At 38.6% G+C, this 72,089-nt stretch overlaps 1 protein-coding gene and 1 non-coding gene across 2 annotated transcripts; one reads left to right on the plus strand and one right to left on the minus strand.

The window, feature by feature from the left end:
* Positions 1-24,706: 24,706 nt before the first annotated feature.
* Positions 24,707-53,485, minus strand: LOC133639257 (neurexophilin-4-like). Its single transcript, XM_062032482.1, has 2 exons — positions 53,359-53,485; positions 24,707-26,764 (listed from the first exon to the last, which is right to left on the minus strand). Exons 1-2 carry the CDS (start codon positions 53,419-53,421, stop codon positions 25,862-25,864), a joined length of 966 nt encoding a protein of 321 aa, XP_061888466.1. The 5' UTR covers positions 53,422-53,485; the 3' UTR covers positions 24,707-25,861.
* Positions 53,486-55,309: 1,824 nt separating this feature from the next.
* LOC133661219 (U5 spliceosomal RNA) lies at positions 55,310-55,422 on the plus strand. Its single transcript, XR_009827913.1, has one exon. It is a non-coding gene; the product is annotated as a U5 spliceosomal RNA (small nuclear RNA).
* Positions 55,423-72,089: the final 16,667 nt, after the last annotated feature.

Genomic DNA, 72,089 nt, shown 5'->3' on the forward strand with positions numbered 1-72,089 from the left:
AAGTTGCGCTCGTTCCTTGGCATGGTAATATATTACCAACATTTCATTGAGAACTGCTCTATGATAGCTAAGCCGCTTTTTCAACTTCTTTCAGGGGGTAAACAGCCACGTGGGGCTCATGGTAAACTGCGTCGGAAAGCGGTACGCAGACTTACTCCTGCCGATTGGAATGAAGAGTGTAAGCAGGCTTTCGAAGCTCTGAAGCAGGCTCTTGTTGACCAGGTTTTGCTAGCCCATCCTGATTTTTCTAAGCCTTTTATTCTGTCTGTCGATGCATCCACCAGCTGACTAGGGGCTGTACTTTCACAAGTTCAGGACGGATATGACATAGCTAGGCCTGTTGCCTTTGCTAGCAAGTCATTGAATCATGCTCAGTCTAAGTACCCAGCTCATAGACTTGAGTTCCTTGCAATGAAGTGGGCCATTCATGATAAGTTCAGTCATTGGCTGCAGGGACAGAAATTTACTGTGTGGACGGATAACAATCCGCTCAAGTACATACTGTCGAAACCAAAATTGGATGCATGCGAGCACAGGTGGGTGTCTAAACTGGCTCCATTTGATTTCGACATCCAGTATCTTCCTGGACCCAAGAATACCGTTGCCGATGCTCTGAGCAGAGAGCCTTTTGTGAGGTGTAAGGTAATGCATAGATTGACGAGAACTCCTTATGCTGTTTTGTTAAGAGAGGCGAGTGGCGTTTTAGGGCCCCAAGTGCAGGATATGTTTCATCTGTCCTGTGAGCGCCCAGGAAGGAGTGAGCAGCCTCCAGCTAACTCCAGTTCCTCTATAGTCTGTGGGGGCGAGGCTAGTGTTGCAGGTAAGATTACAAGACAGGAAGTGTCCGCAGTATTTGATGCGCATTGTCACTGGGAGGATGGTGTTTTGGTGAGGGCCGTCTCTCAGGTGCAGCAATTAGAACAGGTGGCAGCGATGGGTCAGACCCCGTTTCCCGTTTTCACTCATGAAGAACTGCACAAAATGCAGTTTCAGGACCCTGTGTTGAGTAGAGTACGGTTCTTTGTGGACCGAGGTCACCGTCCCTCTCGCAGGGAGAGAGTTCTGGAGTCTGAGGAGACTAACAGGACACTGAGGCAGTGGGGAAAACTCACAACCCGGCTGGGTGTGATTTATCGTGTTTCCAAGCATTTGGTGAGCAAAAAGAAAATTTTTCAGTATGTCGTTCCAGCTGCTCTGAGGAGTCGAGTGTTGAAGGGATTGCATGATGACGCTGGCCATCAGGGTCAGCAGCGCACTTTGTGGCTCGCTAGACAACGCTTCTATTGGGACACAATGGCTGCTGATGTCAAGTTGTATGTCACTCAGTGTAAGAGATGTGTGTTGAGCAAAGCTCCAGAGCCGGAAGCCAGAGCTCCACTATTGTCTATTGTGACTACTGCTCCGATGGAGTTGGTATGTGTTGATTTTTGGTCAGCAGAGGATGTTAATAACAGGTCTGTTGATGTGCTGGTAGTCACCGATCATTTCACTAGGGTAGCTTGTGCCTATCCCTGTTCTAACCAGACTGCTAAAACTGTTGCTCGGGTGCTGTGTATGGTTTTCCAGCACGTCTCCATTCGGACCAAGGGGCTAATTTTGAAAGTTCGTTAATAGCTGAGCTTTTATTGTTGGCCGGTGTTGAAAAGTCGCATACCACGCCGTACCACCCTATGGGGAACGGCCAGGCTGAGCGATTTAACCGCACCCTGGGTTCAATGATTCGAGCTCTACCGCCACGCTTAAAAGCAAAATGGCCTCAGGTGCTGACTTCACTGACTTTTGCATATAATTGCACAGTTCATGAAACCACAGGGTTTCCGCCATTTTTCTTGATGTTTGGTTGCACTCCTCGATTGCCTGTCGATGTGATGTTTGAGAGTGTTCTCTTAGATGGAGAGAACGTGGATGTGGACAAGTATGTTCAGTCTCTGGGAAAAGATCTGAGGGAAGCAATGACACTAGCTCAGAAACATATCAGCAAACGACAGGCCAAGCAAGCGGAAGTGTATAACAGAAAGAAAAAATGATTCTCCGTAGAAGAAGGTGACAGAGTTTTGCTAGCACACAAAGGAGAGAGAGGGAAAAAGAAATTATCAGATCGTTGGGAAAGTGCAATATATGTGGTTGTAAGCAAGAACGATGAACTTCACACATATAGCATTCGACACCCGGTCACTGGCCGGATCAAGACAGTTCACAGAAATTTGATCATGCCGGTTAAGTTCTTGTCGCTTCCTTCGTGGGAGGAATCTGATGAGGAAGTTGAGTTTTCTGTCCTCAGTGATAGTCAGAGTCAACGGTCTGGGGGTTCGTTGGGCCAGGAAGAGCAGAGTGATGCCAGGACTGCACGTTGGGTATCTGGTCTTTCTGAGTCGCTAGTAGAGGGGGAGGCTGACCTTTCTGTTTTGTCAGATTTACCTGAGGGTCACGGTGATTTAAGAGAAGGACAGCGGGTCGATAGGGGGGATGACAGTGGTTCTCCTGAAACAATTGAGGCTAGTTCAGGTAATGTTCAGCCGCTTGACCATTCATTTGACACTTGTGCTGTGTCTGGGGTAAGAGATTTCTCATACTCAGTTGCGACTTCGTGTGTGGATTCTGTCGCTGCGAGCGAGTCTCAGACAGTAGTTACTGTGCAGGAGGGGGGTTCTGTGAGTTCTCTGAGAAGTGGACTCCGCACAAGATTAGGTAGATTAGTTAGGCCGGTAAATAGGCTTATCCAAGTTATGTCCACACAGAAAGTTGAGGTTAGGGGTTAGAGACTTCCATCTTTAAGGATGAGGGTTTTTTTCCCCTTCTGTCTTCTTCGCTTCTCTTGTTTTTATAATGAGAGGAGTTTTTGTAATGCTGACAGAATTTTCATTTTTCATAAAAACATGAAAAAAGGAAAGTTCCAGATGTTTATAGTAGTGGGTACATATTGCTGGCACTATGTATTTCTAAAGCCTTAAAATGTGTATATGGCACTTTTTCCTATGGTTGAGTAAGCGACTGATCACCTAGTGCTCATCCTAATCCTGAGTTGGATAGTTGTATTAACTGGATAGGCTGGTTTATGAGTTGGTAATGAGGGAATTACATAGTGGTTCCTGAAGATACTATGTGTACGATATTATTTTTGCTGTATTGTGTTATTAAAACTGTGAGTCTTGTTCATCTTATAGCGCAAAACAGTGGGGGTGAATGTAATAGTGTGATTTTGTTGCGCTATATTATGAACTAGACAGGGTGTTATATTTTATTTTGAAGTATCGCTTTTATTTTGAAGAACCGGATGTCCGGTGCGGGAAGTGTCTTTGCTGTTTTTTCGATTGCTTTACTTCCTCTTCCTTCGGACGTTTGAATGAGAAGGTAATAGTTCTTCAATGCTCCGTGTTTCTTCATATTGTAAATATTCTTCCTAAACGTTTGAGATACTTTAAAAGTTAACCCAATACTGTTGTGTGTACAAGTGATGTGTTTAAAGTAATTTTTATGCACAATTTCGTTTATTTAGAAGTAGAGCGTCGACTGTGTGAATCGTTTGGTAGTATTTACACGTCGTATTTACCTCACACAGGAGCAGATATCACTCCGCCCGAAAGTTGAGACCTGTGTGTGTGTGTTTCATGTTTCCAACGCAGGTATGTGGATTTGTGCATTATTATTATTTTGTGATAAAACGTTTTTGTTAATGTAATTTAATTTATTATTATTTTTATATGAATGAATGTTTGTTACTTACTCTTCCTTCGGACGTTTGAATGAGAAGGAGCAGATATCACTCTGCCCGAAAGTTGAGACCTGTGTGTGTGTGTTTCATGTTTCCAACGCAGGTTATCAATAAATACTGGAATGACGGCATGGCGAAGTGTCCTTTATTTTAAAAAACTACACAACGCAGAATGAGACTCACTACATTAGCTTGACTGTACCAACTTTTTCAGGCATTTCGGGGCCTGACCAGCGTGTAATGCAGCTGAGTAGTCCAAGAAACTGTTCACAATTGGGGTCAGAAGTATTGGAGCAGACCAGCTGCCAGTACTTATTATCAGACTTCATTGCCTGTATAATGGGTCTTATGACATTGGTCCCAATGATCATCTCATCTTTCTGCCCTGGAACAAGTAAAGTTGGCACAATGAACTTAGACCCATGAACTTCAATTTCAAGGTCATAAATGCACCTGGGTTGTGTCATAAGGCCACTACAGCCAACAAGGACCACCTTCTCCGGCACAGGCCGAGGACTAGGGAGTAGCCCAACAGCTCTAAGCTTTGACTCCACCTCCACATTTAGCGTGCATGACATGCTACCTGAATCAAGCATCCCTCTTAAAACAGACTGGTCCCCCACAGACACTGGAGCATAAAACAACTCACTAGCTCCTTCCACGCTATGGGAACCCACAACAATCACTGTTTTGTCATCAGAAAGGCTACTACAACAGTTCACATAGGTCAATTGCACATCTTCATTTTCACTGAGGGTGCTACTAGCTTCGCCCATGCTACCCCTCTCACTACACAGCGGGTTAGTTTAAATCAGCATTGGGTGGAAAAGATGGCGGTATAGCCGGGGAATGTGAGGCCTGTGGGCACTCACGCTTCATGTGACCAGGTCTCAAACAGTTGAGGCACAATCTGTAGAGCTTACAGTGTGCATGAGTTGAATGTTCACTGGAAGTACATACTCGACACGTGACTGCCACAGAACTTTGATGGTTTCTGGGTTGACCAGTCTGACGGGTGCCTGACCTTTGGCCCCCTGGTCTTTGATTGTTAGCCAAAGATGCATTGCACAAGGACAGAACTTTATCAAACATGGCCACAACTTGAGCACCAGGGTCGTTAGCTGGTGGGTCAAAAGCGGCCGGCGCCACATTGACAGCAGAAAATGGGTGGAATGGGGAGGTGGACTGATCTGCGACAGCCACAAGTGCATCAGAAGGAGGCTGACTGCAGGAAAGGCCAGGGGAAGGTTGAGGAAAAGAAAGCAACGACTGTTGGCGTGCTACCGAGACGGCCTGCGGTGAAGAATAATCAGTCACTGGGCTTTGACTGTAAGCCGACAAGCCCATCACACATTGAGACTGGGCTGCTGTCGTTTTAACCTTTCTTATGTGAGCATCCAGATGCTCCTGAACCTCAGCTGCAGTCCACTGCTCAGGCGTCTTTAGTTGAAACAACAAGGCAAGATGAGGGTCAGGACAGTGGTTAATAAACATCATGACGACTTCAGCACTGGGGTCCTCAACAGATTTGCCCCGCCTATGGAGACACTCATCAGCAGCATCAATGGACTTGTTAAGACGGATCCAGTAGTCCATAGCACTCTCACCAGAATGGGGAATAGTGCAGTCTTTCATAGGCAAGTTAGAATATGATAGCTCACTGAAGTTACCTTTCAAAATGTCAAACACTGCAGTGGGCAGGTCAGCTGTATTCAGTTCAGGGCGGTTGCGCAGCAACACCTTTACAACATCCCTCGCTTTGCCTGTTAGTCTGGACATAATTAGCTCAAACATTTCAGGAGGACTGTCACATTTTACTCTATTTAGGTAACATTTCATCATGTCTACCCATTCATGAATTGAGAACACATCAGCATTATCGCCCCTAAAGTAAGGTGGTGCTTTGACGTCAGGCTGCACAACAACTTTCACTTGTGGCGAACCATCATGCCCGGAGGAAGGGCTCACAGCGGTGGACTGAGGCTGAAAGGCACTTGGCTGGTGCATCATGCTGATGTTGGCGGAGATGTTGTCTCCTATCTGTTTAGCTAAAGTTGTGATCATGTCTCCAAAAGCATCAACAGATATGACTTGCGTCGGCTCACACACTGCTTGAGTAACTGACGTAGAGCTAGAGATGGGGGTCAGCAGCGAGTTAAAAACTGGTTGGTCTATCATGAAGCTAGGACTGCTTGACACCAACCCACCCCTCCCCATTCCAAATGTGACACTATGCCCACGACCAGCCATTGTAGGAATCTCGAATACTATGCAAATATTTCACTATAACAACAAAGAGAAATCCCCACAAAGGCAGTATAGCAAAACAAGGGCAATAGTGACACAAGTTGACACATTAAAAAAAACTTCACTGTAAAGCCCCTGACCAATGGCCCCTGACCAATCAATACATAGCACAGCACTGTAGCATGAAAAAAAAAAAAAAAAAAAAATTCCCCCCAAGTGCTATTACACAGTGGTTCTCAAACTTTTTTTGTCATCCCCCACTTTGGACAAGGGGGAGTTTTCAAGCCCCACCTGCCCCCATCGCCCCAACAGAACGCTAATGCCAAGCTTAACATTTTCTAATTTATTGAACATCAAGTAACATCAAGTTGTATACATTCAAACTCAATAACATAAAATAACATCAAGTTCAATAATAAATAAAATAACTGTGCAGCTGTGGTATAACTTGCATCAAGTTCAATAATAAATAAAACAACTTGCATCAAGTTCAATAATAAATAAAACAAAAGTGTTATAACTTGCATCAAGTTCAATAATAAATTTTAAAAAATGTGTTATAACTTGCATCAAGTTCAATAATAAATCAAAAAAAGTGTTATAACTGGCATCAAGTTCAATAATAAATCAAAAAAAGTGTTATAACTTGCATCAAGTTAAATAATAAATCAAATAAAAGTGCCACTTTGCAATCTTTGCAAAAAAAAAAAAAAGAGGAGCTATGCATTTGGCAAGACAGGGCGTGAGTTTTATAGTACTCCAGCATTAGTGGCTGCAATGAGCCTGTTTTGCACTGCACAGCTTTTCAAATGGGGGTTGCAGGCTTGACACTGCCATTCTTAAGTCATGCTCAATGTTCAGCTGAGACCTGTACTTCGTTTTGAGTGAAGCAACCGCTGAAAAGCCTATCTCACACAGATAAGATGTGGCAAAGGGGAGAAGAATGGACACAGCTCTCTGCCCGATGAGTGGATACTCCTTCTCCACTCCAAACCAGAATTAAGAAAGAGTCTGAGTGGTGAACCTCAGCCTCAGGGTGGAGTCAGATGTCAGTTCAATAAACTGGTCCTCCTCAGCAGACATGAAATCAGCAGGTGCTGCAGATAGATTATAAATTAATAGGCTTACTTTATTTTTCATTACATAATAATTGCAAATAAATCTGTTTGACAACAATCATCTGGACACAACAATCTGGACTAACATTCCAGTTAGTAAGTAGCATACAACACAGATAAAATGCATGTATAATACATGAATATAATATTAAATAAATACCAACCTGCTGCATTGAATGGATCCATAACCCAGTTGTACTCAGCACTGTTGATGGGTAAGTATTTGTGAAATGCCTGCCCCATCCCTCGAGCTTTCAAGAGAACGCAGTGATTTTGTCTGGCAGTTGGGGTATGTGCTTATCCTTGCCTTGGAGCTGAAGATTTACCTCATTCAGCTTGTCAAACATATCGCTGAGGTAGGCCAGCTTCAACAGAAATCGTTCATCACTGCACTTGCTTGCAGCCTCACGCATGCGCTCTTCCTCCAAAAAGATCCGCATCTCTGCCCTGAGCTGAAAGACGCGCGACAGCACTTTGCCCCGGGAGAGCCACCTAGCTTGCTTCACTGTGAAACAGCACGGCTGTATGATCAGATCCCATTTCCTCACACAGTGCAGAGAACAGTCGCGCTTTTAGTGGTCGTGTTTTGATCAAATTTACCGTGCTCACAACATCTGTTAAAACCTCATTGAGGGCGGGGCTGAGCTGCCTTGACGCGAGTGAATGACACAGTGTGTCCAATGCGCATTTGGCGCAACCCTCTTTATTAGAGCCTGCAACCCGTTTCTTGACCCTGCCATGGTCTGTGCGCCATCAGAGCAAAAGCCCACACAGTTTTCCCATTTAAGGTCGTGTTCTTTGAGGAAACTGTCCATTATCTTGAACAGCTCATCAGAAAGTTTGTTCCGCTTATCCCCGCCCCCATTAGTTACTGTTGCTATGTCCGTCAAACTTTCGCTCCTACCTAGAAATTTAAAGCCTACAGGAAAAATAAGTAATTTACATTTATTTATATAGCGGATTTCACATGGACAGAATCACAAAGTGATTTACATTGTGTATAGAAAATGAAAGCATAGTAAAAAAAATAATCTAAGAATATAATAAAAAATAAAAACATTTAAAGTGAAATGTCCTCCCGTTCCTCACGCCCCACCTGTCATGTCTCTATTCCCCACCAGTGGGGCGCGCCCCACACTTTGAGAAACGCTGTATTAGGGCATATCAAGCCTCTCATAAGCCCACACCGATTAATAGATGAACAGAAAATAAAACACCATCAAAAGGCTTCACTAAACACTCATACAAACAGGCTTGCCCATTCACCACTTTTCTTTCTGCTATGATAGGACTAACTGTCACAAAAATGTTCAAAAAATGTGCCAACTGGATATTATAACGTCACCAGCACAAACCTAAACGAGCTTAAAGGCCTACTGAAAGCCACTACTACCGACCACGCAGTCTGATAGTTTATATATCAATGATGAAATCTTAACATTGCAACACATGCCAATACGGCCGGGTTAACTTATAAAGTGCAATTTTAAATTTCCCGCTAAACTTCCGGTTCGAAACGCCTCTGAGGGTTGACGTATGCGCGTGACGTCAATCATTGAAACAGAAGTATTCGGACACCATTGAAGTCAATACGAAATAGCTCTGTTTTCATCTCATTATTCCACAGTATTCTGGACATCTGTGTTGGTGAATCTGTTGCAATTTGTTCATTGCATTATGGAGAAAGAAGCTGAGCAAGCAAAGAAGAAAGTTGTCGGTGCGAAGTGTCTATTTTGCGAGGGAAGTCAGCAACAACACGTACACAGCCGGCGCTTCTTTGTTTACATTTCCGAAAGATGCAGTCAAGATGGAAGAACTCGGACAACAGAGACTCTTACCAGGAGGACTTTGATTTGGATACACAGTTGCGATAACGTGAGTACACAGCTGCGCTTCCAAACATTTGATCGCTTGCTATAACTAGCTCGAGCTAGTAGCTAGGAGCTAGGAGCTAGCATTAGGATTAATTTGTGGCATATTAAATATAAGCCTGGTTGTGTTGTGGCTAATAGAGTATATATATGTCTTGTGTTTATTTATTGTTGTAGTCATTCCCAGCTGAATATCAGGTCCCACCCGCGCGCTTCCAAACATTTGATTGCTTGCCCGTACGTGCGTGTCATGTACGTAACTTTGATAAAATATATAAGCTTTATGAACCTTGGGTTAGGTGAACGGTTGTTTGGGCTGAGTGAGTGTGTGTGTTATGCAGGTGTTTGAATTGTATTGGCGGGTTATATATACGGGATCCCGTCCATATTACCCGCTCGAGCTATAACTAGCTCGAGCTAGTAGCTAGTAGCTAGGAGCTAGGAGCTAGCATAACAAACACCTAGGTGTTTTTATGCGGGATTAATTTGTGGCATATTAAATATAAGCCTGGTTGTGTTGTGGGTAATAGAGTATATATATGTCTTGTGTTTATTTACTGTTGTAGTCATTCCCAGCTGAATATCAGGTCTCACCCGTGCGCTTCCAAACATTTGATTGCTTGCCAGTACGTGAGTGTCATGTACGTAACTTTGATTAAATATATAAGCTTTATGAACCTTGGGTTAGGTGAACGGTTGTTTGGGCTGAGTGAGTGTGTGTGTTGTGCAGGTGTTTGAATTGTATTGGCGGGTTATATATACAGGATCCTGTCCATATTACCCGCTCGAGCTATAACTAGCTCGAGCTAGTAGCTAGGAGCTAGCTAGGAGGTGTTTTTATGCGGGATTAATTTGTGGCATATTAAATATAAGCCTGGTTGTGTTGTGGCTAATAGAGTATATATATGTCTTGTGTTTATTTACTGTTGTAGTCATTTCCAGCTGAATATCAGGTCACCCCTGGCTCTCACAGCATCTTCCACTCCCCACTAGTCCTTCACTTGCACTTTCCTCATTTAAAAATATTTCATCCTCGCTCAAATTAATGGGGAAATCGTCGCTTTCTCGGTCCGAATCTCTCTCACTTCATGCGGCCATCATTGTAAACAATAGGGAACTTTGCGTATATGTTCAACTGACTACGTCACGCTACTTCCGGTAGGGGCAAGCCTTTTTTTATCAGATACCAAAAGTTGCGATCTTTATCGTCGTTGTTCTATACTAAATCCTTTCAGCAAAAATATGGCAATATCGCGAAATGATCAAGTATGACACATAGAATAGATCTGCTATCCCCGTTTAAATAAAAAAATTTCATTTCAGTAGGCCTTTAAATCACGCACACACACTTTAAAACAGCGTGATTTGTCAGCACACCTCGCGCGCGCGCGGGAGCGCGCGCCGTTGTCCTCGGCGACAGGAAGGGAGAGGGAGGGAGGAGCAGCCGAGTGCAGCGGGCGGGAACTCCAGCAGCTTTCCCGGGCACCAGACGAGCGCTGGTCGGCGATGCAACGGGTTGTACGGCACCAAGTGTAACCGGTGGTCTTTTCCTCTGCGTTGTGTGGGTTTGATGGAACACGACCAACACCATGGATTGCTCAGCTGCACTTTACTGATAATACACAACATACAATTGTCGTCAGTAACTTTTTGCCATCGTCAAGTCCCTCTCCCGTTATCGTGGACAAAAGGGCTTATGTACAACAGTGAAATAAACATACCTGATAATACACAACATACAATTGTCGTCAATAACTTTGTTTCCATCGTCAAGTCCCTACACAAATATAATACAGAAAAAGATAGTGAACTTAAATTCTTAAAGGCCTACTGAAACCCACTACTACCGACCACGCAGTCTGATAGTTTATATATCAATGATGAAATCTTAACATTGCAACACATGCCAATACGGCCGGGTTAACTTATAAAGTGCAATTTTAAATTTCCCGCCACACTTCCGGTTAAAAACGTTTTATTATGCTGACGTATGCGTGTGACGTCACGAGGGCAAGGGAAGTATTCGGAGCCCGTAGAAAAAGCTCTGTTTTCATTTCATAATTCCACAGTATTCTGGACATCTGTGTTGGTGAATCTTTTGCAATTTGTTTAATGAACAATGGAGGCTGCAAAGAAGAACGTTGTAGGTGGGATCGGTGTATTAGCGGCTGGCTGTAGCAAAAAAACAAGGACTACTTACTTGGATAGCAGCGCCTAGCCGATGCTAGCCGCCCACCGCACGGATGATGGGTGAAGGCCTTCGTCGCGCCGTCGATCGCTGGAACGCAGGTGAGCACGGCTGTCGATGAGCAGATGAGGGCTGGCTGCCGTAGGTGGAGCGCTAATGTTTTTATCATAGCTCTGTGAGGTCCAGTTGCTAAGTTGCTAAGTTAGCCTTAGCGTCGTTAGCAACAGCATTGTTAAGCTTTGCCAGGCTGAGAACTATTAACCGTGTAGTTACATGTACATGGTTTAATAGTATTGTTGATCTTCTGTCTATCCTTCCAGTCAGGGATTTATTTATTTTTTTTCAATCTGCATTTGAGACAGATGCTATCACGTTAGCTCATGCTAAAGAGCTTCGTCGATGTATTGTCGTGGAGATAAAAGTCACTGTGAATGTCCATTTCGCGTTGTTGACTCTCATTTTCAAGAGGATATTGTGTCCGAGGTGGTTTAAAATATAAATCCGTGATCCACAATAGAAAAAGGAGAGAGTGTGGAATCCAATGAGCCAGCTTGTACCTAAGTTACGGTCAGAGCGAAAAAAGATATGTATTTCACTGCATTCCAGTCTGTCACTCTAACGTTCCTCATTCACGAATCTTTCATCCTCGCTCAAATTAATGGGGTAATCGTCGCTTTCTCGGTCCGAATCTCTCTCGCTCCATTGTAAACAATGGGGAATTGTGAGGAATACTAGCTCCTGTGACGTCACGCTACTTCCGGTACAGACAAGGCTTTTTTTTTATCAGCGAGCAAAAGTTGCGAACTTTATCGTCGATTTTCTCTACTAAATCCTTTCAGCAAAAATATGGCAATATCGCGAAATGATCAAGTATGACACATAGAATGGATCTGCTATTCCCGTTTAAATTAAAAAAAATCATTTCAGTAGGCCTTTAACATGACAATACAATTTCTGTCGTCGCATGCACGCCTACCACTCCCGTTATCGTGGACAAAAGGGAAGTTGGAAGGCGTGTCCAACGCATATAAAAAGAAAGGTGTCACAGTAATTATTGCAGTAGGAGGGACAACGAGACAATGGTTCCACATTGACAAAACATCGAACAATATTCAGGTATTTTCATGTAACTTACACATTTTGTGTAATTATAACAATAATAAAGCATTATAAAATACATTATTTACAAGACATAATTGACCCTGTTACATATATACAGTATATATATATATATATATATATATATATATATATATATATATATATATATATATATATATATATATATATATATATATATATATATATATATATATATATATATACAGACGGTATGTATGTATGTATATATGTATGTACGTATGTATATATACACATACGTACGTATGTATGTATGTATGTATGTATGTATGTATATATATATATATATATATATATATATATATATATATATATATATATATATATATATATATATATATATATATATATATATATATATATAGACATACGTACGTATGTATGTATATATACACATACGTACGTATGTCTGTATGTATATATATATATATATATATATATATATATATATGTATGTATATGTGTGTATGTGTATATATATATATATGTACATATATACATATGTATGTATGTATATATATATATATATATACGGTACATATATATGTACATATATATACATGATATATATGCACATATACATGATACATATATATGTATATATATGTGTGTGTGTGCATGTACAGTTTATGTACATATATATCTTCATATATATATACACATATGTATACATGTATGTATGCATATATACATGATATATATGTACAAACGTACATATACATATATACATGATACATATATATGTAGATGTATATATATATATGTGTGTGTATATATACAGTATATATATATATGTGATGTGAAGTCGTGATGTTTTTGTAGTCGTGATGTTTTTTGTAGTCGTGATGTTTTTGTAGTCGTGATGTTTTTTGTAGTCGTGATGATTTTTGTAGTCGTGTTGTTTTTTGTAGTTGTGATGTTTTTTGTAGTCGTGATGTTTTTTGTAGTTGTGATGTTTTTTGTAGTCGTGTTGTTTTTTGTAGTCGTGATGTCTTTTGTAGTCGTGATGTTTTTTGTAGTTGTGATGTTTTTTGTAGTCGTGTTGTTTTTGTAGCCGTGATGTTTTTTGTAGTTGTGATGTTTTTTGTAGTCGTGTTGTTTTTTGTAGTCGTGATGTCTTTTGTAGTCGTGATGTTTTTTGTAGTTGTGATGTTTTTTGTAGTTGTGATGTTTTTTGTAGTCGTGTTGTTTTTGTAGCCGTGATGTTTTTTGTAGTTGTGATGTTTTGTGTAATCGTGTTGTTTTTTGTAGTCGTGTTGTTTTTTGTAGTCGTGATGTTTTTTGTAGTCTTGATGTTTTTTGTAGTCGTGATGTTTTTTGTAGTTGTGATGTTTTTTGTCGTCGTGATGTTTTTTGTATCGTGATGTTTTTTGTCGTCGTGATGTTTTTTGTAGTTGTGATGTTTTTTGTAGTCGTGATGTTTTTTGACCGAGAGTAAAGCTGGTTTAATACATGTAGTGCTACATGTGACCATGAGAGGGCGAAATGCTCATTGTGTGAAAGTATTAACTGTAAACCTCGCAGCTCATTTAAACAAACCAACATTAAAAAAGTGTAATAAAAGATCAAAGAGGTGAAGTGTTTTGATAAAAAGTTACAATGATGACTCTCATAACACGAATCTGCCATTTGCCATCTGCCATAATGACAACGTTAAAATACAGTAGTGTAGTAGACCTAAGTATTCATTAAGTACCACCATCATGATAACATTAGAATACAGTAGTGTAGTAGACCTAGGTATTCATTATGTACCACCATAATGACAACATTAAAATACAGTAGTGTAGTAGGCCTAAGTATTCATTAAGTACCACCATAATGACCACACAACACCCGCAGTCACGTTTTGTCTACCGTAAAGCAGTTCGTCTGCCGTAAACAGCAATGTTGTGACACTCTTAAACAGGGCCATACTGCCATCTACTGTACATGCATATATGACATCTCCCTCCTTTTCAAGTTATATCAAATAACTGCAAAGTGTATCTTAACAGGTAATAATAGCTCAATTGAAATGAACAATGTTACAATTGTGATGCCACATCATTGTCTAGTACTTTCAAAACGCAGGTAGGCTATGTAACATTAAATTCAAATCTATAAAAATAGGTCTAAGTTGCAAATAACTCAAAGTGTACTTCCTTTGTCACAATAACACAGGAAGCAATTACTCTTATCAAAATGTACAGAAGCTACATAACTGTTACACAAATGTTCAGTTAACATAACTCAATGTGCATTCTCAAAGTGAACAGATGATTGTGTTGGGGTTGTCAGCTCACTTGGATTTGGGTAGCAATCCTCTAACGGTGGCACACAGTGTTTGAGAAATCATCCCACCACTCTCATTGGTGTGCGCAGGTCGGGTTGTCTTTTCCGGCTCGGGGATTGTTTGTGCCCGAAGATGAAGTCGGTTCCGCCGCAGTACTGCTCCTCCCTGTGTATTGACGATATAAGATCTCGGAGTAATACTTTCTTTTGAGACAACTGCTGGCGTCTTCCAAGATTTTTCACTGTCAAGCTTGACGTAGACATTATCTCCTGGCTGTAGAGCAGGAAGATGTCTGGCACCATGACGGCGATTGTAATAGAAGGCTTGTTTAGTCTTCTCTTCAGCATCCTTTTGCTTGACAGTCTTTCTGTTGGGCCATTTAGGTTGCAGATTTTTCTCGAGCGTAGGGAGAGTTGTTCGGATCTTCCTCCCCATCAGCAGTTCTGCTGGGCTAACTACTGTGGTAGTGCAGGGAGTCGAACAATAGCACATGAGAGCAATCAGTGGATCGTCCTGTCGGAGGATTCTCTTTGCTGTCTGCACTGCTCTTTCTGCATGGCCGTTTCCTTGAGGGTGGTGAGGACTAGACGTAATGTGTCTGAAGTCCAGTTGTTGTGCCAACTCCTGAAATTCCGCACTGGAGAATTGAGGGCCGTTGTCACTCACCACTTCGTCACTTTCAAGTCCACACATATCCTGGCTTTGCCAGTATTCTTCTTCAGAACGGGTACCATTGGTGCACACCATTCAGTTGGCTGTGTTACTGGCTCTATGATGCCGTTATACTCCATCGTGTGTAGTTCGTCTTTGACTTTTGTAATATTGGGAGGGACACACGTTGTGCGGAATGAACAGCATACGGTTGGGCACCATCTTTTAGCTGTATTCTAACTGGTTCAGTGTTTAGTGGGCCGTGCTCACCGTAAGCCTGCTGATGTCCTGTGGTGGTGTGTGTCACTTCGTCAACTCGTCGCACCAAGTTCATTCTGACTGAAAGGGCTGAGTAGATTGTTGACACTGCTGCCGCGCACCACGTATGCTTTTAAGGGGTAATCCTTCCCTTTGTAGCTAACTGTTGCTTTAAATCGGCCCCTCCTGGGCTGTCTAGAGGAATGTCAGCAGGTTCCAGTGCTCTCAGTGGGGTGAGTGTGTGAAACGCATCCTCACTTAATACACTGACATAAGCTCCTGTGTCAATTTTAAATTCCATTGGGATGGAATCCACCTGTAGTTGAACAGTCCACTGTTCTTTCTCATCTCCACTGCACACTGAACCTAAGAAATAGGATGTCTGTTCAACATGCCCAGTTTCTGTGACTTCATTCACTGACTTGTTGCTGTTGCGACACACTCTGGCCAAATGTCCGATTTTATGGCAGTTGTGGCAAGTAGCTTTTCTTGCCGGGCATTTCCCCTCTCTGCCATGCTCAGCTTTCCCGCATTTTCCACATTTATTTTCATTCCCCCATTTTCTGTCTTTTGTCTTGCCTTGTTGTTGTTTCCAATGATTTTGTTGTTTGTAACGCACCTCTTGTACTGATCCCATCTTGTCTCCCTGAAGATTTACTTGTGCCGCAACCTCCTCTGACTGCCTGACGGTCTGTATTGTCAGTGCGATCGTTAGGTCTGCCATTAGCTGTAGCCTGCTTGAGAGCTCCTTGTCAATTATCCCGACGACAATACTGTCGCGGATATTATCATCCCGGCAGGCACCGAACTCACAGTGCTCTGATAGATCGTACAGGAATCTGATAAAACACTCTGCCTTCTTCCCAGGCTGCTGGACACGCTGGTGAAAACATGCCCTCTCGTGGATAATATTCCTCCTCTGGAAAAATACTCGTCAAACTTTTTCACCACGCGGTCAAAGTTGTTTCTATGTCCGTCTTCGGCAAAGGTGAACGATTTATATATATTTTCTGCTTCGTTGCCCATTGCATAAATCAGGCAGCTCACCTGCACGTTTCCATCCTCATTGTTGAGTTTCGTCGCTAGTCTGTATCGCTCAAAGCGCTGTCTCCAATCCAGCCATTCCTTTGCCATGTCGTCTATTTACGTCTTAAATTGATCTTCGTGACTCACGGACCACTTCTGACACCATGTAGAATGACCGAGGGCGAGTTCTTGGTTTCTTATGTGGGTTTATTGTGGGCAGTTTTCATTAACGTCCTCTCAGCGCGGTAACAACACACAACACCCGCAGTCACGTTTTGTCTACCGTAAAGCACTTTGTCTGCCGTAAACAGCAATGTTGTGACACTCTTAAACAGGGCAATACTGCCATCTACTGTACATGCATATGTAACATAGTGTAGTAGACCTAAGTATTCATTAAAGGCCTACTTAAACCCATTACTACCGACCACGCAGTCTGATAGTTGATATATCAATGATGATATCTTAACATTGCAACACATGCCAATACGGCCGGTTTAACTTATAAAGTGCAATTTTGAATTTCCCGGCAAACTTCCGGCTGAAAACGTTTCGATATGATGACGTTTGCGCGTGACGTCAACTGTTGAAGCGGAAGTATTCGGAGCCCATTGAATCCAATACAAAAAGCTCTGTTTTCATCTCAAAATTCCACAGTATTCTGGATATCTGTGTTGGTGAATCTTTTGCAATTTGTTTAATGAACAATGGAGACTGCAAAGAAGAAAGTTGTAGGTGGGATCGGTGTATTAGCGTCGGACTACAGCAACACAACCAGGAGGACTTTGAGTATAGCAGACGCGCTAGCCGAACGACCTCACCTTGACTTCCTCAGTCTCCAGGCCGCCGACCGCATCGGTGATCGGGTGAAGTCCTTCGTCGTACCGTCGATCGCTGGAACGCAGGTGAGCATGGGTCGTGATGAGCAGATGAGAGCTGGCGTAGGTGCAGAGCTAATGTTTTTAGCATAGCTCTGTCGAGGTTCCGTAGCTAAGTTAGCTTCAATGGCGTCGTTAGCAACAGCATTGCTAAGCTTCGCCAAGCTGGAAAGCATTAACCGTGTAGTTACATGTCCAGAGTTTGGTAGTATTGTTGATCTTCTGTCTATCCTTCCAGTCAGGGGCGTATTTGTTTTGTTTCTATATGCAGTTAAGCCCAATGCTATCACGTTAGCTCAGTAGCTAAAGTGCTTCACTGATGTATTGTCGTGGAGATAAAAGTCACTGTGAATGTCCATTTCGCGTTCTCGACTCTCATTTTCAAGAGAATATAGTATCCGAGGTGGTTTAAAATACAAATCCGTGATCCACAATAGAAAAAGGAGAGAGTGTGGAATCCAATGAACCCTTGTACCTAAGTTACGGTCAGAGCGATAAAAGATACGTCCTGCACTGCACGCTAGTCCTTCACTTTCACGTTCCTCATCCACAAATCTTTCATCCTCGCTCAAATGAATGGGGTAATCGTCGCTTTCTCTGTCCGAATCGCTCTCGCTGCTGGTGTAAACATTGGGGAAATGTAAGCAGATCTTCCTCCGGTGACGTCACGCTACTTCCGGTAGGGGCAAGGCTTTTTTTTAATCAGAGACCAAAAGTTGCAAACTTTATCGTCGTTTTTCTATACTAAATCCTTTCAGCAAAAATATGGCAATATCGCAAAATGATCAAGTATGACACATAGAATGGATCTGCTATCCCCGTTTAAATAAAAAAAAATCATTTCAGTAGGCCTTTAAGTACCACCATAATGACAACATTAAAACACAGTAGTGTAGTAGGTCTAAGTATTCATTAAAAACAATGCAGAGGTTTTATTCGACAAGCATATTTCCTGGTTTTGTCCACTGTAACATTACACACAGTTTGAACAGTAACACTGTGTTTGAATATAGGAAATAAGACACTTTGGCTACCTTTAGATGGAGCCTAAGTGCCACAGTTTAACAATCACTGGTCTGGAAATGTAAGCATTGAAAGCAAAAACTGTATGATTTATTTTGGATTGTGGATCCCTAATCATTTTAGTGGGATTTTCTTTTGAAAGAGTCATTGATCATAAAATAATAATGAATCAAAATCGACATTGTTATGAATGATTGATTATTATTTAAGGTTCTAATGACATGGGACATTATTGCACATTTTGTGTTTTTGTCGTATAAAAGAGTTTTATAAACGTTATGTTGACAAAAAGATACGGAGATTTGATACGGAGATTTAAGCCTTCAATAGAAAAAATTCCGATAAATAAATGACTTATTTTTAACTTTTTTATGCCTGAGACCCTTTTGAGTCCCCGGGACCAAACTTGTGTTTTAAAAAAAATTTATAAATTGGATTTAAAACAGAAAAATATGACAAACTAGATGAGTGTGAATGTTTAATGCTGAAGTGGAAGTGAAATGCTGACAGAATGTAGTATAAATGTAAGAATAGTGTGAATGATGGAATAGTTTGAAAGATAAAGCATTTTAATTTCCAGGAAAACCGGAATTAGGTTTGGAACTTGGGAAAGTGTTAGTTGGATGTGTTGATGTTGGAACTGTTTGAATAAGTTGAAAAATGTGGGAATTGTGCAACTTGGAAAAATGTCCCATTCATTTAAATTGGAACTTCCTGGAATTTTGGGAAAAGTGGAATTTTTTTGAAAATGATTAGAAGCATATATGTCCTGAATGAGCTGAATTGGTTGGTGTTGGAATTGTTTAAATCGGTCAAGAAATGTTGAAGCAGTAAATGGTATTAGGGAATTACGGGAAAATAAGGAATTAAAAAAAAATGGTTCAGAAACTTGATTGTTCTGAATGAGTTGAAATAGTTGAAGTTGAAAATTTTCAAATCGGTCGAGAGATGTTGAAGTAGTAACATGTTGAATTGAGAAATTGTATTACGGAATTCTTGGAGTTTCGGGAAAACCGGGAATTTTTCCACTTCAAAAACAACTTTTTTTTTTTGTCCTGAATATGACGAATGTTTTGACTGTAGAATGGTTGAAATACGTTGAAAAATGTGGAAGGGGTAGTCGACAGTAAAAAAAAGGTGGATATAGGGCTTTGGAAAACCAGGAAATCTGGAATATCCTGGAATTTTTTGGAGCTGGGAAAAAAGTAGCTGAAATTTCCAGGATTGTGGAATGTGTTGAAGGTGGAACGGTTGAAATACGTTGAACAATGTGGAAGGACTAGTCGACAGTAAAAAGGGTAGATATAGGGCTTTGGAAAACCAGGAAATATGGAAAATCCTGGAATATTTTTGAGCTTGGAAAAAAATGTTTTGACGGTAGAATGGTTGAAATGTGTTGAAAAATGTGGAAGGAGTAGTCAACAGTTAAAAGGGTAAATATAGGGCTTTGGAAAACCAGGAAATATGGAACATTTTGGAATTTGTTTTAACTTGGAAAAAAAGTAGTTAAAATTTCCAGGATGGTGGAATGTTTTTATGTTAGAATGGTTGAAATGGGTTGAAACATGTGGAAGGAGTAGTCAACAGTAAAACGAGTGGATATAGGGCTTTGGAAAACCAGGAAATCTGGAAAACCTGGAATTTTTTTGAGCTTGGAAAAAAGGTAGCTTAATTTTCCAGGATGGTGGAATGTTTTAATGGTAGAATGGTTGAAATGTGTTGAAAAATGTGGAAGGAGTAGTCAACAGTAAAAAGAGTGGATACAGGGCTTTGGAAAACCAGGAAATCTGGAAAGTCCTGGAATTTTTTTTAACTTGGAAAAAAGTAGTTTACATTTCCAGGATGCTGGAATGTTTTGATGGTAGAATGGTTGAAATGTGTTGAAAAATGTGGATGGAGTAGTTGACAGTAAAAAGGGTGGATGTAGGGCTTTGGAAAATCAGGAAATCTGGAAAATCCTGGAATTTTTTTGAGCTTGGAAAAAAGTAGCTGAAATTTCCAGGATAGTGGAATGTGTTGAAGGTAGAACGGTTTAAATATGTTTAAAATGTGGAAGGAGTAGTCGACAGTAAAAAGGGTGGATATAAGGCTTTGGAAAATCAAGAAATCTGGAAAATCCTGGAATTTTTTTGAGCTTGGAAAAACATTTTTGACTGTAGAATGGTTGAAATGTATTGAAAATTGTGGAAGGAGTAGTCGACAGTAAAAAGGGTGGATATAGGGCTTTGGAAAACCAAGAAATCTGGAAAATCCTGGTATTTTTTTGAGCTTGGAAAAAAGGTAACTTATATTTCCAGGATGGTGGAATGTTTTAATGGTAGAATGGTTGAAATATGTTGAAAAATGTGGAAGGAGTAGTCGACAGTAAAAAGGGTGGATACAGGGCTTTGGAAAACCAAGAAATCTAGAAAGTCCTGGAATTTTTTTGAGCTTGGAAAATAGGTAGCTTAAATTTCCATGATGGTGGAATGTGTTGAAGGTGGAACGGTTGAAATACGTTGAAAAATGTGGAAGGAGTAATCGACAGTATAAAGGGTGGATATAGGGCTTTGGAAAACCAGGAAATCTGGAAAATCCTGGAATTTTTTTGAGCTTGGAAAATAGGTAGATTAAATTTCCAGGATGGTGGAATGTGTTGAAGGTGGAACGGTTGAAATACGTTGAAAAATGTGGAAGGAGTAGTCGACAGTAAAAAAGGGTGGATATAGGGCTTTGGAAAACCAGGAAATCTGGAAAATCCTGGAATTTTTTTGGACCTTGGAAAAAAGGTAGCTTAAATGTCCAGGATGGTGGAATATGTTGAAGGTGGAACGGTTGAAATACATTGAAAAATGTGGAAGGAGTAGTCGACAGTAAAAAGGGTGGATACAGGGCTTTGGAAAACCAAGAAATCTAGAAAGTCCTGGAATTTTTTTGAGCTTGGAAAATAGGTAGCTTAAATTTCCATGATGGTGGAATGTGTTGAAGGTGGACCAGTTGAAATACGTTGAAAAATGTGGAAGGAGTAATCGACAGTATAAAGGGTGGATATAGGGTTTTGGAAAACCAGGAAATCTGGAAAATCCTGGAATTTTTTTGAGCTTGGAAAATAGGTAGATTAAATTTCCAGGATGGTGGAATGTGTTGAAGGTGGAACGGTTGAAATACGTTGAAAAATGTGGAAGGAGTAGTCGACAGTAAAAAAGGGTGGATATAGGGCTTTGGAAAACCAGGAAATCTGGAAAATCCTGGAATTTTTTTGGACCTTGGAAAAAAGGTAGCTTAAATGTCCAGGATGGTGGAATGTGTTGAAGGTGGAACGGTTGAAATACATTGAAAAATGTGGAAGGAGTAGTCGACAGTAAAAAGGGTAGATATAGGGCTTTGGAAAACCAGGAAATCTGGAAAATCCTGGAATTTTTTTGAGCTTGGAAAAAAAAAAATTACATTTCCAGGATGGTGGAATGTGTTGAAGGTGGAATAGTTTAAATGTGTTGAAAAATGTGGAAATGGTGGAAGTTTGAAAAATGGCCAATTAATTTTGGATGGGGCGGCGTGGCGAAGTTGGTAGAGTGGCCGTGCCAGCAATCGGAGGGTTGCTGGTTACTGGGGTTCAATCCCCACCTTCTACCATCCTAGTCACGTCCGTTGTGTCCTTGGGCAAGACACTTCACCCTTGCTCCTGATGGCTGCTGGTTAGCGCCTTGCATGGCAGCTCCCGCCATCAGTGTGTGAATGTGTGTGTGAATGGGTGAATGTGGAAATACTGTCAAAGCGCTTTGAGTACCTTGAAGGTAGAAAAGCGCTATACATGTATAACCCATTTATCATTTATCATTTATTTATGGGAAAAATGTCCCGGAAAACCTGGAATTCTGGGAAATCTGGGAATTTTTGGAATTTCTCAAAGGAAAGCCTGTGATTCCTGAATAGGCTGAACAGTTTGAAGTTGGAACACTTTGAATCGGGTGAAAAATGTGGAAGGTAGAACGCGCCAAAATCTGTTTGGAGCATTCACTCAATGATCATTGGGCGAATGTTTGAATTGTGTGTCCTCTAAGTCGTTGTGTGAATGTTTGATTGTGGGTCCTATAAGTCATTGTGTGAATGTTTGAATTGTGTGTCCTCCAAGTCAAGTGTGTAACCAGAACAGTTCTGTGAGGCCCAGGGAAAAGTTGTATTTGCAAGCCAACATGTTGTGTCACATTTATGTTTGTGTTGTTAAGTCTTGGCAATGGGAAACTTCAGAGTGTCCTTTGTGTTTGTCTTGTTTTTTCTGCTCAAAGACTTTCATCATTGTAATTCTTGGCACCGCGGGGGGTACTTAATGGGCCTTTTGAAGTTGTACACAACATGATGAACAAAAGTGTGCTCAGATTAGAGACGTCTCCCTAATTCACTTTCTTCTTGTCCAAACACTTTCTTCTTTTACTGCCTTCATTGTCCATTCCAGTCTCGCATGTTCCAGTCTCGCATATTCCAGTCTCGCATGTTCCAGTCTCACATATTCCAGTCTCACATATTCCAGTCTCGCATGTTCCAGTCTCGCATGTTCCAGTCTCACATGTTCCAGTCTCACATGTTCCAGTCTCACATGTTCCAGTCTCGCATGTTCCTGTCTCACACGTTCCAGTCTCACACGTTCCAGTCTCGCATGTTCCAGTCTCACATGTTCCAGTCTTACATATTCCAGTCTCACATGTTCCAGTCTTGCATGTTCCAGTCTAACATGTTCCAGTCTCACATATTCCAGTCTCACATGTTTCAGTCTCGCATTTTCCAGTCTAACATATTCCAGTCTAGCATATTGCAGTCTCACATATTCCAGTCTCGCATGTTCCAGTCTCGCATGTTCCAGTCTTACATATTCCAGTCTCACATATTGCAGTCTCGCATGTTCCAGACTCGCATGTTCCAGTCTCACATATTCCAGTCTCGCATGTTCCAGTCTCACATGTTCCAGTCTCACATGTTCCAGTCTTGCATGTTCCTGTCTCACACGTTCCAGTCTCACACGTTCCAGTCTCGCATGTTCCAGTCTCACATGTTCCAGTCTCACATATTCCAGTCTCACATGTTCCAGTCTCACATATTCCAGTCTCACATGTTCCAGTCTTGCATGTTCCAGTCTAACATGTTCCAGTCTCACATATTCCAGTCTCACATGTTCCAGTCTCGCATTTTCCAGTCCAACATATTCCAGTCTAGCATGTTGCAGTCTCACATATTCCAGTCTCACATGTTCCAGTCTCACATATTCAAGTCTCGCATGTTCCAGTCTCGCATATTCCAGTCTCACATATTCAAGTCTCGCATGTTCCAGTCTCACATGTTCCAGTCTCACATATTCCAGTCTCGCGTGTTCCAGTCTCACATATTCCAGTCTCGCATGTTCCAGTCTCACATGTTCCAGTCTCACATATTCAAGTCTCAAATGTTCCAGTCTCGCATATTCCAGTCTAACATATTGCAGTCTCACATGTTCCAGTCTCACATGTTCCAGTCTCACATATTCCAGTCTCACATATTCCTGTCTAACATGTTCCAGTCTCGCATGTTCCAGTCTCACATGTTCCAGTCTCACATGTTACAGTCTCACATATTCCAGTCTCACATTTTCCAGTCTCGCATGTTCCAGTCTCACATGTTCCAGTCTCACATATTCCAGTCTCACATGTTCCAGTCTCGCATGTTCCAGTCTCACATGTTCCAGTGTCACATATTCAAGTCTCACATATTCAAGTCTCGCATGTTCCAGTCTCACATATTCCAGTGTCACATGTTCCAGTCTCACATGTTCCAGTCTCACATATTCAAGTCTCACATATTCAAGTCTCACATATTCAAGTCTTGCATGTTCCAGTCTCACATATTCCAGTCTCACATGTTCCAGTCTCGCATGTTCCAGTCTCACATGTTCCAGTCTCACATATTCAAGTCTCACATATTTAAGTCTCGCATGTTCCAGTCTCACATATTCCAGTGTCACATGTTCCAGTCTCACATGTGCCAGTCTCACATATTCAAGCCTCACATATTCAAGTCTTGCATGTTCCAGTCTCGCGTAAAGCCAGTCACTGGTGTGACGCCGCAGCCTCCTGCCGACCTGATGCTCCACCCACCATCAAACGTTTCAGGAAGATCAGAGCATGTGGAAGGAAGTCATAACATTTATTGTTTTTCACCACAAGGGGGCGATAACGGCGTCTCAGTAGTCATGCAGTTGCGTCCCACCCAACACCCCCACCCAACATCAAACATTTCAGGAAGATCGGAGCCTGTGCAAAGAAATCATAAGTTTAATAGTTTTTACTTTTTTGGCCTAAAAATGGTAGAGGGAAACACAAAACAGGAAAAACCACCAAAATAAAAGCGCAGGACAGGAAGTGAACCAAAAACTGAAAAACTCCCACAAAACAAAACAAGGAATGACCGGCAGTGAGAGGTCACAACCCCAAGAAGGCCGACTTCCTGTTGGTTTTCAAATATGGCTTCTTGAGACTTTAGCCTGCGTCCTTTAAGATAGTCATCTCCAGCCATTTTGGTGACGTTACGCAAATAATTTTGTCTCATTTTCAAAGGGGGCGCTAGAGAGTCAGTGTTCATGTTCGATCCCGGCAAAATATCCACTCTTTTGCCAGACTGCCCGTGCTTGCAAAAACTGGTGAGTTTCTCAAAGATGCAAACATGCTGATGTTACAGCAGGGTCTCACTTTTCTGCCTAACAAAGCTCCCCAGCAGGAAGGTGAGTGTTTGTTTTTGGCCGTTGACTTTTATTTTCATGAATGCAAATTGAAAGAGAAAAAAAAAACATTGTTGTATGTCACAGGTGTGGAACTTAAGGTCCCAGGGATCGTTTCCTGTGGCCCACGAAAACCTGCATCAGTAAAGTACTTGATCTTTTCTCATTAAACGTATTCACTCTTTCAATTTTGGCAGAAAAAGTCTACGTCTTTTAAACTTGAGAACAATCTGCACATGCAAAAAAAACATTATATAAACACAGTAAATAATATTTATAATAACAGTAAAAAACAGTCCTGGTCATATCTTGTCTACCAATTTAAGTCCTGGTCTGATCAGGCCTACCAATCTAAGTCCTGGTCGGATCAAGTCCACCAGTCTAAGTCTCTGACCATGAACTGATGATGGATGAGAGTCCACACGTGATCTAAGACAAACTGAACAGTCCAGTTGCGATGGATCCACTGCCCTGAGAAGGCTTATCAGAGCAGACTCTGGTACCAGAGTCCCTTTAAACCGAACCAAACATGACAAGTGTGAACACACTCCTCAGTCCCTTGGCCACCTTATCCTGACACTCTGACCCTTAGACCAGATCCACTACTTTTTCGGGGAAATCCAACGAAACCGAATGCCTCCTGTGTTGTTGTGGAGTTGCTGGGGTTCACTCTTGTACCATCGAGATGTGAACAGCAAACAAATACAAGGACTGAAACACTGAGTAGAAACCAGGCAGTCCATCTGGAAGCGGTCACCCAAAGTGCTGCTGGTTCTGCTCCGGCTGGAAGTTGCGGTCGGGGCAAACCTTCTGCACCAGCCTATAGTCGGTGCCGGTGAAGGCGATGAAGATGCAAATGACCTTAAAGGGTTTAGCGCAGATCCACGCCGCCTGCGACTGCGTGTTTTCCGAGTAGCAGGTTTGACCCGGGTCGTACATGCAGGGCTTGGTCTTCTTGGACCGGTTGGTTCTTTGGTACTCCACACGGCAGTTGAGCTCAGTCATGACCGTCAGGTTCTGCTGCTGCTTGAGAAGGTCTGGAGTAATTGTGCTGGATTGGACTCGGGATGCCAGGTCTGGTAACAGGACAGAGTTCCCCGTGTGAATGCTTTCAACTACCGGGTCCAGAACCTCCAAGGCAACCGGCTTAGAAGGCGGCACGATGCTGACGGTTATATTCCCCAGGTGCGAGGAGTTGTGGCGGAAGTAGACGCTGAAAGTGCCGTTGACATGGTCCACGATCTTCCCGGTCACCACAAGGCTGAACTTCAGAGTTTTCACATTGAAATAAAAGTCGCCCCAGCCCAGAATCTTCTTGGACTTGGGGGACACTTTGGGATGAGGCTTGGATTTGTAGAGATGCTGGTCCAGGGAGAAGTTCTGAGGCCAACCGTAGGGACTGAGGGAGCCGTACGCCGGGGTTTTGTATTTGGTGGAGATGATCTGTAAGTCCTTGGAGATGTGTTGGAACTTCAAGGACGCGCCCACTGCGTCTACTCGTCCTCCGTCTACTCGTCCTCCGTCATCTACTCGTCTTCCGTCTACTCGACCTCCTTCTACTCGTCCTCTGTTTACTTGTCCTCCGTCTACTCTTCCTCCGTCTACTTGTCCTGCGTCATCTGCTCTCCATCCAGAGGCTTTGCTTGTTTCTTGGACCTGCGAAGAACCAGACAGGAAGAACTAAATGACTTTCTTCTGGGCCATGTGGACTTTGGTCAACCTCACTCCCTGACCACCTCAAGAGTGGTGCTGCACCCTCTTCTCCAAAACTACCATCATGTTTTAAAAACTTACACAATTTAAATCATAATAAAACACAATAATCATGAAAAAAACACAATAATCATGAAAAAACACAATAATAATAAAAAACACAATAATAATAAAAACTAAATAATAAAAAACACAATAATAATAAAATACACAATAATAATAAAAAACATAAAAATAATAAAAACACAATAATAAAAATACACAATGATAATAAAAACACAATAATACAAATACACAGTAATAAAAAATAAATAAAAACACAATAATAATAATAATACAAATAGTATAACCTTGGCTTAAAGTGACGTGTCAGCAGATCTGAAATATTGAAATATGATGTTTTGATGAGTATTGTAATATACATATATATATGTATATATATATATATATATATATATATATATATATATATATATATATATATATATATATATATATATATATATATATATATATATATATATATATATATATATATACATATGTATGTATATATATGAAGTGAAGTGAAGTGAATTATATTTATATAGCGCTTTTCTCTAGTGACTCAAAGCGCTTTACATAGTGAAACCCAATATCTAAGTTACATTTAAACCAGTGTGGGAGGCACTGTATATATATATATATATATATATATATATATATATATATATATATATATATATATATATATATATATATATATATATATATATATATATATATATATATATATATATATATATACTGTATATATACATACATACAGTATATATACATATGTATAAATATATATATATATATATATATATATATATATATATATATATATATATATATATATATATATATATATATATATATATATATATATATATATATATATATATATATATATATATATATATATACAAAGTACAAAAGCAGTGAAGTTGTCACGTTGTGTAAATGATAAATAAAAAGAGAATACAATGATTTGCATATCCTTTTCAACTTATATTCCATTGAATAGACTGCAAAGACAAGATATTTCATGTTCACACTGAGAAACTTTATTTTTTGCAAATATTAGTTCATTTGGAATTTGATGCCTGTTTTAAAAAAAAGGCACAAGTGGCAAAAAAGACTGAGAAAGTTGAAGAATGCTCATCAAAGACGTATTTGGAACATCCCACAGGTGGATAGGCTAATTGGGAACAGGTGGGTGCCATGATTGGGTATAAAAGCAGCTTTCGTGAAATGCTCAGTCATTCACAAACAAGGATGGGGCGAGGGTCACCACTTTGTCAACAAATGCCTGAGCAAATTGTTTAAGAACAACAGTTCTCAACCAGCTATTGCAAGGAATTTAGGGATTTCACCATCTACGCTCCGTAATATCATCAAAAGGTTCAGAGAATCTGGAGAAATCACTGCACGTAAGCCATGATATTACGCACTTTGGATCCCTCAGGCGGTACTGCATCAAAAAGCCACATCAGTGTGTAAAGGATATCACCACATGGGCTCAGGAACACTTCAGATAACCACTGTCAGTAACTACAGTTGGTCGCAACATCTGTACGTGCAAGTTAAAACTCTACTATGCAAAGCCAAAGCCATTTATCAACAACACCCAGAAACGCTTCGCTGGGACAGAGCTCATCTAAGATGGACTGATATGATGCAAAGTGGAAAAGTGTTCTGTGGTCTGACGAGTCCACATTTATTAAATATCTGTCTTTGCAGTCTATTCAATTGAATATAAGTTGAAAAGGATTTGCAAATCATTGTATTCTCTTTTTATTTACCATTTACACGTGACAACTTCACTGCTTTTGTACTTTGTATATGTGTGTGTATATATATATATTTATTTACATGTATATATATATATATATATATATATATATATATATATATATATATATATATATATATATATATATATATATATATATATATATATATATATATATATATATATATATATATATACAACTACCGTTCAAAAGTTTGGGGTCACCCATACAATTTTGTGTTTTCCATGAAAAGTCACACTTATTCACCACCATAAGTTGTGAAATGAATAGAAAATAGAGTCAAGACATTGACAAGGTTAGAAATAATGATTTGTATTTGAAATAAGATTTTTTTTACATCAAACTTTGCTTTCGTCAAAGAATCCTCCATTTGCAGAAATTACAGCATTGCAGACTTTTTGCATTCTAGCTGTTAATTTGTTTAGGTAATCTGGAGAAATTGCACCCCACGCTTCTAGAAGCAGCTCCCACAAGTTGGATTGGTTGGATGGGCACTTCTTGCGTACCATACGGTCAAGCTGCTCCCACAACAGCTCAATGGGGTTCAGATCTGGTGACTGCGCTGGCCACTCCATTACCGATAGAATACCAGCTGCCTGCTTCTTCTCTAAATAATTCTTGCACAATTTGGGGGTGTGTTTTGGGTCATTGTCCTGTTGTAGGATGAAATTGGCTCCAATCAAGCGCTGTCCACTGGGTATGGCATGGCGTTGCAAAATGGAGTGATAGCCTTCCTTAATCAGAATCCCTTTTACCCTGTATGAATCTCCCACCTTACCAGCACCAAAGCAACCCCAGACCATCACATTACCTCCACCATGCTTAACAGATGGCGTCAGGCATTCTTACAGCATCTTTTCAGTTGTTCTGCGTCTCACAAACGTTCTTCTTTTGATCCAAACACCTCAAACTTGGATTCATCCGTCCACAACACTTTTTTCCAGTCTTCCTCTGTCCAATGTCTGTGTTCTTTTGCCCATATTAATCTTTTTCTTTTATTGGCCAGTCTCAGATATGGCTTTTTCTTTGCCACTCTGCCATGAAGCCCAGAATCCGCAGCCGCCTCTTCACTGTAGATGTTGACACTGGTGTTTTGCGGGTACTATTTAATGAAGATGCCAGTTGGGGACCTGTGAGGCGTCTGTTTCTCAAACTAGAGACTCTAATGTACTTATCTTCTTGCTCAGTTGTGCAACGCGGCCTCCCACTTCTTTTTCTACTCTGGTTAGAGCCTGTTTGTGCTGTCCTCTGAAGGGAGTAGCACACACCGTTGTAGGAAATCTTCAATTTCTTAGCAATTTCTCGCATGGAATAACCTTCATTTCTAAGAACAAGAATAGACTGTCGAGTTTCAGATGAAAGTTCTCTTTTTCTGGCCATTTTGAGCGTTCAATTGACCCCACAAATGTGATGCTCCAGAAACTCAATCTGCTCAAAGGAAGGTCAGTTTTGTAGCTTCTGTAACGAGCTAAACTGTTTTCAGATGTGTGAACATGATTGCACAAGGGTTTTCTTATCATCAATTAGCCTTCTGAGCCAATGAGCAAACACATTGTACCATTAGAACACTGGAGTGATAGTTTCTGGAAATGGGCCTCTATACACCTATGTAGATATTGCACCAAAAAACAGACATTTGCAGCTAGAATAGTTATTTACCACATTAGCAATGTATAGAGTGTATTTCTTTAAAGTTAAGACTAGTTTAAAGTTATCTTCATTGAAAAGTACAGTGCTTTTCCTTCAAAAATAAGGACATTTCAATGTGACCCCAAACTTTTGAACGGTAGTATATATATATATATATATATATATATATATATATATATATATATATATATATATATATATATATATATATATATATATATATATATATATATACATATATATATATATATATATACATATGTATATATATATACATACATATATACATATGTATATATATATATATATATATATATATATATATATATATATATGAACGGTAGTATATATATATATATATATATATATATATATATATATATATATATATATATATATATATATACATATATATATATATATATATATACATATGTATATATATATACATACATATATACATATGTATATATATATATATATATATATATATATATATATATATATATATATATATATATATATATATATATATATATATATATATATATATATATATATATATATATATATATATATATATATATATATATATATATATATATATATACATATATGTATATGTGTGTATATATATAGGTATATAAAATGTAACATACAATGGTGTGAAAAAGATTCTTGTGGAGAAAGAATGTGACTTTTCCTTCCTTGCAGGAAGTTTGTGGTGAAGTACATAAAGTAAATGAAGTAGTACAAGTGACATTTACTTGTCACACTGCAGCTGCTCCTCATTAAAAAGTACAATTTGAGGTACAACTTTAACACTGTGACTCACCAACTTTTTCCGACAGCACATCCTTGTTATGACAGCAGCAACTTTCTCCTGACCAACTGTCTAACTTCTCCTTTTTCTAGTCAGCTCACCTGAAACTACTCACTCAATTACTCCCTCTACTCTATGTACTATATATTCTCTATATACCATATGTACTCCATGTACTCTATGTACAGTAATGTGTACTGTACTGTGTATACTGTATATACTGTGTACTATACTGTATGTACTGTGTACTATACTGTATTTACTCTAAATGCTGTATTGTATATATTCTATGTAAACTGTGTGTACTGTATATACTGTAAGTATTGTGTACTATGCTGTATGTACTATGTGTACTATACTGTGTATACTCTATGCACTGTACTGTACATATTATATGTACTGTAGTGTGTACTGTGTGTACTGAAAATACTGTATGTATTGTGTACTGTGTTGTATGTACTAAGTGTACTATACTGTATGTACTCTATGTACTGTACTGTGTACTGTATTTTGTATACTCCATGTACTGTACTCTACTGTATATACTCTATGTGCTGTAGTGTGTGTACTGTATATACCCTTTGTACTGTGTATTATACTGTATATACGCTATGTACTGTACTGTACATACCCCATGTACTGTACTGTGTACTGTAATGTGTGTGCTGTATATATTGTATGTACTGTGTGTACTATACTGTTTGTACTCTATGTATTTTACTTTGTGCTACACTGTATTGTATATACTGTGTATATTCTTTATGCACTGTGTGTACTGTACTGTATATATTTTATGTACTGTTTATTCTACTGTGTGTAATGTATATACTGTTTTTACTGTACTATTTGCATCATATATATTGTATATACTGTGTGTACTGTATACTGAACTGTGTGTACTATTTATACTGTATATAGTCTGTGTATTGCACATACTGTATATACTGTGTGTACTGCATACACTTTAAAGACTGTGCGGACTGTACTGTGTGTAGTGTATAGTGTTTACTGTGTGTAGTGTAGTGTGTGTACTACGTATAGTCTATACTGTGTGTAGTGTGTGTATAATGTGTAGTGTATACTGTGTGTAGTGTAGTGTGTGTACTATTAGTAGTGTAACGGTGCGTAGTGTAGTGTGTGTAGTGTGTATGTGCAGCAGTCCAATTGGAGGTGACAGTGTACATACATAAATATAAATATGTATTTATAAGTTAGTGTCAGACAAGTGTGTGAGTGTACTTTCATGCCAGTGTGTTGGCACAAGTCTCACAATAAACTCTGAAGGGATTATTACAAAAGCCAAAAGCAGTGAAGTTGTCACTTTGTGTAAATGGTAAATAAAAAGAGAATACATCCATCCATCCATCCATCTTCTTCCGCTTATCCAAGGTCGGGTCTTGGGGGCAGCAGCCTAAGCAGGAAAGCCCAGCCTTTCCTCTATCCCAGCCACTTCGTCCAGCTCTTCCCGGGGGATCCCGAGGCGGCCCCAGACCAGCCGGTAGACATAATCTATCCAACGTGTCCTGGGTCTTCCCCGTGGCATCCTACCAGTCGGACGTGCCCTAAACACCTCCCTAGGGAAGCGTTCGGGTGGCATCCTGACCAGATGCCCGAACCACCTCATCTGGCTCCTCTCCATGTGGAGGAGCAGCGGCTTTACTTTGAGCTCCGCCCGGATGGCAGAGCTTCTCACCCTATCTCTAAGGGAGAGCCCTGCCACCCGGCGGAGGAAACTCATTTCGGCCGCTTGTACCCGAGATCTTGTCCTTTCGGTCATAACCCAAAGCTCATGACCATAGGAGAGGATGGGAACGTACATCAACTGGTAAATTGAGAGTTTTGCCTTCCGGCTCAGCTCCTTCTTCACCACAACAGATAGATACAGCGTCCGCATTACTGAAGACGCCGCACCGATCCGCTTGTCGATCTCACGATCCACTCTTCCCTCACTCGTGAACAAGACTCCAAGGTACTTGAACTCCTCCAATTGGGGCAAGATCTCCTCCCCAAACCCGGATATTGGCACTCCACCCTTTTCCGGGCGAGAACCATGGACTCGGACTTGGAGGTGCTGATTCTCATCCCAGTCGCTTCACACTCGACTGCGAACCGATCCAGTGAGAGCTGAAGATCCCGGCCAGATGAAGCCATCAGGACCACATCATCTGCAAAAAGCAGAGACCTAATCCTGCAGCCACCAAACCAGATCCCCTCAACGCCTTGACTGCGCCTAGAAATTCTATCCATAAAAGTTATGAACAGAATCGGTGACAAAGGGCAGCCTTGGCGGAGTCCAACCCTCACTGGAAACGTGTCCGACTTACTGCCGGCAATGCGGACCAAGCTCTGACACTGATCGTACAGGGAGCGGACCGCCACAATCAGACAGTCCGACACCCCATACTCTCTGAGCACTCCCCACAGGACTTCCCGAGGTACACAGTCGAATGCTTTCTCCAAGTCCACAAAGCACATGTAGACTGGATGGGCAAACTCCCATGCACCCTCAAGGACCCTGCCAAGAGTATAGAGCTGGACCACAGTTCCACGACCAGGACGAAAACCACACTGTTCCTCCTGAATCCGAGGTTCGACTATCCGGCGTAGCCTCCTCTCCAGTACACCTGAATAGACCTTACCGGGAAGGCTGAGGAGTGTGCTCCCACGATAGTTGGAACACACACTCCGGTTCCCCTTCTTAAAGAGAGGAACCACCACCCCAGTCAGCCAATCCAGAGGTACTTCCCCCGATGTCCACGCGATGCTGCAGAGTCTTGTCAACCAAGACAGCCCCACAACATCCAGAGCCTTAAAGAACTCAGAGCGGCTCTCATCCACCCCCTGAAGCCTTGCCACCGAGGAGCTTTTTAACTACTTCAGCAACCTCAGCCCCAGAAATAGGAGAGCCCACCACAGATTCCCCAGGCACTGCTTCCTCATAGGAAGACGTGTTGGTGGGATTGAGGAGGTCTTCGAAGTATTCTCTCCACTGATCCACAACATCCGCAGTCAAGGTCAGCAGAACACCACCCTCACCATACACGGTGTTGACTGTGCACTGCTTCCCCTTCCTGAGGCGGCGGATGGTGGTCCAGAATCGCTTCTAAGACGTCCAGAAGTCTGTTTCCATGGCTTACCCGAACTCCTCCCATGTCCGAGTTTTTGCCTCTGCGACAGCTGAAGCCGCACAGCGCTTGGCCTGCCGGTACCTGTCCGCTGCCTCCGGAGTCCTATGAGCCAAAAGAACTCGATAGGACTTTTTCTTCAGCTTGACGGCAACCCTCACAGCCGGTGTACACCAACGAGTTCTAGGATTACCGCCACGACAGGCACCAACTACCTTGCGGCCACAGCTCCAATCAGCTGCCTCGACAATAGAGGTGCGGAACATGGTCCACTCGGACTCAATGTCCAGCACCCCCCTCGTGACATGTTCAAAGTTCTTCCGGAGGTGGGAATTGAAACTCTCTCTGACAGGAGACTCTGCCAGACGTTCCCAGCAGACCCTCACAATGCGTTTGGGCCTGCCAGGTCTGTCTGGCATCCTCCCCCACTATCGCAGCCAACTCACCACCAGGTGGTGATCGGTAGAAACACTCTCTTCACCCGAGTCTCCAAAACATGAGGCCGCAAATCCGATGACACAACTACAAAGTCGATCATGGAACTGCGGCCTAGGGTGTCCTGGTGCCAAGTGCACATGTGGACACCCTTATGTTTGAACATGGTGTTTGTTATGGACAATATGTAACGTGCACAAAAGTCCAATGACAAAACAACACTAGGGTTCAGATCCGGGCGGCCATTCTTCCCAATCACGCGTCTCCAGGTTTCACTGTCGTTGCCAACATGAGCATTGAAGTCCCCCAGTAGGACAAGGGAATCACCCGGGGGAGCACTTTCCAGTACTCCCTCGAGGGTATCCAAAAAGGGTGGGTACTCTGAACTGCTGTTTGGTGCGTAGGCACAAACAACAGTCAGGACCCGTCCCCCAAACCGAAGGCGGAGGGAAGCTACCCTCTCATCCACTGGGTTGAACTCCAACGTGCAGGCTTTGAGCCGGGGGGCAACAAGAATTGCTACCCCAGCCCGTCGCCTCTCACTGCGTGCAACGCCAGTGTGGAAGAGAGTCCAGCCCCTCTCGAGAGAACTGGTTCCAGAGCCCTTGCTGTGCGTCGAAGTGAGTCCGACTATATCCAGCCGCAGCTTCTCCACCTCGCGCACTAGCTCAGGCTCCTTCCCCCCCAGCGAGGTGACATTCCACTTCCCAAGAGCTAGCTTATGTAGCCGAGGATCGGACCACCAAGTGCCCTGCCTTTGGCTTCCTCCCAGCTCACACTGCACCCGACCTCTATGGCCCCTCCCATGAGTGAGCTTATTGGAGGGGGGGACCCATGTTGCCTCATCGGGCTGTGCCCGGCCGGGCCCCATGGGGACAGGCCCGGCCCCCAGGCGCTCACCATCATGCCCCAACTCTGGGCCTGGCTCCAGAGGGGGGCCCCGGTGACCCGCGTCCGGGCGAGGCAAATCGGAGTCTCGGTTTTTGCATTTCCATAGAGGTCTTCGAGCTGCTCTTTGTCTGATCCCTCACCTATGACCTGTTTGTCTTGGGAGACCCTACCAGGGGGCATGGAAGCCCCCGGACAATATAGCTCTTAGGATCATTGGGACACGCAAACTCCTCTACCACGATAAGGTGGCAGCTCAGAGAGGAGAAAAGAAAGAGAATACAATGATTTGCAAATCCTTTTCAACTTATTTTCAAATTAATAGACTGCAAAGACAAGATATTTCATGTTCACACTGAGAAACTTTATTTTTTGCAAATATTAGCTCATTTGAAATTTGATGGCTGCAACATGTTTCAAAAAAGCTGGCACAAGTGGCAAAAAAGAGTGAGAAAGTTGAGGAATGCTCATCAAAGACTTATTTGGAACATCCCACAGGTGAACATGCTAATTGGGAACAGGTGGGTGCCATGATTGGGTATAAAAGCAGCTTCCATGAAATGCTCAGTCATTCACAAACAAGGATGGGGCGAGGGTCACTACTTTGTCAAGAAATGCCTGAGAAAATGGTTTAAGAAAAACATTTCTCAACCAGCTATTGCAAGGAATTTAGGGATTTCACCATCTACGCTCCGTAATATCATCAAAAGGTTCAGAGAATCTGGACAAATCACTGCACGTAAGCCATGATATTACGCACCTTGGATCCCTCAGGCGGTACTACATCAAAAAGCCACATCAGTGTGTAAAGGATATCACCACATGGGCTCAGGAACACTTCAGAAACCCACTGTCAGTAACTACAGTTGGTCGCTACATCTGTAAGTGCAAGTTAAAACTCTACTATGCAAGGCCAAAGCCATTTATCAACAACTCAGGCTTCGCTGGGCCTGAGCTCATCTAAGATGGACTGATGCAAAGTGGAAAAGTGTTCTGTGGTCTGACGAGTCCACATTTCAAATTGTTTTTGGAAACTGTGGATGTCATGTCCTCCGGACCAAAGAGGAAAAGAACCATCCGGACTGTTCTAGGGTCAAAGTGTAAAAGGCAGCATCTGTGATGGTATGGGGGTGTATTAGTGCCCAAGACATGGGTAACTTACACATCTGTGAAGGCACCATTAATGCTGAAAGGTACATACAGCTTTTGGAGCAACATATGTTGCCATCCAAGCAACGTTATCATGGACCCCCTGCTTATTTCAGCAAGACAATGCCAAGCCAGGTGTTACAACAGCGTGGCTTCATAGTAAAAGAGTGAGGGTACTAGACTGGCCTGCCTGTAGTCCAGACCTGTCTCCCATTGAAAATAAGTTTATTTATGATTTACACAAGGTGCCAACTTCACTGGTTTTGGGTTTTGTTTACTCCTCTGAGATGCGGAATTATTATCTAATCAATAATCAATGCAGGTCATGGACATGAAAAAAAGTTAAAGTTAAAGTTCCAATGATTATCACACACACTAGGTGTGGCAAAATTATTACAAGATGAGTACAGCTGGTTACTTGTTTACTGAAGTGGACTTTATGAATATCTTTATGTTTAATATTTGTCTATGTGATTAAGTCTATGTACAGGTATACTGTTCATTTTACACATATATCTATACATATATCCAGAGGTGGGCAGTAACACGCTACATTTACTTTTACTTGAGTATATTTATAGAGAAGAAACGCTACTTTTACTCCACTCCATTTATCTACATTCAGCTCGCTACTCGCTACAAATTTTTATCGATCTGTTAATGCACGCTTTGTTTGTTTTGGTCTGTCAGACAGACCTTCAAAGTAGGATCTAGCGCATGCCTGCGTTTCATCCAATCAAATACAGTCACTGGTGACGTTTGACTCCGTTTCACCAATCAAACAGAGCCAGGCGGTCACATGATTAACTGCACGTAAAGTTTCAGCGGCAAACGACAACAATGGTAGCGACAACAACGAACGCTTCGCGTCAACCAGAAGAGGAAGAACTCCCCTGGCCTCACATGAAATCGATGTTCACGCTTCAGGCAACCAAAAATAAGAGTTATGTAATGCGTTGTCGTTTGTGTCTCCCCAAACAAGTGGACATTTCAGCTTACTGTAACCAGAGGTGGGTAGAGTAGTCAGAAATTGTACTCAAGTAAGAGTACTGTTACTTTAGAGATTTATTGCTCAAGTAAAAGGAAGGAGTAGTCACCCAAATATTTACTTGAGTAAAAGTAAAAAGTATGTTGTGAAAAAACTACTCAAGTACTGAGTAACTGATGAGTAACCTGTTCGTTTAATGATGACGGCAACAAATAATGCACAAAAACATAAAAATAGCAATGAGCAAATTCAGAGCCAGGAATATCTCTGAAGCAACTACAAACCCCATTTCCATATGAGTTGGGAAATTGTGTTAGATGTAAATATAAACGGAATACAATGATTTGCAAATCCTTTTCAACCCATATTCAATTGAATGCACTACAAAGACAAGATATTTGATGTTCAAACTCATAAACTTTTTTTTTTTTTTAAATAATAATTAACTTAGAATTTCATGACTGCAACACGTGCCAAAGTAGTTGGGAAAGGGCATGTTCACCACTGTGTTACATGGCCTTTCCTTTTAACAACACTCAGTAAACGTTTGGGAACTGAGGAGACACATTTTTTAAGCTTCTCAGGTGGAATTCTTTCCCATTCTTGCTTGAGGTACAGTTTAAGTTGTTCAACAGTCCGGGGGTCTCCGTTGTGGTATTTTAGGCTTCATAATGCGCCACACATTTTCAATGGGAGACAGGTCTGGACTACAGGCAGGCCAGTCTAGTACCCGCACTCTTTTACTATGAAGCCACTTTGATGTAACACGTGGCTTGGAATTATCTTGCTGAAATAAGCAGGGGCGTCCATGGTAACGTTGCTTGGATGGCAACATATGTTGCTCCAAAACCTGTATGTACCTTTCAGCATTAATGGCGCCTTCACAGATGTGTAAGTTACCCATGTCTTGGGCACTAATACACCCCCATACCATCACAGATGCTGGCTTTTCAACTTTGCGCCTATGACAATCCGGATGGTTCTTTTCCTCTTTGGTCCGGAGGACACGACGTCCACAGTTTCCAAAAACAATTTGAAATGTGGACTCGTCAGACCACAGAACACTTTTCCACTTTGTATCAGTCCATCTTAGATGAGCTCAGGCCCAGCGAAGCCGACGGCGTTTCTGGGTGTGGTTGATAAACGGTTTTTGCCTTGCATAGGAGAGTTTTAACTTGCACTTACAGATGTAGCGACCAACTGTAGTTACTGACAGTGGGTTTCTGAAGTGTTCCTGAGCCCATGTGGTGATATCCTTTACACACTGATGTCGCTTGTTGATGCAGTACAGCCTGAGGGATCGAAGGTCACGGGCTTAGCTGCTTACGTGCAGTGATTTCTCCAGATTCTCTGAACCCTTTGATGATATTACGGACCGTAGATGGTGAAATCCCTAAATTCCTTGCAATAGCTGGTTGAGAAAGGTTTTTCTTAAACTGTTCAACAATTTGCTCACGCATTTGATGACAAAGTGGTGACCCTCGCCCCATCCTTGTTTGTGAATGACTGAGCATTTCATGGAATCTACTTTTATACCCAATCATGGCACCCACCTGTTCCCAATTTGCCTGTTAACCTGTGGGATGTTCCAAATAAGTGTTTGATGAGCATTCCTCAACTTTATCAGTATTTATTGCCACCTTTCCCAACTTCTTTGTCATGTGTTGCTGGCATCAAATTCTAAAGATAATGATTATTTGCAAAAAAAAAAAGTTTATCAGTTTGAACATCAAATATGTTGTCTTTGTAGCATATTCAACTGAATATGGGTTGAAAATGATTTGCAAATCATTGTATTCCGTTTATATTTACATCTAACACAATTTCCCAACTCATATGGAAACGGGGTTTGTAAAACAATAATATATATTAAATAATAATACATTAAAATAAAAAAAATTAAGGCAAATTGAGCCACAATAACTTAACAGCACCATAGGCTCAGTAGGCATTCATTGATTGATTGATTGAAACTTGTATTAGTAGATTGCACAGTACAGTACATATTCCATACAATTGACCACTAAATGGTAACACCCCAATAAGTTTTTCAATGTTAATCAATTACTTAATAAATGACCAAGTCGAGGTGATCTACCTCATATATACATATACATACACACACATATCTATATATATATATATATATATATATATATATATATATATATATATATATATATATATATATATATATATATATACATATATATATATATACAGTATATATACATGCATGTTTAACATATAGAATCCTTTCTTTCATGAAGACAAGAATATAAGTTGGTTTATTATCTGATTCTGATGACTTGCATTGATTGGAATCAGACAGTAGTGCTGATAACGTCCACGTTTTCAAATGGAGGATAAAAAAAGTTCCTCCTTTCTGTCTAATACCACATAAAAGTGGTTGGTTTTTGGCATCTTATTTGTCCAGCTTCCATATTCGTTTTTATACACTTTACAAGAAATACATTGGCGGCAAACTCCGTAGCTTGCTAGCTTGTTTGCGCTGGCTTTCGGAGACTCTTATTTTGTTAGCGCAGGTGCGATTGAGCGGCACTTTTATTGTGAAGACAGGAACTGTGCGGTCAGTCTTTAGGCTTTTGACGGGAAGTACGGTTGAAATAAAAAAGTGCCTTTTTTCCTTCACACTTTTGATTGATTGATTGAGACTTTTATTAGTAGATTGCACAGTACAGTACATATTCCGTACAATTGACCACTAAATGGTAACACCCGAATAAGTTTTTCAACTTGTTTAAGTCGGGGTCCACGTGTGACGGTCATGTGACCGCCTGGCTCTGTTTGATTGGTGAAACGGAGTCCAACGTCACCAGTGACTGCATCTGATTGGATTAAACGCAGGCATGCGCTAGATCAGGGGTCACCAACGCGGTGCCCGCGGGCACCAGGTAGCCCGTAAGGACCAGATGAGTAGCCCGCCGGCCTGTTCTAAAAATAGCTCAAATAGCAGCACTTACAAGTGAGCTGCCTCTATTTTTTAAATTGTATTTATTTACTAGCAAGCTGGTCTCGCTTTGCCCGACATTTTTAATTCTAAGAGAGACAAAACTCAAATAGAATTTGAAAATCCAAGAAAATATTTGAAAGACTTGGTCTTCACTTGTTTAAATAAATTCATTAATTATTTTACTTTGCTTCTTATAACTTTCAGACAGACAATTTCAGAGAAAAAATACAACCTTAAAAATGATTTTAGGATTTTTAAACACATATACCTATTTACCTTTTAAATTCCTTCCTTTTCTTTCCTGACAATTTAAATCAATGTTCAAGTAAATTTATTTTTTTTATTGTAAAGAATAATAAATATATTTTAATTTAATTCTTCATTTTAGCTTCTGTTTTTTAGACGAAGAATATTTGTGAAATATTTCTTCAAACTTATTATGATTAAAATTCAAAAAAATTATTCTGGCAAATCTTGAAAATCTGTAGAATCAAATTTAAATCTTATTTCAAAGTCTTTTGAATTTATTTTAAAATGTTTGTTTTGGAAAATCTGGAAGAAATAATGATTTGTCTTTGTTAGAAATATAGCTTGGTCCAATTTGTTATATATTCTAACAAAGTGTAGATTGGATTTTAACCTATATAAAACATGTCATCAAAATTCTAAAATTAATCTTAATCAGGAAAAATTACTAATGATGTTCCATAAATTCTTTTTTTAAGTTTTTCTCTTCTTTTTTTTCGGTTGAATTTTGAATTTTAAAGAGTCGAAATTGAAGATAAACTATGTTTCAAAATTTAATTGTCATTATTTTCATGTTTTCCAGTAAATGTTTCAAAAATGTTTGAAAAGGTAGCACATCCCAAAATTAAGACTAGTAGGACAAAATACTCACATTTCACTTGATTTATTGCTCACATCAAAAAAGAGGAACGCTTACGCGTTTCGGCACGTGGCCTTCGTCAGAGCGTTTAAGAGTACATACAATTTCAGTGTCAATTTATACATACACACACACTCAGAGTTCACAACTGGGAATTGGATCCAATTACTGGGGAACCAATCACATGTCTTCTTCCTTGCTGATGCTGGGACCAATTTTCAGGTAGAGCTTCTGCAAAACACTGTTGTTAGGACTAGCATACACTAGATGGCACTGGACTGGATACTGGATGACTACAATGACACAGAAGGAACAATTATGTTAAAAAACATTTTAGGCTATAGTCATCATTGAGTCCATTTGGTGTCATAGTATTGAGTGTGTAGATCCAGAACATTTCTCTCTGTGATAGTTTTTTCAAAATATCTCCTCCTCTTTTGGGCATCATGATTTGTTCAATCCCATAGAATCTTAATGAAGAGGGTGAACCGTGGTTTGCTTCAGAGTAATGTCTTGCAATGGCATAGTCCATATTGCCTGTACGAATTGCTGTTTTGTGCTCAGATATTCTTTGTTTTAGCGGCCTTTTGGTTTTTCCAATGTAGGCTAAGCTACAGGGACATAATAGCATGTAGACCACATGAGTTGACTTACAGTTGATGAATTCCCTTATTGGAATTTTCTTCCCAGTGTGAGGATGGTTAAATGATTTAGTTTTTGTTGTATTGTTACAGCAGGCACAGTTACCACATCTATACATGCCTGTTGTTGTTGTTGTTGTCAACCATGTGGTGGTCTTTTTGGGAATCATATTCTTATACATGACCATGTTTTTAATTGTAGGCGCTCTCCTGAAAGCAAAAAGAGGTGGGGATTTGCAGAGGTCCTTTAGTGTTTCTTCTGCTTGGAGCACATGCCAGTGTTTCTTGAGTGTCTCCTTTATTTGTGAAGCACAATGGTTGAATTCAGTGGAGAAACAGGCCCGGCTTGGATTCTTAGTTTTCTGAATGTTGGACAGGAGATCAGTACGAGCAGTAGTATTAGCTCGCTGTATGGCTTTCTGAATAGAGTTAGAGGCATAACCTCTTTCTTTGAACCGAGCAGCCATGATTATTTCTTTGGAGTGAAAGTCCTCAAGGTCTGAACAGTTGCGTTTGAGCCTCAAAAACTGACCCACTGGGATATTGTCCTTTAGGGGTTTGGGATGATTGCTTGTGGCATGTAATATTGAATTTCGTTCCATATCTTTTCTATAGATAGAAGTGTGAATAGCTCCTGTTTCATCTTTATGTATGCTCAAATCCAAATAATTAATCTTTTCAGTGCTATGTTCACAGGTGAATTTAAGGAACGCTGAACTATTGTTGAGATATTTCACAAAGTCCATCAATTCTTCTTGCGTCCCCTCCCAAAATATCAGGATGTCATCAATGTATCGTTTGTACAGTTTTATATTTGAATGGTAAGGGTTACTATTTGGGTCATGTATGACTTCTTCTTCCCATTTCCCTACCACTAATCCAGCTACAGAGGGCGCTGTTGCGGTCCCCATCGCAGTCCCTGCTTGTTGGAGATACCATTTGGAGTCATACAGCATGTAGTTGTGACTCAGTACATAGTGTAACAATTCTAATAGAAATTCATTAGGGGGATTGTGTGTTGCTTCTCTCTTGGATAGGTAATAGGCCACAGAGTTCAAAGCATCTTCATGGGGAATGCAACCATATAGGTTTTCAACATCAAGAGACACCAATATTGTATTCTGATTTGCAGTATATTCAGTCAGACAGTTAAGTACATCTTTTGTGTCTCCAAGGTAGGCGGGTAGGTCTTTCACAAAATCTTTCAAGAAGAAGTCAACATATTTTGACAATGGTTCAGTCACTGAGCCTCTTCCTGAGACTATTGGCCTCAATGGGGGTTCTGTAGGATGTTTATGGATTTTGGGAAGACAATATATGATGGGGGTGACTGGGTGCTGGTTAGTCAGATAGGCATGCTCATTTTTTGTGATCCAGTTTGATTCGAATGCAACTTTCAGCAGACTGTCAATTTCAGATTTAAATTCATCCATAGGATTTTTCTCTAGCTTCCTGTAGGTGGGGCTGTTCAAAAGTTCAAGCATTTTCTGATGGTAGTATTCAGTGTCAAGGATACACACAGCTCCTGCTTTGTCTGCTGAGCGGATAGTGATTTCTGGATTGTTCTCCAACTCTTCTAATGCATTGCGCTCTTCAGAACTCAAGTTTGAGTATTTTGGGCCTTTATCTTTTTTTAACATTTTTTCAAGATCATTCTCAACTAATTTGTTAAATGTCAAAATCGCAGGGCTTAGGTTGGTGAAAGGGCAAAATGATGACTTTGGAGCAAAGGGAGAAGGTTTTTGTGTTCCAGTTTTACTCTCTTCACTTTGTGATGACTGTTCAGTTGAATATGCTGCATTTTTATGGAGAGGAGAGAAAAAGTGTTTCAAATGAAGTTGTCTCATGAACTTATAGGTGTCAACTTTTAGGTTGAAAGCATTGACTTTGTTGGTTACTGCAAATGAAAGACCTTTATTTAGAACTGAGGTTTGGGCTGGGGTGAGTGGAACTTTAGACAGATTCACTATGGGTGATTGAATTGTCTTGGGGATCTCCTGGGTGGACCTCTTCCCTCGTTTGCCCCGCCTCGTCTTCCTCTTCCTCTTCCACGTTGGTGTGGGTGGGGTAGATCTAAAAAAGGTGCTCTGCGGTTGGTTGTCAGATCCTCACTCTCACTTGATTGGTCACTCACAGCTGAGGGATAGTCATCAGATTGACGATAGACACCTGGTTTGGCTCTGATTCTCTGTCTTCCTCTGTAGGTTGGTTTTTGCCATTGGTAAACTGTTCCCTCTTTGTAGTCATTCAAATCACGTTGGTATTTCTTCATTTTGTATTGTTTGAGTTGTATCTTGAATGAGTCCAATGACTTCAACATTTTCTCTTCCATTTGGGTGACCTCCTCTAATCCCTGGAGGTTGTGAATTTTTGTCTCAAGAGCTTTTATGGTTTCAAGTTTTTTTGACTGCTCAGCTTTTGACTTTTCAATGATCAATACTTCTAGATCTAATGAACATTTGTTTAGGATTTGTTCCCACTTCTTCATAAAGTCAGGGTCATCTGTGCCAAAGGCTGGAATTTTGTTGATTCGAAGCCCTCTGGGGATACGTTGCTGTCGTCTGTACTCAGACAGTGTAACAGCATGCCACAGTAATCGTGTCTCCTGTTTCTTTAAATCTTCAAGTTCAGAAAAAAGGCCTTTAGTATCTGTGCTTTGATTTTCAGTTTGGACCCAGTTTTCAAATTCAGTGTGGGGCAACAGAATACTCTCTATGTCTTCCTCTGAATAGTTAAATGTCTCTGACCTTGCTTCGGTCTGCTGATTGAGTAGCTCAAATGATGTGGCCATTGTGGTTGTATTTGTCCGATTTTAGATTGGAGCAGCAATTTCAAAAGATAACTGGTTCAAAAAGGAGATTGCGCTTCTCAATGTGATTCAAGATGGAGTGCCAAACCCAAAAAAAAGTAATCCAGTAAATGTTTCAAAAATGTTTGAAAAGGTAGCACATCCCAAAATTAAGACTAGTAGGACAAAATACTCACATTTCACTTGATTTATTGCTCACATCAAAAAAGAGGAACGCTTACGCGTTTCGGCACGTGGCCTTCGTCAGAGCGTTTAAGAGTACATACAATTTCAGTGTCAATTTATACATACACACACACTCAGAGTTCACAACTGGGAATTGGATCCAATTACTGGGGAACCAATCACATGTCTTCTTCCTTGCTGATGCTGGGACCAATTTTCAGGTAGAGCTTCTGCAAAACACTGTTGTTAGGACTAGCATACACTAGATGGCACTGGACTGGATACTGGATGACTACAATGACACAGAAGGAACAATTATGTTAAAAAACATTTTAGGCTATAGTCATCATTGAGTCCATTTGGTGTCATAGTATTGAGTGTGTAGATCCAGAACATTTCTCTCTGTGATAGTTTTTTCAAAATATCTCCTCCTCTTTTGGGCATCATGATTTGTTCAATCCCATAGAATCTTAATGAAGAGGGTGAACCGTGGTTTGCTTCAGAGTAATGTCTTGCAATGGCATAGTCCATATTGCCTGTACGAATTGCTGTTTTGTGCTCAGATATTCTTTGTTTTAGCGGCCTTTTGGTTTTTCCAATGTAGGCTAAGCTACAGGGACATAATAGCATGTAGACCACATGAGTTGACTTACAGTTGATGAATTCCCTTATTGGAATTTTCTTCCCAGTGTGAGGATGGTTAAATGATTTAGTTTTTGTTGTATTGTTACAGCAGGCACAGTTACCACATCTATACATGCCTGTTGTTGTTGTTGTTGTCAACCATGTGGTGGTCTTTTTGGGAATCATATTCTTATACATGACCATGTTTTTAATTGTAGGCGCTCTCCTGAAAGCAAAAAGAGGTGGGGATTTGCAGAGGTCCTTTAGTGTTTCTTCTGCTTGGAGCACATGCCAGTGTTTCTTGAGTGTCTCCTTTATTTGTGAAGCACAATGGTTGAATTCAGTGGAGAAACAGGCCCGGCTTGGATTCTTAGTTTTCTGAATGTTGGACAGGAGATCAGTACGAGCAGTAGTATTAGCTCGCTGTATGGCTTTCTGAATAGAGTTAGAGGCATAACCTCTTTCTTTGAACCGAGCAGCCATGATTATTTCTTTGGAGTGAAAGTCCTCAAGGTCTGAACAGTTGCGTTTGAGCCTCAAAAACTGACCCACTGGGATATTGTCCTTTAGGGGTTTGGGATGATTGCTTGTGGCATGTAATATTGAATTTCGTTCCATATCTTTTCTATAGATAGAAGTGTGAATAGCTCCTGTTTCATCTTTATGTATGCTCAAATCCAAATAATTAATCTTTTCAGTGCTATGTTCACAGGTGAATTTAAGGAACGCTGAACTATTGTTGAGATATTTCACAAAGTCCATCAATTCTTCTTGCGTCCCCTCCCAAAATATCAGGATGTCATCAATGTATCGTTTGTACAGTTTTATATTTGAATGGTAAGGGTTACTATTTGGGTCATGTATGACTTCTTCTTCCCATTTCCCTACCACTAATCCAGCTACAGAGGGCGCTGTTGCGGTCCCCATCGCAGTCCCTGCTTGTTGGAGATACCATTTGGAGTCATACAGCATGTAGTTGTGACTCAGTACATAGTGTAACAATTCTAATAGAAATTCATTAGGGGGATTGTGTGTTGCTTCTCTCTTGGATAGGTAATAGGCCACAGAGTTCAAAGCATCTTCATGGGGAATGCAACCATATAGGTTTTCAACATCAAGAGACACCAATATTGTATTCTGATTTGCAGTATATTCAGTCAGACAGTTAAGTACATCTTTTGTGTCTCCAAGGTAGGCGGGTAGGTCTTTCACAAAATCTTTCAAGAAGAAGTCAACATATTTTGACAATGGTTCAGTCACTGAGCCTCTTCCTGAGACTATTGGCCTCAATGGGGGTTCTGTAGGATGTTTATGGATTTTGGGAAGACAATATATGATGGGGGTGACTGGGTGCTGGTTAGTCAGATAGGCATGCTCATTTTTTGTGATCCAGTTTGATTCGAATGCAACTTTCAGCAGACTGTCAATTTCAGATTTAAATTCATCCATAGGATTTTTCTCTAGCTTCCTGTAGGTGGGGCTGTTCAAAAGTTCAAGCATTTTCTGATGGTAGTATTCAGTGTCAAGGATACACACAGCTCCTGCTTTGTCTGCTGAGCGGATAGTGATTTCTGGATTGTTCTCCAACTCTTCTAATGCATTGCGCTCTTCAGAACTCAAGTTTGAGTATTTTGGGCCTTTATCTTTTTTTAACATTTTTTCAAGATCATTCTCAACTAATTTGTTAAATGTCAAAATCGCAGGGCTTAGGTTGGTGAAAGGGCAAAATGATGACTTTGGAGCAAAGGGAGAAGGTTTTTGTGTTCCAGTTTTACTCTCTTCACTTTGTGATGACTGTTCAGTTGAATATGCTGCATTTTTATGGAGAGGAGAGAAAAAGTGTTTCAAATGAAGTTGTCTCATGAACTTATAGGTGTCAACTTTTAGGTTGAAAGCATTGACTTTGTTGGTTACTGCAAATGAAAGACCTTTATTTAGAACTGAGGTTTGGGCTGGGGTGAGTGGAACTTTAGACAGATTCACTATGGGTGATTGAATTGTCTTGGGGATCTCCTGGGTGGACCTCTTCCCTCGTTTGCCCCGCCTCGTCTTCCTCTTCCTCTTCCACGTTGGTGTGGGTGGGGTAGATCTAAAAAAGGTGCTCTGCGGTTGGTTGTCAGATCCTCACTCTCACTTGATTGGTCACTCACAGCTGAGGGATAGTCATCAGATTGACGATAGACACCTGGTTTGGCTCTGATTCTCTGTCTTCCTCTGTAGGTTGGTTTTTGCCATTGGTAAACTGTTCCCTCTTTGTAGTCATTCAAATCACGTTGGTATTTCTTCATTTTGTATTGTTTGAGTTGTATCTTGAATGAGTCCAATGACTTCAACATTTTCTCTTCCATTTGGGTGACCTCCTCTAATCCCTGGAGGTTGTGAATTTTTGTCTCAAGAGCTTTTATGGTTTCAAGTTTTTTTGACTGCTCAGCTTTTGACTTTTCAATGATCAATACTTCTAGATCTAATGAACATTTGTTTAGGATTTGTTCCCACTTCTTCATAAAGTCAGGGTCATCTGTGCCAAAGGCTGGAATTTTGTTATTTTCATGTTTTCTCCTCTTTTAAACCGTTCAATTAAGAGTAAATATCATTAATTATTAATAATAACATAGAGTTAAAGGTAAATTGAGCAAATTGGCTATTTCTGGCAATTTATTTAAGTGTGTATCAAACTGGTAGCCCTTCGCATTAATCACTACCCAAGAAGTAGCTCTTGGTTTCAAAAAGGTTGGTGACCCCTGCGCTAGATCCTACTTTGAAGGTCTGTCTGACAAACCAAAACAAACAAAGCGTGCATTAACAGATCGATAAAAATCAGTAGCGAGTAGCGAGCTGAATGTAGATAAATGGAGCGGCGTAAAAGTAGCGTTTCTTCTCTATAAATATACTCAAGTAAAAGTACAATTATGTTGCATTAAAACTACTCTTAGAAGTACAATTTATCCCAAAAGTTAGTCAAGTAGATGTAACGGAGTAAATGTTGCGCGTTACTACCCACCTCTGACTGTAACTCAATGTCAAATTTGAGGAAGCACATCGCGGTAAGTAACGTGAGTAGATATTTTGGCTGTCACCATAGGCTGATGTTAGCTTCCCTGCTATGAATCACTGTCAAATGTACATCGTGTGGGTATAATTTATTAACGCACTGCAGTCTCATAGACAGAAGACAGAGAGACACACACACACACACACACACACACACACACACACACACACACACACACACACAGCAAAGCAGAGTAACTTAGCCACGATGGAGAAGAAATAAAGTTAAAGCTTATAGTTTTGCTAGTTGATTTCAGTGAATAAAACAGTGTATTTTCTATTAACTTATTTTTTCTGTTAGTTACTACCTGTATTTTTTTTCACACATTTAAGTCATGGTGTCCCGCCATCATGGTGTGGTGATGAGTATTTTAATGGATAAACTCCCTGTAGCCTCAATGATTTTTTTTTCTGTCAACAGAGGGTTCACCCCAATAAATTGACAACATACACACACACCTGATAGAATCCCACAGAAAGAGAAGATCGTCTTCTGCTGAGGGACCCCCCATCAAGAATGCAAAGATCACAAGCTGTCTTACTGTCTCTTCACGGCGGGTAACGCAGACAACACTTGACAAGCTTGTGCTAAATTGTGTATGTCAAGCCAATCAACAGTTTTCTGTGGTTGAGACACCATCCTTCAACACTATGATAGAAACCCTGCAACCTCAGTGTACAGTTATGACAAGACACACATTTAGCTGTAGAATACAGGAAGCTGCAAAGACAATGAAGAGCATCATTGTCAGAAAACTGAGTGCTGTGAATCATGTTGCTACCACAACTGACTGCTGGTCTGCCAGACAACGTAGTTACTTGGGTGTAACCTGCCACTGGATAAACCATAACTCTCTAGAGAGACACTCCGCTGCATTAGCTTGTAGACGTCTCAAAGGCTCACACACATTTGATGTGCTTGCTGCAGCATTAGAGGATGTACATTCCGAGTACCAAATCAGGGAAAAGGTGACCAGGACAACAACAGACAGTGGTTCAAACTTCCTGAAGGCCTTTTGAGTATATGGTGCGCAGGAGAAAGAGGACAGAGTCACTGATGATGGACAGGAGGAGAGAGACTCAGAAGGGTCAGAAGATGAGAGTGAGTCGGAGGTGGAGCACCAAGATGTGTCTGCCAGAGGTGGGACCAAGTCATTGCTTTGCAAGTCACGAGTAAGTCTCAAGTCTTTGCCCTCAAGTCTCGAGTCAAGTCCCGAGTCAATACAGGCAAGTCCCGAGTCAAGTCCCGAGTTAAGACAGGCAAGTCCCGAGTCAAGTCCAAAGTCAAGACTGGAAAGTCTCAAGTCAAGTCACAAGTCCTGCATTTTGAGTTTCGAGTCCTTTCAAGTCCTTTTGACCACAGACTAATATTTTTACACAGATTGTGTATGCTTTTAAACCGCTGTATTTATTTATTAAAACAAGTGCATTTGAAATAGCAGGAAAGAAAATAGTACTGACATTGCAATTCATAATAGCACTATTAACCAGTCATTTTGATAGTTTAAACAATTTTAAACATGTAACTCATTCCTTTACAGAATAAACACATTTGCAAAAACAAGTGCAACTGTACTTATTTGTAACAAGTGCAACTGTACTTATTTGTACAAAAGTGTTAACATTGTATTTCCATGGCATATTGCATTGTAACTAGTTCCACAGCAGTTTCTATTCTGTTCTTACCTTATCTCATTGATCTCATCTCATACTGTATGTGTGTTGATGTGTGCATACACATGAAAAACATAACAAATACATGAACATAACAATGAACAGAGTTGTACTTTTTAGATGTCAGGGCCCTATGCAATATGTACACAATTCTTAATATAGTATATATTTTAACTGACCTTTATTTGACTATGTTTGTCTTTTTGTAGGTGGCTAAAATATGCGGTGCTGCTGACCGCCGTCTAACGTTACGTTACTGTGTGTGATACATTGACTAACGTAACGTTAAGTATAGGTACCTCATGCAACCCTGCTTAAAAAATCACTTGACAAAAAGTATGAATAAGGTAGCAAACTGCAGTGGACGCAACATATTGCCGTGTTTGAAATGACGTTATAACCATAAACATCTTATAAGTAGACGCAATATTGGTTGCTGTGACGCGAGCAATTTGCATCTTGAAGTGGTGATGAGGAGCCGGCGAGCAGCCTAAACTGACAGTTGACAGGTAGAAAACAAAGATGCCGGGCTGGTGTTCAGCGTTTTCCTGCTCAAATGAGCGGACTGTTGAAAATAGGAATCGGGGGATTACTTTTCACAAGTAAGATTTAACATTAATGTACTATTGGTTGTATTTTATGAAAAATACATTACCACAGAGTTGAGAAGGAGCAAAGATCTTCAATATTTGTATGTGAAAATCACAAATAAATCTTCTGGGGGTGGATGACGCCCTTACAGGGGTTTGGTTTACAAACTTTCTGCCCCACCTAAAACAAAATTCACCAGCCGCCATTGATTATAATGCATTCTCATTTTAGGCAAAATATAAGACAATACTTTCTTAACAGTATAATTGTAACCAGGAATAAGTCTTCAAGTAACAATATTCAAATACTAACATTGTTGGGTAAAACAGAATTTGGTTTTATTCTGAATCCAGTGAAACAGATTGGTGGTTTTAGCTGATATAAAGACTTTCAGGTGTTTATATATGTTTAAGTATTTGGCAGACGCTTTTATCCAAAGCGACATGCATAAAAAATACATATATAACAATCACTGTAAACATGATCATTTAAGGGAAGAATGTAATACAAAATATCAATACAAAGTGTCACGACAGAATAAACTCTCTGCTGCTGCAGCAACAGAGATACGGTCTATAAGATATATAGATATCTAATGTCTTCATACATTGTTTATGTAGCATGTATATATAACGTAATCATATTGTTTCTTCAATTTAAAAATAGCTGACCGTTTTTTTCCCCCTTCTCTGGGATTATATTCCCAGTTTTAATCTCGGACGTCTAGTCACTTATAGCGTATAAGAATATTCTATTACTGTTAAGCAAACTATGAATAATAAAACATGTGTCCGTTATCATAGCTACACGTATGACAAAAAAGCGCGTGAAAATGAGTGGTATTCAGTGAGGTAAAATGAATTAAATGCGTTGACAGTTCATTGCTCCTGCCAAATGAATTGCACTGAGTGGAGCGGATCACCACTCCAAGATGGCGGCCCCGCGTCTCGTCTGCGCCAGTAGGCAGTAGCGCTCGATGCTGCGTACCTATATAAGATGTCTATGGTTATGATGTTAGCAGTGAGTTTACAGCTTCACTGATTTAACTACACAGCAAATAAAAGTCATGTTACTTAGCCAATAAACGGTATCTTACATTCAAAACTTACCCTTCTTTGTGCAACTTCAAATGTCGAACGAAGTTGGAAGTTGTTGCGTCTCCGTCTGTAATATTCGAACTGCGTGATTTGCATACGGCAATTCGTTGACCAAGTCGTAGTTTTTATACCCGAACGAAACCAACTTTGGTATAAATCTTTCTCACTGGCGCGTTGTTTGACAACTCTTGTTCATTGGTTGTCCTGCAATTTGATTGGCTGAATGCTGTGTGATGAAAACAACGTGGATCTAATTTGATTGGCTGTTGTACTGAGAGCACACACACTGACACGCAGCACACACGCTGATAGACAGACACGTACAAAATGAAAGCTACGGAGCGCTCCCAAATAATTTTTTAAGCTTTAGGTTTTGGGGAAAGTAGCAAGTCGTGTCAAGTCAAAAGGCTCAAGTCCAAGTGAAGTCACAAGTCATTGATGTTAAAGTCTAAGTCGAGTTGCAAGTCTCTTTACATTTTGTCAAGTCGAGTCTGAAGTCATCAAATTCATGACTCGAGTCTGACTCGAGTCCAAGTCATGTGACTCGAGTCCACACCTCTGGCAGTTACCATGGAGCCCTGGGGCAGTTACTCTGCAGCCCTGGGGCAGTTAACATGCAAGTCTGCCTAGCAACAGAGGTGACACAAACACTGAGCCGGATGTCGTTTCCCAAAATTCTAATGTCATTTCCTCACAGATATCTTGTGTTTACAAAATAAAAGACTGTAAAAAATACATAAATAAGTAAAAAATCAGAACTTGTTAAGAAAATATATCTGGTGCATAACAACATAAAATATATAAGTATTTAGGAGTATTTCTCTACTTACTCATACAGTATTTATGTATTAACTCCTAAAATATTGATGTATTAACTCCTAAAGTATTTATGTATCAACGCATAAAGTCTTTATGTATTTACTCAAAGTATTTAAGTATTTACTCAAAGTATTTGTATATAAACTCCTAAATATTTATGTAATAACTCCTAAAGTATTTATGTATTTACTGATAAAATATTTCTCTATTTACTCATTAATTATGTCTCTATTTACTGAGAGTATTTCTGCAGGTAGTACACTGAGAGAGTATTTGAGTAAGTAGTGAGAGAGTATTTAGTACTCACTGCGGAGGGAAGAAGCGTAACGAAGAAGAAAAAGAAGAAGATCTTGCAAACATTCATCTTCATGTTGGAGAAGAAGACTGAGGACCATTCTACTCTCTTCTCTCTGCTGCTAACACACACACACACACACACACACGCACACACACACACACACACACACACACACACACACACACACACACACATTATGAAGTGTGTGTGTGACAGCCCCCCCCCCCCCCCCCTGCTGAGAAGGTGTGTTATGGCAGAAAGAGGATTTGTAGGAATGATTTTGGTATAAAATGGTGACAAACCCTAAATGTTCTTGATGTCAAACGTCCTTCATCGACCTTCAAGACGTTTTGGGACAATTTATGGAAGTGAATTTCTCGCCTTTGAATTTTGTGACTTTAAAATTTCATTAAATTTTTTTAAATACACTGTTTTAAACTTCAGTGTAAAACAAATCAGTAAAAAACAATTGGTGCATAAAAATTGACTGTAAAAAAATCTTTGCAAAAAAAGTTAGTACAAAAAAAATCATTTTATTATAACTTAGTGTATAAAAATTCATTTTAAAAAAAAGTCTGTGAAAAAAAATTTGGTGCGTAAAAATTCAGCCTATGAAAATTCAGTGCAAAAATAATTGTATAAAACAATCTGTGTTAAAAAATCATTAAAAACAATTTGGTGCGTAAAATTTTACTGTAAAAGAACATTGTATACGAAGTTAGTGTAGAAATATTCAGTGAAAAGAAATTGGTGTAAACATTCAGTGTAAAAAAAAATATGTAAAAAAATTAGCTGCGTAAAAATTCAGCCTACGAAAAGTCAGTGCAAAAAAAATAATTGTATAAAAATTCAGTGTAAAAAAAAATTTGAGAAAAATTTGGTGTAAAAATATTCAGCATGTAAAAGTTTGATGCAAATTTTTTTTTTTATAAAAAATCACTGTACAAAAATCAGTGAAAACATTTTTTGCATAAAAATTCCGCGTATAAAAATTCAGCGCAAAAAAAAAAATCATTGTATAAAAAATCTATATTAAAAAAATCTGTGAAAAAAACTTGGTATGTAAAAATTCACTGTAAAAAATATTTGTATACAAATTTAGTATAAAAAAAACATTTGAAAAAACGTTTTGTATAAATTTCAGTGTAAAAGAATTTGGTACGTAAAAATTCACTGCAAAAATATATTTGTATAAAAATGTTGTCTAAAAAAACCATTTTATAAAAACGTAGTGTATACATTTCAGTGTAAAAAAATTTGGTGCAGAAAAATTCAGTGCAAAAAAAAACATTGTATAAAAATTCAGTCTAAAAAAAAATTGTGAAGTTGGGGAGGTGATCTTGCCCCAAGTGGAGGAGTTCAAGTACCTAGGAGTCATGTTCACGAGTGAGGGAAGAGTGGATCATGAGATCGATAGGCGGATCGGTGCGGCGTCTTCAGTAATGAGGACGCTGTATCGATCCAGTGTGGTGAAGAAGGAGCTGAGCCGGAAGGCAAAGCTCTCAATTTACCAGTCGATCTACGTTCCCATCCTCACCTATGGTCATGAGCTTTGGGTTATGACCGATAGGACAAGATCACGGGTACAAGCAGATGAAATGAGTTTCCTCCGCCGGGTGGTGGGTCTCGCCCTTAGAGATTGGGTGAGAAGCTCTGTCATCCGGGAGGAGCGTGGAGTAAAGCCGCTGCTCCTCCACATGGAGAGGAGCCAGATGAGGTGGTTCGGGCAGCTGCTCAGGATGCCACCTGTTCGGGGCACGTCCAAGGAGGCCACAGGGAAGACCTAGGACACGTTGGGAAGACTATGTCTCCCGACCTGGCCTGGGAACGCCTCAGAATCCCCCGGGAGGAAGTGGCTGGGGAGAGGGAAGTCTGGGCTTGCCTGCTTAGGCTGCTGCCCCCGCGACCCAACCTCGGACAAGCGGGAAAAAATGGATGGACGTTAGTAACATTCCACACTTCACTCTTCTTTCTCTTCACATTGCATAAATCTTTCGCCTTTTACTAAAGATCTCAATGGGGAGGAACAACAAGAGTATAATACTAGTTTTTGATGCCTTGCGGAAGTGGGGCTTCCTTTATTGGGAAAATCAACAATCGAATATATCTTCCATATAAGGTAGGACTGTGACGTAAAGAAAGGACTTCTGTCGCAAAAGCACACTCTGTTATTCAAAGCTTTTTTGGTCTTAAAGTTTTATTATCACTTACTTAGTGCATGATACTGTAACTAAATACATTTCATAATGTATGACACTTAGTACATGATACTGTAACTAAATACATTTCATAATGTATGATACTTAGTACATGATACTGTAACTAAATACATTTCATAATGTATGATACTTAGTACATGATACTGTAACTAAATACATATCATAATGTATGACACTTAGTACATGATACTGTAACTAAATATATTTCATAATGTATGACACTTAGTACATGATACTGTAACTAAATACAAGTCATAATGTATGATACTTACTACATGATACTGTAACTAAATACAAGTCATAATGTATGATACTTACTACATGATACTGTAACTAAATACAAGTCATAACGTATGATACTTAGTACATGATACTGTAACTAAAGACAAGTCATAACGTATGATACTTAGTACATGATACTGTAACTAAATACATTTCATAATGTATGACACTTAGTACATGATACTGTAACTAAATACAAGTCATAATGTATGATACTTAGTACATGACACTGTAACTAAATAAAAGTCCTAATCTATGACACTTAGTACATGATACTGTAACTAAATACATTTCATAATGTATGACACTTAGTACATGATACTGTAACTAAATACATTTCATAATGTATGATACTTAGTACATGATACTGTAACTAAATACATATCATAATGTATGACACTTAGTACATGATACTGTAACTAAATACAAGTCATAATGTATGATACTTACTACATGATACTGTAACTAAATACAAGTCATAATGTATGATACTTAGTACATGATACTGTAACTAAATACAAGTCATAACGTATGATACTTAGTACATGATACTGTAACTGAATACAAGTCATAACGTATGATACTTAGTACAGGATACTGTAACTAAATACAAGTCATAACGTATGATACTTAGTACATGATACTGTAACTAAATACAAGTCGTAATGTATGACACTTAGTACATGATACTGTAACTAAATACATTTCATAATGTATGATACTTAATACATGATACTGTAACCAAATACATTTCATAATGTGTGATACTTAGTACATGATACTGTAACTAAATACAAGTCATAATGTATGACACTTACTACATGATACTGTAACTAAATACATTTCATAATGTATGATACTTAGTACATGATACTGTAACTAAATACAAGTCATAATGTATCATACTTAGTACATGATACTGTAACTAAATACATTTCATAATGTATGACACTTAGTACATGATACTGTAACTAAATACAAGTCATAATGTATGATACTTAGTACATGACACTGTAACTAAATACAAGTCATAATGTATGATGCTTAGTACATGATACTGTAACTAACTACATTCATAATGTATGATACTTACTACATGAAACTGTAACTAAATAAATGTCATAATGTATGGTACTTAGTGCATGATACTGTAACTAAATACATTTCATAATGGATGATACTTAGTACATGATACTGTAACTAAAAACAAGTCATAATGTATGACACTTAGTACATGATACTGTAACTAAATACATTTAATAATGTATGATACTTAGTACATTATACTGTAACTAAATACAAGTCATAATTTATGATACTTAGAAGAAGATACTGTAACTAAATACATTTCATAATGTATGACACTTAGTACATGATACTGTAACTAAATACATGTCATAATGAATGACACTTAGTACATGATACTGTAACTAAATACAAGTCATAACGTTTGATACTTAGTACATGAAACTGTTCCTAAATACAAGTCATAATGTATGATACTTAGTACATGATACTGTAACTAAATACAACTCATAACGTATGATACTTAGTACATGATACTGTAACTAAATACAAGTCATAATGTATGACAGTTAGTACATTATACTGTAACTCAGGGGTGGGCAATTAATTTTTACCGGGGGCCGCATGAGCAACCCGAGCACTGCTGGAGGGCCACACCGACAATATTTCAATTAAATTTTGCTCAAATTATTTTTGATATACCGTAAGATAGATAATAATGATAATAATATTTTAATTTAACCTAACTTATCTTTATACAAAAGCAGATGGCTTTTGATGGTTTTATTTTTAACACTTTCTTACACAACACTTCCTGATGTATATTACAATACAAAAATTTCAATTTCTGTCACTTTATCCTGCATCCTCTTTGTTGTGAATGTAGCACGCCTGTAAGGTGATTGGCGAAGAAGGAGGAAGCGTTGCTGTTGCGGAAATGAGGAGTGAGGATTGGTTTTCCTTTTGGAAAGAACGAGATAAGTTGAGCTGTGTTAGTATAGCATGCTCAATAAAAGTTTAAAAAGTGCATCAGACTTGGTGTGCACTTCTTCTGGACGCTACAATTGTTGTCAGAAGTGGGATGAAATGCCTCCCAGTTCGCCTTGCCATCAAACCTGGGAGTCTGCATTGAGGGCGGAATTCCCCCCGTGGCAAGCAGCGTGGCTGCACCTGTAAACGCTCTCTCTCTCTCTCTCTCTCTCTCTCTCTCTCTCTCTCTCTCTCTCTCTCTCTCTCTCTCTCTCTCTCTCTCTCTCTCTCTCTCTCTCTCTCTGTCTCTCTTTGCGGCGAGCTCCTCACGTGGCACGTACCTCCCGATGACGTAGCACACAAACAGTGCAGTATGCGCAAAGTTTTACTTCTGACACCAATTGTAGCGTCCAGAAGAAGTGCACATCAAGTCTGACGCTCTTTTTAAACTTTTATTGAGCAAGCTATACTAACACAGCTCAACTTATCTCGTTCCTTCCACACGCACTTCTCCTCACTCCTCATTTACGCAACTCAAGAAGACAACATCTACTTCAGCAGGTGGTTACACTATATTCTTTAAACACAGCAACGTGTGTACCACAAATAAACACACGGCTTTACCTTTACTTGGCAGTCCATGTCTTTTTTAAAACACGCCATTCGTCATCAACTTTTCTCTTTTTAGCGTCTCGGGGATAACCGGGCATCACTTGTCGCTGTGCGCCTTCCCTCACAGGACATACGCACATATAACACTTTTCAAAATAAAAGCAGCACAGTTGTATTGCACGCACGACAAAGATGTTTTTTTAAATTTATTTTGTAATTTCAGATTGCCGCTGCGCGCACGAGCATACGTCCACACGGAAGTAATACAAATAACGCTTTTCAAAACAAAAGCAGCACCGTTGTATTGCACACACGAAATAGATGCTTTTTTAAATTTATTTTGTAATTTATAATTGGCCTCACGCGGGCCGGACAGGGACGTACAAAGGGCCGGATGCGGCCCGCGGGCCGCACAATGCCCAGGTCTGCAACTAAATACATTTCATAATGTATGATACTTAGTACATGATACTGTAACTAAATACAAGTCATAATGTATAATACTTAGTACATGATACTGTAACTAAATACATTTCATAATGTATGACACTTAGTACATGATACTGTAACTAAATACAAGTCATAATGTATGATACTTAGTACATGACACTGTAACTAAATAAAAGTCATAATGTATGACACTTAGTACATGATACTGTAACTAAATACATTCGTAATGTATGATACTTACTACATGATACTGTAACTAAATACATTTCATAATGTATGGTACTTAGTACATGATACTGTAACTAAATACATTTCATAATGTATGATACTTACTACATGATACTGTAACTAAATACATTTCATAATGTATGGTACTTAGTACATGATACTGTAACTAAATACATTTAATAATGTATGATACTTAGTACATGATACTGTAACTAAATACAAGTCATAATGTATGATACTTAGAACAAGATACTGTAACTAAATACATTTCATAATGTATGACAATTAGTACATGATACTGTAACTAAATACAAGTCATAATGTATGACACTTAGTACATGATACTGTAACTAAATACAAGTCATAATGTAAGACACTTAGTACATGATACTGTAACTAAATACATTCATAATGTATGATACTTAGTACATGATACTGTAACTAAATACAAGTCATAATGACTGATACTTAGCACATGATACTGTACCTAATTACAAGTCATAATGTATGACCTTTAGTACAAGATACTGTAACTAAATACAAGTCATAATGTATGATACTTAGTACATGATAATGAAACTAAATACATGTCATAATGTATGATACTTAGTATATGATACTGTAACTAAATACAAGTCATAATATATGATACTTAACACATGATACTGTAACTAAATACAAGTCATAATGTATGATACTTAGTACATGATACTGTAACTAAATGCAAGTCATAATGTATGACACTTAGTACATGACACTGTAACTAAATACAAGTCATAATGTATGACACTTAGTACATTATTCTGTAACTAAATACAAGTCATAATGTATGATACTTAGTACATGATACTGTAACTAAATACATTTCATAATGTATGGTACTTAGTACATGATACTGTAACTAAATACAAGTCATAATGCATGATACTTAGTACATGATACTGTAACTAAATACATTTCATAATGTATGACACTTAGTACATGATACTGTAACTAAATACAAGTCATAATGTAAGACACTTAGTACATGTTACTGTAACTAAATACAAGACATAATGTATGATACTTAGTACATGATACTGTAAATAAATACAAGTCACAATGTATGATACTTAATACACGTTACTGTAACTAAATACATTTCATAATGTATGATACTTAGTACATGATACTGTAACTAAATACAAGTCATAGTGTATGACACTTACTACATGATACTGTAACTAAATACTTTTCATAATGTATGACACTTAGTACATGATCCTGTAACTAAATACAAGTCATAATGTATAATACTTAGTACATGATACTGTAACTAAATACATTTCATAATGTATGATACTTAGTACATGATACTGTAACTAAATACAAGTCATAATATATCATACTTAGTACATGATACTGTAACTAAATACATTTCATAATGTATGACACTTAGTACATGATACTGTAACTAAATACAAGTCATAATGTATGATACTTAGTACATGACAATGTAACTAAATAAAAGTCATAATGTATGACACTTAGTACATGATACTGTAACTAAATACATTCATAATGTATGATACTTACTACATGATACTGTAACTAAATACATTTCATAATGTATGGTACTTAGTACATGATACTGTAACTAAATACATTTCATAATGGATGATACTTAGTACATGATACTTTAACTAAATACAAGTCATAATGTATGACACTTAGTACATGATACTGTAACTAAATACATTTAATAATGTATGATACTTAGTACATGATACTGTAACTAAATACAAGTCATAATGTATGATACTTAGAACAAGATAATGTAACTAAATACATTTCATAATGTATGACACTTAGTACATGATACTGTAACTAAATGCATTTCATAATAAATGACACTTAGTACATGATACTGTAACTAAATACAAGTCATAACGTATGATACTTAGTACATGAAACTGTAACTAAATACAAGTCATAATGTATGATACTTAGTACATGATACTGTAACTAAATACATTCATAATGTATGATACTTAGTACATGATACTGTAACTAAATACAAGTCATAATGTATGACACTTAGTACATGATGCTGTAACTAAATACAAGTCATAATGTATGACACTTAGTACATGATACTGTAACTAAATACATTTAATAATGTATGATGCTTAGTACATGATACTGTAACTAAATACAAGTCATAATGTATGATAGTTAGAACAAGATACTGTAACTAAATACATTTCATAATGTATGACAATTAGTACATGATACTGTAACTAAATACAAGTCATAATGTATGACACTTAGTACATGATACTGTAACTAAATACAAGTCATAATGTAAGACACTTAGTACATGATACTGTAACTAAATACATTCATAATGTATGATACTTAGTACATGATACTGTAACTAAATACAAGTCATAATGCATGATACTTAGTACATGATACTGTAACTAATTACAAGTCATAATGTATGATACTTAGTACATGACACTGTAACTAAATACAAGTCATAATGTATGACCTTTAGTACATGATACTGGAACTAAATACAAGTCATAATGTATGATACTTAGTACATGATAATGTAACTAAATACATGTCATAATGTATGATACTTAGTATATGATACTCTAACTAAATACAAGTCATAATATATGATACTTAACACATGATACTGTAACTAAATACAAGTCATAATGTATGATACTTAGTACATTATATTGTAACTAAATACAAGTCATAATGTATGACACTTAGTACATGACACTGTAACTAAATACAAGTCATAATGTATGACACTTAGTACATGATTCTGTAACTAAATACATGTCATAATGTATGATACTTAGTACATGATACTGTAACTAAATACATTTCATAATGTATGGTACTTAGTACATGATACTGTAACTAAATACAAGTCATAATGCATGATACTTTGTACATGATACTGTAACTAAATACATTTCATAATGTATGACACTTAGTACATGATACTGTAACTAAATACAAGTCATAATGTAAGACACTTAGTACATGATACTGTAACTAAATACAAGTCATAATGTATGAAACTTAGTACATGATACTGTAAATAAATACAAGTCACAATGTATGATACTTAATACATGTTACTGTAACTAAATACATTTCATAATGTATGATACTTAGTACATGATACTGTAACTAAATACAAGTCATAGTGTATGACACTTACTACATGATACTGTAACTAAATACATTTCATAATGTATGACACTTAGTACATGATCCTGTAACTAAATACAAGTCATAATGTATAATACTTAGTACATGCTACTGTAACTAAATGCATTTCATAATGTATGATACTTAGTACATGATACTGTAACTAAATACAAGTCATAATGTATAATACTTAGTACTTGATACTGTAACTAAATACATTTCATAATGTATGACACTTAGTACATGACAGTGGAGGCTCCTCCATAGAGGTGGAGGAGGCCTGGCCTCCCCAATAATTTGAGAGAAGAGAGAGATTTAAAAAAAACAATAAATATATTTATTTTATTTATTTATTTTAACAAAAAACATATTTTTTATTTTTTATATTCATATTATTTTAGTTTTGTTCATAAATCTAAATGTTCCCATGGCTAAAACCCAATATTGCAATTGTAAAGCAACAGGCCAGATTTCCCTATCAGTTTGTATTAAGGGAGGCCAGGCCTCCCCTAGGAAATTAGCTTCTCATAGAAGTCAATGTAATGCATGCTTTTTCATGCCAATATGTGATTGGCCAGATCACTGAAAATGGGTGGGCAACGGAGGCCTGGCCTCACCATGCATTGTGTCCAGGGCTGAAAGATTGACATTTTGTTCGTCCAATCACATGCTACTGGTTCATTTGGAATCAATCCTTTCCTTTCCTAATCAACACAGAAGCCATTTTGAGAATTCGCCAGCCACTTCAGTCAAACAAACACTCGCCATAGTGGCTACGAGTGTCCTATCAACTTGTGCTTTTCAGGAAATTTAGAGAACACCCCTGGCTATCATCCGTGAAGTTTATAGCTCATATAGCCAAATACTTTTGCTTAAAACGACCTCGGAAATCGGCGAGATTCTGGCGCAATTTGAGATCTGAAGCCAGCACCAACCTGTGGAGTGGAGTCCAGGAGAGAGCATGCCGCCCCTCAGCTAAACCAGATGTGAGTTGAACTAATTAGATGTCTCTACCAGTGTTACACCACTAGTTCTCAGTAGTAATAACACTCCATTTTGTCTGTGTTTCTCAGCAGATAAAGCCAACTGGAACCATATTTTTACATATTTTATATTAAATATATTGAATAAAACTACATATGATAAAGAAAGTGTTATCTTATCTTTTTTATATGCTAAACTTGATTAAATTGGTGATTACATGTTGAAGCTGTAGAAGAATGAAAAATGTAAGCTAAACAAAATTGTTTTTAACTACATAATTAAAATTCCTGCCTTTTACACATGTTCACTTGGCGTTTATATAACATCCAAATGTCATTTCTCAGCTTAATTATCAGGCAGGCTCATAGACTTACAGCAATGTAATTTCTTCAGGAAGGCACAAGGCTAAGCTCTGCACAATGAATTGCATCAGCAAGAACTTTCTGACTGTAGCTTACACTCCAAATAGTATGCCTTTGGCCAGCACAAAGACAGATAAGAGAACAGGGAACATTCCATCGCGAGTGAAGTGAGCAAGCGGAAAAAAATGGCCTCCTCAATTCTGGAAGTCACCAGCCTCCACTGGTACATGAATCTGTAACTAAATACAAGTCATAATGTATGATACTTAGTACATGACACTGTAACTAAATAAAAGTCATAATGTATGACACTTAGTACATGATACTGTAACTAAATACATTCATAATATATGATACTTACTACATGATACTGTAACTAAATACATTTCATAATGTATGGTACTTAGTACATGATACTGTAACTAAATACATTTCATAATGGATGATACTTAGTACATGATACTTTAACTAAATACAAGTCATAATGTATGATACTTAGTACATGATACTGTAACTAAATACAAGTCATAATGTATGATACTTAGAACAAGATAATGTAACTAAATACATTTCATAATGTATGACACTTAGTACATGATACTGTAACTAAATGCATTTCATAATAAATGACACTTAGTACATGATACTGTAACTAAATACAAGTCATAACGTATGATACTTAGTACATGAAACTGTAACTAAATACAAGTCATAATGTATGATACTTAGTACATGATACTGTAACTAAATACATTCATAATGTATGATACTTAGTACATGATACTGTAACTAAATATAAGTCATAATGTATGACACTTAGTACATGATACTGTAACTAAATACATTTCATAATGGATGATACTTAGTACATGATACTGTAACTAAATACAAGTCATAATGTATGACACTTAGTACATGATACTGTAACTAAATACATTTAATAATGTATGATGCTTAGTACATGATACTGTAACTAAATACAAGTCATAATGTATGATAGTTAGAACAAGATACTGTAACTAAATACATTTCATAATGTATGACAATTAGTACATGATACTGTAACTAAATACAAGTCATAATGTATGACACTTAGTACATGATACTGTAACTAAATACAAGTCATAATGTAAGACACTTAGTACATGATACTGTAACTAAATACATTCATAATGTATGATACTTAGTACATGATACTGTAACTAAATACAAGTCATAATGCATGATACTTAGTACATGATACTGTAACTAATTACAAGTCATAATGTGTGATACTTAGTACATGACACTGTTACTAAATACAAGTCATAATGTATGACCTTTAGTACATGATACTGTAACTAAATACAAGTCATAATGTATGATACTTAGTACATGATAATGTAACTAAATACATGTCATAATGTATGATACTTAGTATATGATACTCTAACTAAATACAAGTCATAATATATGATACTTAACACATGATACTGTAACTAAATACAAGTCATAATGTATGATACTTAGTACATTATAGTGTAACTAAATACAAGTCATAATGTATGACACTTAGTACATGACACTGTAACTAAATACAAGTCATAATGTATGACACTTAGTACATGATTCTGTAACTAAATACATGTCATAATGTATGATACTTAGTACATGATACTGTAACTAAATACATTTCATAATGTATGGTACTTAGTACATGATACTGTAACTAAATACAAGTCATAATGCATGATACTTTGTACATGATACTGTAACTAAATACATTTCATAATGTATGACACTTAGTACATGATACTGTAACTAAATACATGTCATAATGTAAGACACTTAGTACATGATACTGTAACTAAATACAAGTCATAATGTATGAAACTTAGTACATGATACTGTAAATAAATACAAGTCACAATGTATGATACTTAATACATGTTACTGTAACTAAATACATTTCATAATGTATGATACTTAGTACATGATACTGTAACTAAATACAAGTCATAGTGTATGACACTTACTACATGATACTGTAACTAAATACTTTTCATAATGTATGACACTTAGTACATGATCCTGTAACTAAATACAAGTCATAATGTATAATACTTAGTACATGCTACTGTAACTAAATACATTTCATAATGTATGATACTTAGTACATGATACTGTAACTAAATACAAGACATAATGTATAATACTTAGTACTTGATACTGTAACTAAATACATTTCATAATGTATGACACTTAGTACATGAATCCGTAACTAAATACAAGTCATAATGTATGATACTTAGTACATGACACTGTAACTAAATAAAAGTCATAATGTATGACACTTAGTACATGATACTGTAACTAAATACATTCATAATATATGATACTTACTACATGATACTGTAACTAAATACATTTCATAATGTATGGTACTTAGTACATGATACTGTAACTAAATACATTTCATAATGGATGATACTTAGCACATGATACTGAAACTAAATACAGGTCATAATGTATGACACTTAGTACATGATACTGTAACTAAATACATTTAATAATGTATGATACTTAGGACATGATACTGTAACTAAATACAAGTCATAATGTATGATACTTAGAACAAGATACTGTAACTAAATACATTTCATAATGTATGACACTTAGTACATGATACTGTAACTAAATACATTTCATAATGAATGACACTTAGTACATGAAACTTTAACTAAATACAAGTCATAATGTATGATACTTAGTACATGATACTGTAACTAAATACAAGTCATAATGTATGACACTTAGTACATGATACTGTAGCTAAATACATTTCATAATGTATGATACTTAATACATGATACTTTAACCAAATACATTTCATAATGTGTGATACTTAGTACATGATACTGTAACTAAATACAAGTCATAATGTATGACACTTAGTACATGATACTGTAACTAAATACATTTCATAATGTATGATACTTAGTACATGATACTGTAACTAAATACAAGTCATAATGTATAATACTTAGTACATGATACTGTAACTAAATACATTTCATAATGTATGACACTTAGTACATGATACTGTAACTAAATACAAGTCATAATGTATGATACTTAGTACATGACACTGTAACTAAATAAAAGTCATAATGTATGACACTTAGTACATGATACTGTAACTAAATACATTCATAATGTATGATACTTACTACATGATACTGTAACTAAATACATTTCATAATGTATGGTACTTAGTACATGATTCTGTAACTAAATACATTTCATAATGTATGATACTTAGTACATTATACTGTAACTAAATACAAGTCATAATGTATGACACTTAGTACATGATACTGTAACTAAATACATTTAATAATGTATGATACTTAGTACATGATACTGCAACTAAATACAAGTCATAATGTATGATACTTAGTACATGATACTGTAACTAAATACAAGTCATAATGTATGACACTTAGTACATGATACTGTAACTAAATACAAGTCATAATGTAAGACACTTAGTACATGATACTGTAACTAAATAGATTCATAATGTATGATACTTAGTACATGATACTGTAACTAAATACAAGTCATAATGTATGACACTTAGTACATGATACTGTAACTAAATGCAAGTCATAATGTAAGACACTTAGTACATGATACTGTAACTAAATACATTCATAATGTATGATACTTAGTACATGATACTGTAACTAAATACAAGTCATAATGCGTGATACTTAGTACATGATACTGTAACTAATTACAAGTCATAATGTATGATACTTAGTACATGACACTGTAACTAAATACAAGTCATAATGTATGATACTTAGTACATGATAATGTAACTAAATACATTTCATAATGTATGATACTTAGTATTTGATACTGTAACTAAATACAAGTCATAATATATGATACTTAACACATGATACTGTAACTAAATACATTTCTTAATGTATGACACTTAGTGCATGAAACTGTAACTAAATACAAGTCATAATGTATGACACTTAGTACATGATACTGTAACTAAATACAAGTCATAATGTAAGACACTTAGTACATGATACTGTAACTAAATACAAGTCATAATGTATGACACTTAGTACATGATACTGTAACTAAATACATTCATAATGTATAATACTTAGTACATGATACTGTAACTATATACAAGTCATAATGCATGATACTTAGTACATGATACTGTAACTAAATACAAGTCATAATGTATGATACTTAGTACATGTTACTGTAACTGAATACAAGTCATAATGCATGATACTTAGTACATGATACTGTATGACACTTAGTACATGATACTGTAACTAAATACATTTCATAATGTATGACAAAAGTGTGACTTGTGGGAATGAAAGAAGAAAAGGACTAAAAGTGTACATATTGTGTTGTTGTAGGGACATCTAGTGGTGACAATCATGTTGAACTATAATATTGTAAATTGAGTTATTGTTTGATGATACACTATATTAACAAAAGTATTTGGCCACCTGCCTTGACTCACATATGACGTTGAAGTGCTATACCATTCCTAACATCAAGTGTATAATACTATTTATTAACAACAAGAGTATAATACTATTTATTAACAACAAGAGTATAATACTATCTATTAACAACAAGAGTATACGACTATTTATTAACAACAAGAGTATAATACTATATATTAACAACAAGTGTATAATACTATTTATTGATGCCCTGCGGAAGTGGGGCTTCATTTATTGTGAAAATCAAATGCAATCAGCTTGTTTCCGCGCTATGACGTAAAGTGATCACATGTGTCGTAAACCTATTAGACCTAACATTACACTACAGCTACGATCGTCTTAAGGTTATAATTTACTTTAGCAGACAATACTCGCAATAATACATCAATTACTAATACAATGTGTTGTGTGCCCAACTTGTCACTTATTAGTTAGTGCACTCTAAGCTTAATAATACACTCTTAATAACAGTGGAGGCTGGTGACTTCCAGAATTGAGGAGGCCATTTTTTTCCGCTTGCTCACTTCACTCGCGATGGAATGTTCCCTGTTCTCTTATCTGTCTTTGTGCTGGCCAAAGGCATACTATTTGGAGTGTAAGCTACAGTCAGAAAGTTCTTGCTGATGCAATTCATTGTGCAGAGCTTAGCCTTGTGCCTTCCTGAAGAAATTACATTGCTGTAAGTCTATGAGCCTGCCTGATAATTAAGCTGAGAAATGACATTTGGATGTTATATAAACGCCAAGTGAACATGTGTAAAAGGCAGGAATTTTAATTATGTAGTTAAAAACAATTTTGTTTAGCTTACATTTTTCATTCTTCTACAGCTTCAACATGTAATCACCAATTTAATCAAGTTTAGCATATAAAAAAGATAAGATAACACTTTCTTTATCATATGTAGTTTTATTCAATATATTTAATATAAAATATGTAAAAATATGGTTCCAGTTGGCTTTATCTGCTGAGAAACACAGACAAAATGGAGTGTTATTACTACTGAGAACTAGTGGTGTAACACTGGTAGAGACATCTAATTAGTTCAACTCACATCTGGTTTAGCTGAGGGGCGGCATGCTCTCTCCTGGACTCCACTCCACAGGTTGGTGCTGGCTTCAGATCTCAAATTGCGCCAGAATCTCGCCGATTTCCGAGGTCGTTTTAAGCAAAAGTATTTGGCTATATGAGCTATAAACTTCACGGATGATAGCCAGGGGTGTTCTCTAAATTTCCTGAAAAGCACAAGTTGATAGGACACTCGTAGCCACTATGGCGAGTGTTTGTTTGACTGAAGTGGCTGGCGAATTCTCAAAATGGCTTCTGTGTTGATTAGGAAAGGAAAGGATTGATTCCAAATGAACCAGTAGCATGTGATTGGACGAACAAAATGTCAATCTTTCAGCCCTGGACACAATGCATGGTGAGGCCAGGCCTCCGTTGCCCACCCATTTTCAGTGATCTGGCCAATCACATATTGGCATGAAAAAGCATGCATTACATTGACTTCTATGAGAAGCTAATTTCCTAGGGGAGGCCTGGCCTCCCTTAATACAAACTGATAGGGAAATCTGGCCTGTTGCTTTACAATTGCAATATTGGGTTTTAGCCATGGGAACATTTAGATTTATGAACAAAACTAAAATAATATGAATATAAAAAATATGTTTTTTGTTAAAATAAATAAATAAAATAAATATATTTATTGTTTTTTTTAAATCTCTCTCTTCTCTCAAATTATTGGGGAGGCCAGGCCTCCTCCACCTCTATGGAGGAGCCTCCACTGCTTAATAATACACCCCGCCCTTAAGTTCTCCCTACAATGGTTCCTGCGACCTGAGTGAATAATACATGACATCATTATGCTTAGTCATACTAATTGTTGAATATAATACATGACATCATTACATGCTTAGTCATATTAATTGTTGAATATAATGCACATGAGTAACTAACAATACACATTTAAAACCTAATCATTCATAGACGTTGTGTACACAAACAAACAAGGCTTAAGAGTAGTGTCATATTTATCGTGAATCTTTGGTGTTCTAACGACACCTACTGTTCACAATTATGTTGACATGTTTTCAAATGAAACTTACTTGAAGTCTGTCAAGTTGTTTGTGTGTTTGACATAAAACTTCTGATACGTGACCAACGTTTGAAAATGTACAACCAAACTTGTTTCTAAGGTTTGTTCAAACCACTAGATGTCATTGATAATTTAAGACTTTATTCTACACATTTATGAACACACTTTATAGTATCATTCAACTAGCAGCACTGTGGGGGAGTCTAGAGTGCAGTACACACAGTGTCCTGTGGGGGAGTGTAGAGTGTAGTACACACTGTGTCCTGTGGGAGAGTCTAGTGTGCAGTACACACAGATTCCTGTGGGGGAGTCTAGAGTGCAGTACACACAGTGTCCTGTGGGGGAGTCTAGAGTGCAGTACACACAGTGTCCCGTGGGGGAGGTTAGTTTGTAGTACACACAGTGTCCTGTGGGGGAGTCTAGAGTGCAGTACACACAGTGTCCTGTGGGGGAGTCTAGAGTGCAGTACACACAGTGTCCTGTGGGGGAGACTAAAGTGCAGTACACACAGTGTCCTGTGGGGGAGGTTAGTTTGTAGTACACACAGTGTCCTGTGGGGGAGACCAGAGTGCAGTACACACAGTGTCCTGTGGGGAAGTCTAGAGTGCAGTACACACAGTGTCCAGTGGAAGGAGGCTAGAGTGTAGCACACACAGTGACCTGTGGGGGAGTGTAGAGTGCAGTACCCACAGTGTCCTGTGGGGGAGACTAGAGTGCAGTACACACATATACCTGTGGGGGAGGCTAGTTTGTAGTACACACAGTGTCCTGTGGGGGAGACTAGAGTGCAGTACACACAGTGTCCTGTGGGGGAGACTAGAGTGCAGTACACACAGGGTCCAGTGGGGGAGTCTAGAGTGTAGTACACACAGTGTCCTGTGGGAGAGTCTAGAGTGCAGTACACACAGTGTCCTGTGGGGGAGACAAGAGTGCAGTACACACAGTGTCCAGTGGGGGAGGATAGTTTGTAGTACACACAGTGTCCTGTGGGGGAGTCTAGAGTGCAGTACACACAGTGTCCGGTGGGGGAGACTAGAGTGCAGTACACACAGTGTCCAGTGGGGGAGACTAGAGTGCAGTACACACAGATACCTGTGGGGGAGGCTAGTTTGTAGTACACACAATGTCCTCTGGGGGAGTCTAGGGAGCAGTACACACAGTGTCCTGTGGGGGAGACTAGAGTGCAGTACACACAGTGTCCTGTGGGGGAGGCTAGTGTGTAGTACACACAGTGTCCTGTGGGGTAGTCTAGAGTGCAGTACACACAGTGTCCGGTGGGGGAGTCTAGAGTGCAGTACACACAGGGTCCAGTGGGGTAGTCTAGAGTGTAGCACACAGTGTCCTGTGGGGGAGTGTAAAGTGTAGTACACACAGTGTCCTGTGGGGGAGTCTAGAGTGCAGTACACACAGATTCCTGTGGGGGAGTGTAGAGGGCAGTACACACCGTGTCCTGTGGGGGAGACTAGAGTGCAGTACACACAGATACCTTTGGGGGAGGCTAGTTTGTAGTACACACAGTGTACTGTGGGGGAGTCTAGAGTGCAGTACACACAGTGTCCGGTGGGGGAGTCTAGAGTGCAGTACACACAGTGTCCAGTGGGGGAGTCTAGAGTGTAGCACACACAGTGTCCTGTGGGGGAGTGTAGAGTGTAGTACACACAGTGTCCTGTGGGAGAGTCTAGAGTGCAGTACACACAGTGTCCGGTGGGGGAGTCTAGAGTGCAGTACACACAGTGTCCTGTGGGGGAGTCTAGAGTGCAATACA

This window comes from Entelurus aequoreus, linkage group LG01 (assembly GCF_033978785.1).
Source record: "Entelurus aequoreus isolate RoL-2023_Sb linkage group LG01, RoL_Eaeq_v1.1, whole genome shotgun sequence".
Lineage (NCBI taxonomy): Eukaryota > Metazoa > Chordata > Actinopteri > Syngnathiformes > Syngnathidae > Entelurus > Entelurus aequoreus.

Bases quoted from the DNA above. Each gene is read 5' to 3' on its own strand.
- LOC133639257 (XM_062032482.1), bottom strand. From the start codon at position 53,421: ATGAAGATGAATGTTTGCAAGATCTTCTTCTTTTTCTTCTTCGTTACG. The intron at 26,765-53,358 runs GTGAGTACTAAA...GGTTCTTCGCAG, and splicing joins TTACGCTTCTTCCCTCCGCA to GTCCAAGAAACAAGCAAAGC.